The following is a 55,874-nucleotide window of genomic DNA, read 5'->3' on the forward strand; positions in this document are numbered from 1 at the left end:
TCATAAGGAGGCTGGATAGTCAGCTGTCTTGGATGCTTTAGACACAACAATTCCTGCATCTTGGCACGGGGTAATCTAGATGACCCTTCTTGACCCTACGACTCTATGAGCATGGAGACAACACAAAGTCCCAAGATTATTATTTAAACTACAAGTTACAGGAAGGGCGGATTTGATTTAAAACAAATTGATTTAAATCGTGATTTAAATCACTAGTCAGGAAGACTCGATTTAATCGTGGATTAATACACATTCTTCACAACTCAGAGACAGATGTAGGTTTCATTTTTAGAAGGTACCCACTACAGATTTTTAAAGTGATTTATTTTGAAAACTTTTCAGTTTAGTTTTACAGCTATATCAGAAAATAAATGATTGTTTGGTTATTTCATTTACCCAAAATAATTGAAGCAGATATTTATGAAGTCATTGGGAGGTGAACTATCATTAATATTTGGAGGATTTTCTTGCCATGCTGTATTAGGAGGAGAACATCACCAGGCAGACGTTTACATTGTTTTAGTTAACTAAAACAACGATGTTATGTATTCTGGATTTTTTCTTCAAACAGCAAATATATAATATTTTTAACAAAATAAGCATATGAATTTTTGAATGTAGTTTAACATTGAAGTTTTTTAAAAGTTTGTTTTTGTTAAATTAAATGTGTGTTTTTTTTTAAATAAATCGACTATGTCAGCCAACTCAACATGAGAAACTCAAAATATTGGCTTGTGCAGTTAACTCAGTCATCTTCATTTTCCTGTTTGTTCATAATCTGGAAAAGAAAAACAAGCTTGCCTGCTTTTTCAGGTCTCAAACAGATTTCTCAATTTGGAATGAATTAGTTCAAAGGAAGAAAATATTCTTTCTACACCAGCAGAAGACGCTACTGCTGTTAAAAGTGAGATTATCACTTCAACAGTCTCTGAATCCAAGTGCTTAAGTGACTTCCACCAGTTCACATCAGCAGCAAATATGTATTTCCTGAATGGTTCACCCTTAGCTCTGAAGTTTATTATAGTTGGCATTATGGAGGGATAATTGCTGGATAAATAGTCTTCAGAATCCTGTATGTTGAGGATGGATTCTCCTAAACAAAATAAGTCAATTAAGTTATTTAATTATTACCGTACTGCTCAATTAGTATTAGTCATTGCATTCACTGACACTCAGTACTACTTTATAGATGAAATTGTAAAAGGAAGATCTGCCTGTTTCAGCTATGTTTTTTTTAATCACAACTGCATCTAAAATGATAGTACCATAGAATAACAACTATATTTTTTGCTCAAACATGAGAATTCAAGAATAGTCCAGAAGGAAGACAGGCAGTCCTTAAGAAAGTAGTATGGAATAAAAAATGTTGACCAACCTGAAGATCCTGCATTGTCAGACATGTTTCTTTCATCATCTTCAATGCAGCTTCCTCCTGAGAAGGAACACTTCCTGTGATGTTGTTTCATTCGGGCTACCAGGCTTTGCATTTCTTTGTTGCACTGTTTGCATTTTGCACACATGCCTGTCTTACCCACAGCTCCAGGAACTTCATTAAAATATTCCCAAACTGGGTCTCTTTTATGGCCTGCTGCCATTATAAATTTTCCCTTGTAGTGAGAGAACGGTATGGTAGATCTCAAATCAATGAAGGCTACGCTCAGAAAGACCTCAAGACTTCTGGAATATGCTGCTTAGACAGTTTCAATTTTGTTTCTACTGACTGTCCCTCCTTCCTCACATTTATCTCCAGATTTCTTCTCCTTGTCCAGATCTATTCCGCCCCCTAATAATTTTCTATTCCTTGAACTATTTGAAATTTTGCACTTTTAGAGAGAGGTAAGGGATTGACTCTATGTACACAAATTTGCAGAGGGACAATAGGGTTGAGGTCTTATTTCTCACTTCTATTTATTTATTTTAAAATATTTTTGCTGTTAACAAGCATGTTATCTCTGGAGACTCAAATCCACAGTTTGAGAACCGCAAAACTAAGCATCTCTGATGGTATCTTCTACACTGAGCACTTAGTCCCATTGGATAGATAGAAAGATCAACCTAAATAATCTATACAGAAGCCCTTGGAACCTCATAAGATTGGGTCCCTAATCCATGAACTATTGGAAATCAATTACAAAACTTCTTAAACATTACATGAATCTATTGTCTCATACTATAAAATTAGAATTTATAATCCCTATTCTATGATGAGATATCTTTGAGCTATAATGTATCTACTTTTAGATCGGATTTTTCCTCAAAATACATTTTATCAAAAAAATACGATTTTTTTGTATTTAAAAAGAAAAAATCATTGATTTTTATCCACCCAGGTATAACGGTTTCAGCCAGTGTATGATGGATATTTATAGCAGAAAGGCCAAGTTCCCTACTTTATTTATCATCTGACCAAGATACAGAGTGAGCAAAAGAGAACTAGCAGATGCTCATTCCAGAGAAGACGAGCATAACAACTGGCAGAAAGAAGGAAGGTTTGTCTACATGTTGATACATGTCCATCTATTAAAACAGTTCCCAGTCTCAGTGTCTTACCGTATCCACTACTATTCATGGATACGAGTAACAACATTGATTCACAGTACCACCTCCTTCTCTACATCAAAAGACCTTTCCCCTCCAGGACCAGTATCCCAAAGTTAGTCATGCCATAGAGGCACTCTCAACTGGAGAACTTATTTTCCCTAACAGTCTACCTATCAGAGCACAAGTGTGAGTTCTCCATCCCACAGAGGGACTGTGTTGTCATAGTCATGTTAGTCCCAGGATATTAGAGAGACAAACTGAGTGAGGTAGTAGCTTTTACTGGACTAACTTCTGTTGGTGAAAGAGAGAAGCTTTCAAGATTACACAGAGCTCTTCTTCAGGTCACAGTAGGTGAAGGCAGTTAGTGAGTTACAGAGGCAGAAATTCAATGGAATTAGCCTTGGGAGTAGCTTTTGTACTCATGATAAGTTTAATTTTCATTAGTTTAAGTGTCCAAATACCATAGCAATGAGGAAATGAAGATTATATTGTATAAAATTAGAGTTGTAGTAAACTAAGCCACCTTGGCCTAAACCCATTTTATCTTAGTCACTCAACCTATATTTGGCAATACTAGATTTTCCGGGAAGCTCCAGTCAGAACAGTCCAGCCAGCAAATGAAACACTTCAAGGACTGGAAAATGTCTAGATAAAGCAGGGGTTCTCAGACTGGAGCTTGGGACCCCTCAGGGGGCCACGAGGTTATTACATGGGAGGTCACAAGCTGCCAGCCTCCAGCCCAAATCTTGCTTTGCTTCCAGTATTTATAATGGTGTTAAATGTATTTTAAAAGTGTTTTATATTTATAAAGGGGGTGCACTCAGAGGTTTGCTCTGTGAAAGGGTCACCAATACAAAAGATTGAGAACCACTGGGATAAAGTGACTTTGAATGACCTATGCTATTACATTAAGTCACAGACAACGTCAGCTTGTCTGACAGAGCAACTTTCCAAAGACAATTTGCCACAAGAAGTAGCAACAATCTTGATAGAAGTCAACTCTATTTTGAGGCCTTAATTAAAATGGTGAATAAATACAAAAGCAAACTAGATATCAGAGATAACAAGGTAAAAGTATGGAAATGACATCTAATTTCTTTAAACTGTAATCACAATTTGTTATAAAAATGCCCAGTACATTTTATTGCCGTTATATCAGCAATGCTTAAACATTTTTACACTTTGAAATGACCACATCACCGTACAACTCCCATATAGAGTTATGCGCAGTTACTCACAGCTGCAAGGACGTTGCCATTTTCAGGTCTCTGCTATTCAAAACCTACCACTGCCTGTAGAAGACAAAAGTTGTCTAGAACAGCATTTCTCAAATGCAGACACCGTAGCTGCACGAGGCCACCAGGGGCTTTTCTTGTGGTCACAGCCTCCTGGGCTGTGGTATTGGGGGAGGAGGCAAAGTAGCAGCCTCTTCCATCTCCCTGTTGCTCCGGGATGCACTGCCTTGGTGTTGGTTGCCAACAGGGTTGGATCCTGACCCTTCTGGAGACACCTGGGTCACAATGCGGGAGGACCAGGCAGCCGGCGAGTTCCCCAGCTCCCCAGTTGGGACAGGGCTCAGGCTTTGGGCTTCAGCCCTGGGGTGGCAGGGCAGCAGGCTCCAGCTGCACGGTGGCAGGCCTCAGACTCCGGATGCGGGGCTTCGGGCTCTGGCCACGGGGCTTCAGGCTCCAGCCCCCCACTGACTCCCCTGATCCCTCATCCAGGGATTAATTTGTCCTTAGGCTTGGGAGGGCTAAATAAGGCTGCTGTGAAAAGTGATACTTATATGTTTGTTAATATCACTAGACTTACTAGCTAGCAATAAATAAATTACAATGATTTGGACCTGTATATGTGCATATTTGTTTTTTCCTAGAGATAGTTAAGCATTTTAAGAAAAAGTGTGAGAGTGGCCAACAGCAAGAGTTGGTGGCTGCACTCTGATGCCACCAAAAAATTTGTCCTGAGAACCTCTGGTCTAGAACCAGTGTGTCTGCACTAATGTTCTACAATTAATAAATGCTCTAAAACCAGCTTTACTTTCTTTACAAAATATTTAAGGTTGCATCTGCCTTCAAATGAGCACTGCAAACCCTGAAATGTGACCCAAAAACTCATCTAGTTTCATTGTAGCTCTTGTGTGTATTTTTTCCCAATTTCTTACAGCCACTCTTCTTGGTGAATGTAGTGGTTCCTGCTTCCGGCCCCTTTTATTGTGTCCTTTTATTGTTTGTGTCCGTTCCTACCACCTATTATTTACAGAGACCAACACTCAGGGACACTACTAACTTCCCAGACAGCAGGGATCTAGAGCCCACACTCCTCCCTTTCCTGTCTCCCCCTGCTTCCTATCTCTTATCCAGCTTTATAGGGCAGGCTAGCTACCCAGGCCTGCAGGTGGATCCATTCTGGTAATTAGGGTATGGCCCCTCAGCCAGCCCAACTAATACCCTTCTTCCTCTGGAACAGGGCTAACAGGGGCCTGGCTTGTTTCTTCGAGCCACCACTCTGTTACAGTGAGCAACAACAAAAAGTCAGTTCTTCATTTCCTACAGCAGAAATATACTAGATGACTTTCTCCTCATTCTTCGTTAGTGGGGCCCAGCAGAGCCATAAGATATTGTACTCTCTCTGAGAGGATTAAAAATGACTATTTGCGATTTACAAAGAACTGACTTACTAAGAATTTCCCAGGGTACAGGCTAACGTGTATCCCTGTCAGTTTACTAACTACATAACATCTCCAGTATTGTTAACCCAGATTTTGAGCCAATCATACCTGACTATTAAAAGGGATACAAGCTGGAATTTAAATTAGTTATAGCAAGAAACTTAGTAGTTCCACTTATTCCACTCATCAAGTCACTCTGTCAATTTTTGTAGTTTGACAGTCATATTTTCCTATCTTTTAAAATCCTTCCCTCCTCTGTTGTGGTGTGAAGGCACACAAATAGAGGAAGCTATAATGAAACAGACTATGCACAAGTTGAATCAAGTGCTCAAGATAAACCAAACAAAGAATTTTCATTGGAAGCAATCCAATGCCACTTGTAAGAATGGTGGGGAAATATATGCTGACAAACCGGATTATCATTTCAGTGCACTAATAGATTACTTCCACAGATCATGTTACACCAGAATCTGCCCACTAATTACTCAAGCAAACAGAACTTCAGTTCCTCCTCATGCTTCCCTGACATAACCTTATTCCCAGATTTGGACCTTAGCGTCCAAAATATGGGGGTTAGCATGAAAGCCTCCAAGCTTAGTTACCAGCTTGGACCTGGTACTTGCTGCCACCACCCAAAAAATTAGAGTGTTTTGGGGCACTCTGGTCCCCCTGAAAAACCTTCCCTGGGGACCCCAAGACTCAAATCCCTTGAGTTTCACAACAAAGGGAAATAATCCTGTTTCCCTTCCCCCCTCCAGGTGCTCCTGGAGAGATACACAGACACAAGCTCTGTGAAACTACACAGAGTGATTCCCCCTCTCCGTTCCCAATCCTGGAACAAAAGCACTTTCCTCTTCACCCAGAGGAAATGCAAAATCAGGCTAGCAATCCAACACACAGCTTTCCCCTGATTTCTTCCTCCCACCAATTCCCTGGTGCGTACAGACTTAATTTCCCTGAAGTAAAGAAAAACTCCAACAGGTCTTAAAAGAAAACTTTATATAAAAAAGAAAGAAAAAATACAAATGTTCTCTCTGTATTAAGATGATACAACACAGGGTCAATTGCTTAAAAGAATATTGAATAAACAGCCTTATTCAAAAAGAATACAAATCAAAGCATTTCCAGCACTTACATTCATGCAAATACCAAAGAAAAGAAACCATAGAACTTACTATCTGATCTCTTTGTCCTTACACTTAGAAACAGAAGACTAGAAAATAAAAAGTACTTCTCCAAAGCTCAGAGAAGCAGGCAAACAGACAAAAGACTCAGAGACACACTTCCCTCCACCCAAAGTTGAAAAAATCCAGTTTCCTGATTGGTTCTCTGGTCAGGTGTTTCAGGTGAAAGAGACATTAACCCTTAGCTATCTGTTTATGACACGCCCCCCAAATTGCAGACAGTGGGGAAGCTCACTGGCGGCAATTTCCTTCTAGAACTTGAAAATAAACAGATTAATACAACACATGCACCTTTACATATACTACTAAGTATATAACTAACAGACTTTTACATTTTAAGAACACTTTTTAACTACTAGATTCTGGGAAACTCTCATGGGAGAGTGCATCAGCAACTTTGTTAGAAGCTCCTGTGATGTGTTGAATTTCAAAATCAAAATCTTGGAGAGCTAAACTCCAACGAAGAAGTTTCTTGTTGTTCCCCTTGGCAGTATGAAGCCACTTTAGTGCAGCATGGTCAGTTTGTAGTTGGAATTGCCGTCCCCAAACATATGGGCGTAGCTTTTCCAGGGCGTACACAATGGCATAGCATTCCTTTTCACTGACTGACCAGTGACTTTCCCTCTCAGACAGTTTCTTGCTGAGAAACACGACAGGATGGAAGTTGTGATCTGTTGCTTCCTGCATGAGCACTGCTCCTATACCACGCTCAGATGCATCCGTTGTTACTAGGAATGGCTTGTCAAAGTCCGGGGCCCTGAGCACAGGGTCCGACATGAGCGTTGCCTTAAGCTGGGTAAAGGCTTTTTGACACTCATCAGTCCACTTAACGGCATTTGGCTGGGTCTTTTTGGTCAGGTCGGTCAATGGGGCAGCGATTTGGCTGTAGTGTGGTACAAATCGCCTGTAGTATCCGGCCAAGCCTAAGAAGGATTGGACCTGTTTCTTTGACCTTGGGACAGGCCACTTTTGGATAGCATCCACCTTGGCCTGTAGGGGGTTTATGGTTCCTCGACCCACCTGGTGCCCCAGGTAAGTCACTCTGTTTTGGCCTATTTGACACTTTTTGGCCTTAACAGTTAGTCCTGCCTGCCTGATGCGCTCAAAGACCTTTTCCAGGTGTAGTAGGTGTTCGGGCCAGGAGTCTGAAAAAATGGCCACATCATCGAGGTAGGCAACTGCAAATTCTCCCAGTCCAGCTAGTAGACCGTCTACCAGCCTCTGGAAGGTGGCGGGTGCATTTCGAAGGCCGAAAGGAAGGACATTGAATTCATACACCCCCGCATGGGTGACGAATGCTGACCTCTCCTTGGCAGGTTCATTTAGCGGTACTTGCCAGTACCCCTTGGTTAAGTCTACTGTAGAGATGAACTGGGCACGTCCCAACTTTTCCAATAGCTCATCGGTGCGTGGCATTGGATAGTTGTCCGGACGAGTTACAGCATTTAGCTTACGGTAGTCCACGCAAAAGCGTATTTCCCCATCTGGTTTGGGTACCAGAACCACTGGAGATGCCCATGCACTGGTAGATGAGCGGATTATACCCATCTGTAGCATGTTCTGGATCTCCCGTTCTATAGCAGCTTGGGCATGAGGAGACACCCGGTAGGGTGGGGTTCTGATTGGGTGAGCATTACCTGTATCAATGGAGTGGTATGCCCGTTCAGTCCGTCCTGGGGTGGCTGAGAACAATGGGGCGAAGCTAGTGCACAGCTCCTTGATTTGTTGCCGCTGCAGACGTTCCAGGGTGGTTGAGAGGTTCACCTCTTCCACGCCACCGTCTTTTTTCCCGTCGTAGTAGACACCGTCAGGCCACTCAGCATCATCTCCCTGGACTGTAAACTGACAAACCTGTAAGTCTCTGGAATAGAAAGGCTTGAGAGAATTAACGTGGTACACTTTAGGCTTTAGTGAGGAATTGGGAAATGCTATGAGGTAGTTCACAGCTCCCAGGCGCTCTTGGACCGTGAATGGCCCTTCCCATGATGCTTCCATCTTATGGGCCTGTTGCGCCTTCAAGACCATAACCTGGTCTCCTACCTTGAAGGAACGTTCTCTGGCATGTCTGTCATACCAGGCCTTTTGCTCTTCTTGAGCATCCTTTAGGTTCTCTCTAGCAAGGGCTAAAGAGTGTCGGAGGGTGTTTTGTAGGTTGCTTACAAAGTCCAGAATGTTAGTTCCTGGAGAAGGCGTAAACCCCTCCCATTGCTGCTTCACCAACTGTAATGGCCCCTTAACCTCGTGACCATACACAAGTTCAAATGGTGAAAACCCTAAACTGGGATGTGGTACAGCCCTGTAGGCAAACAGCAACTGCTGCAACACTAGGTCCCAATTATTGGAGAATTCGTTGATGAATTTTCTTATCATGGCCCCCAAAGTTCCATTGAACCTTTCCACCAGGCCATTGGTTTGATGGTGGTACGGGGTGGCAACCAAGTGATTTACCCCATGAGTTTCCCACAGTTTTTCCATGGTCCCTGCCAGGAAATTAGACCCTGAATCTGTAAGGATGTCAGAGGGCCAACCTACCCTGGCAAAGATGTCTGTTAGGGCCAGGCACACAGTGTTAGCCCTGGTGTTGCCTAGAGCTACTGCTTCTGGCCACCGGATAGCAAAGTCCACTAAAGTCAGTACATACTGCTTTCCTCTGGGCGTCTTTTTTGGGAAAGGGCCCAGAATATCCACAGCTACTCGCTGAAATGGGACCTCAATTATGGGGAGTGGCTGGAGAGGGGCCTTGACCTGGTCTTGAGGCTTACCCACTCTTTGGCATACCTCACAAGACCGGACATACTTGGCAACATCCTTGCCCATCCCCTCCCAGTGGAAGGACTTCCCCAACCGGTCCTTGGTTCTGTTCACCCCAGCATGGCCACTGGGATGATCATGGGCTAAGCTTAAGAGCTTCCCCCGGTACTTAGTTGGAACCACCAACTGTTTTTGCGGCTGCCATTCTTCCCGGTGTCCACCAGAAAGAATTTCCTTGTATAAAAGTCCTTGGTCTATAACAAACCGGGATCGATTTGAAGAGCTGAGAGGCGGTGGGGTGCTCCGTGCCGCCGCCCACGCTTTCTGAAGGCTGTCATCTGCTTCCTGCTCAGCCTGGAACTGTTCCCTTGAGGCTGGGGTCACCAGTTCTTCCTCAGACTGTGGACTTGGGCTTGGTCCTTCTGGAAGCGATGTAGGTGATGGGGTTGTTTCCGTTGCTGGTGAACCGCTCTCCGCTGGTGCACCTGAGGGTATTTCAGGCTCTGGCTGAGCCTTTTGGGTATGGCTGTCGTGTGCTTCTGCCAGTTCTGGCTCGCTGGCGCCCTCTGGCGTTGAGTTTGAAGATGTGGTTGCACTTGCTGGTGCTGGTTGCTGTTCCAGTTCCGGGCCTGGGACTGGAGATGCTGTGGCTGTTTCAGTGGTAGGCATGGAATCCGGGTCCACTACCTCTGTCTGGGTCTCTGGTAACACAGACGGGGCCTCTGTGGACGGCTCAGGAACAGGAATGGGTCTGGAAGCTTGCCTGGTTTGGCTACGGGTAACCATTCCCACTCTCTTGGCCCGCCTCACCTGGTTGGCCAAGTCTTCCCCCAGTAGCATGGGGATAGGATAATTGTCATAGACTGCAAAAGTCCACATTCCTGACCAGCCTTTGTACTGGACAGGCAGTTGAGCTGTAGGCAAGTCTACAGCTTGTGACATGAAGGGGTAAATTGTAACTTTGGCCTTTGGGTTGATGAATTTGGGGTCAACGAAGGATTGGTGGATAGCTGACACTTGTGCCCCCGTGTCTCTCCACGCAGTAACCTTCTTTCCGCCCACTCTCAAATTTTCCCTTCGCTCCAAGGGTATTTGAGAGGCATCTGGGCCTGGGAATCTTTGGGGTGATGGTGGTGTAATGAATTGCACTCGCATGGTGTTCTTGGGACAGTTGGCCTTGATATGTCCCAGTTCATTACACTTAAAGCATCTTCCATCTGATGGGTCACTGGGCCGAGGTGAGTTACTGGAGACTGGTGAGGTTGAAGAGTAGGGTATCTGTGGCTTTACTTGGGTGGTATGTAGGGTCTTTGGCTGTCCTCGGTTGTAGGGTTTATGGTCTGTGTGCCCCCTGTGGTAATCGTTCCCCTTGACAGTAGCTTTTTTGCTTTCTGCCAGTTCCATCCATTTGGCTCCAATCTCCCCCGCCTCAGCGATAGTTTTGGGATTTCTATCTTGTATGTACCGTGTGATGTCTTCAGGAACACCATCCAAGAACTGCTCCATTTGTATGAGGAGGTTCACTTCTTCCAAGGTTTGAATGTTGTTTCCTGTTAACCAGGCCTCATAGTTTTTTGCAATGTAGTAGGCGTGTTTGGGAAATGACACCTCTGGTTTCCACTTTTGGGTTCTGAAGCGCCGACGGGCATGATCTGGGGTTATCCCCATCCGGTATCTGGCCTTGGTTTGAAAAAGTTTATAGTCATTCATTTGCGGCTTGGGCATTTCAGCTGCCACCTCTGCTAAAGGTCCACTGAGGTGTGGCCTTAATTCTACCATGTACTGGTCTTCGGGGATGCTGTACCCAAGACAGGCTCTTTCAAAATTTTCCAAGAAGGCCTCGGTGTCATCACCTGCCTTGTAGGTGGGAAATTTCCTGTGCTGTGGAGCAATAATTGGCGCCGGGTTGTTAGGGTTGGCTGGCACATGCAGCCCAGCTTTTGCCATCTCCAGTTCATGTTTTCTCTGTTTTTCCTTCTCTTCATTCTCTTTTTGTTGTTTTTCCATTTCTTTTTGTTGTTTTTCCATTTCTTTTTGGTGCTTTTCCATTTCTTTTTGGTGCTTTTCCATTTCTCGGCGGTGGGCCACCTCATCTTCTGCTTGTTTCCTTCGGTAGGCCACCTCTTCTTCCTCTAGTTTTCTTTTGTGTGCTGCCTCTTGGGCTGCCTGTTCTCTTTGGAAGGCTGCCAGTTTGATGCTTTCTTCCTTTTCTTTTATCTCCATCTCTTTTTGTTTTATTTCCAGTTGTCGCCTGTGTTCAGCTTCTTTTAAATGGTCTTCGGCCTCCATTTTTGTCCTAGTAGACATGGTTCCTGTTTTCTTGTGTTGGGGTGCCCTCCGGTGTTTCTCTGTTGAACTGCAGGCTCTGTTGCCTCCTGAAGTCTGCCTAGCAACAGTGCTTTTTTCCCCTTTCTCTCTCTAGCTAATGTTCAATTAAGGGAAACCAGAAAAACCACTTAATTTGCATGCATATAAGTGCTGGTACTTGCCACCTAATGGGAGGGCTATTGCATGACAAAAGACCCTTAACAGTCTTCTCGCTTAACATGCAAACCACAAACTGCTAGAGAGAGCAGAAAAAAAAATTCTCTCTGGTTCCCTTTTAAAACCAAACTGTTTCTCTCTGCTAAAAAGCCCTTAGCAGAGAAAAGAAAAATATAATATTCCTACTGGCTTCTGGATTCTGTCTATATCCCGCCGCTGCCACTCATGACATAACCTTATTCCCAGATTTGGACCTTAGCGTCCAAAATATGGGGGTTAGCATGAAAGCCTCCAAGCTTAGTTACCAGCTTGGACCTGGTACTTGCTGCCACCACCCAAAAAATTAGAGTGTTTTGGGGCACTCTGGTCCCCCTGAAAAACCTTCCCTGGGGACCCCAAGACTCAAATCCCTTGAGTTTCACAACAACGGGAAATAATCCTGTTTCCCTTCCCCCCTCCAGGTGCTCCTGGAGAGATACACAGACACAAGCTCTGTGAAACTACACAGAGTGATTCCCCCTCTCCGTTCCCAATCCTGGAACAAAAGCACTTTCCTCTTCACCCAGAGGAAATGCAAAATCAGGCTAGCAATCCAACACACAGCTTTCCCCTGATTTCTTCCTCCCACCAATTCCCTGGTGCGTACAGACTTAATTTCCCTGAAGTAAAGAAAAACTCCAACAGGTCTTAAAAGAAAACTTTATATAAAAAGAAAGAAAAAATACAAATGTTCTCTCTGTATTAAGATGATACAACACAGGGTCAATTGCTTAAAAGAATATTGAATAAACAGCCTTATTCAAAAAGAATACAAATCAAAGCATTTCCAGCACTTACATTCATGCAAATACCAAAGAAAAGAAACCATAGAACTTACTATCTGATCTCTTTGTCCTTACACTTAGAAACAGAAGACTAGAAAATAAAAAGTACTTCTCCAAAGCTCAGAGAAGCAGGCAAACAGACAAAAGACTCAGAGACACACTTCCCTCCACCCAAAGTTGAAAAAATCCAGTTTCCTGATTGGTTCTCTGGTCAGGTGTTTCAGGTGAAAGAGACATTAACCCTTAGCTATCTGTTTATGACATTCCCCCAGTGTAAGACTGATGCATCCGCCTCTGCCCACACCTCCAGAAAGGGGAGAGATAGCTCAGTGGTTTGAGTGCTGGCCTGCTAAACACAGGGTTGTGAGTTCAATCCTTGAGGGGGCTGCTTAGGGATCTGGGGCAAAATCAGTACTTGGTCCTGCTAGTGAAGGCAGGGGGCTGGATTAGATGACCTTTTGGGGTCCCTTCCAGCTCTATGAGATAGGTATATCTCCATATATATATATCTTGCGGTCTCTGTTGAGTGCAAGGAGCATCTGTCCTGGTGATAGAGGGAAAAAGAGAAGAGCATCTGATAGCATTGGAGTGTCACCCATACAGCAGACAGTGATTCCCTGGCAGCCTGTCCCCTCCTACATGTCCACCCAGCTCTGGGGCTCTGTGCCACAGACACAGGCCAGGCGGCAGCTCACCTGATGGTGGGGTACCTGAGCATGAGCACTCTTCCCTGGCCCGGGACTTTGCCAGGACAGCAGGGCTGGGGCTGCCCCCGAAGGTCACAGAGGAACGGGACATCCTCTCAGCCGGGAGCCTCCGTGCCAGTGCCGATCTGCCGGGTGCAGCTCGCACCTCCAAGCTGGAAGCCACTGCTGGCCCAGGCCGGTTCTGCCGAGAGCTGGACAAGAGCAGCAGGGCCCAGCCCACTAGTGCTGTCCCTGCATCGCCGCCCGATACTGGGGCTACAAGACGTGCACAGCCCCCCGATAGACAGAGCAAGATGGTGTAGTGCGGCTTTGCAGCGGTTCATCCCTCAGCGGGGCTGTGGGGTATCTCACTGCCTCGCTCTAGTTCGCCGGCTGTCGACTCTGCGGTTGTGGGGAATAACGCACGCTCGGTTAGGGGCTCAGGCTCTTGGAGCGGGGGCTGAGCCAATAGTCAAATGGCGGCCCAGCCCCTAGGTCAGGGCGGGGGCAGCCAGTAAACAGTTTGAGACTCAGACCTTTAAGCAGGGATGGAGTCAATAGTTCAAATAGCAGCCCAGGCCCTGGGTCAGGGCAGGGCAGCAAACAAGCAGTCGGCGACTCAGGCCCTTTGGCAGGGACTGAGTCAGCAGTTCAAAAGCGGCCCAGGCCCTAGCTCAGGGAGAGGCAGCAGACAAACAGTCAAGGACTCAGACCCTTAAGCAGGGGCTGAGTCAATATTTCTATAGCCGAGTTGTCCTAGCCTCTCCAGGCCAGGAAAAGGACAAGGGGGAGCCTGTCACCCAAGGAATGGGTGGCAGCGGGAGATGCAGGCCCTCCCTCTCTACTGTGTCCCAGCCCAGGGCCCTAGCAGTGGCAAAGACTTGCTGCTGTCAGTGGGGATCCTGGCCGCAACATACTGACATAGGTTCAGGCAGTGCTGCAGCCAAACTGGGGTCGGCTGCCCCGGGCTACTTCCACACTCCCCCTCGTAGGGTACCTGGGTCTTGCTAGCGTCCTCGGCTGGCTCGAACAGCATCGGTTCCTCGGGGTATGCAGCGAAGGGCAGGCTCGGCTCCTCCTCAGGGCAGCTGGCACGGGGCAGGCTCGGCCAGTCCTCCTCGGGATAGCGAGCTCAGATCAGCTGCTGCCTGCTGCTGTCTCCCAAGAGGGAGCTTGGTCGCAGAATTCTGGTCTCTGTGGCGGCTGGTCCTCCAGAGCTCTGCAGGTGAGCTTTTATACTTCCGGGTCTGCGCCGTGACCTCTGAGGGGCAGGCGCAGGACCCAGTGGCTCCGCCCACGTTGGTGTTAGGGGAGTCTTGTCCCTCAGCAGAGCTGTGTGGTATCCCACTGCCTCGCTACAGATGGGTACCCAGAAGTCATAAATCTATTAATAAGATATTCATGATCCTGAAAGAATTCTGTTCCTACTCTTCCAAAATAGAATGGAACTCCTTCCCCACTAGACTGCTTCTTCAGGGGAAAATCTGAACAAACTGACAGGCTTTGCCCTAAAGACCTTCAAATACTGGCCCTTTCAGACCAAGGAAGTGCTCAAGAACTGAGAGGCCACTACCGATACAAAAATACATACCAAGTTATTTCACGTAAGTTGGATTTCAGTTGAGGAAGATTCCCTTGACACCATCCCTGTGATCCTAACCAGGACCCGAAAAATGAAGATCCTTGAGTCAAATACACCTTGAACTGCCTCTGCAAACTGGAAGTAAGAGTGCCCCATGGAAAACCATGTAATATGCGCCACAAGTAAGACACTGGTAACAAACAAGGAACTGCATTCTCTATTAGAAGAATACTCAAAAGTGTCAGCAAGTGTAGCCCCAATTAGTGTAACCCAGGCTAGAGGTGCTACAGATGACTGTGGCAAGATCCACATCTAAAAGAAGCCACCAATACCCTAGCCAAAGGCAAAGAAAAATTAATCTGGGTACTTCTGCAAAGTGGGCATCCAAAAGCAGCCACAAATCCCACAGAACATGTACCTTCATAACAAAAGTTAGCTCAAGTAACCAGCACCACCACTAGGTCTTACCTTCTGTTATATCTTTATATTCCCTGAAATCCAAAAACATGAAGAAGGATGAAGGAGGTCTTATAATTACTTACCAACTGTTAATCCAAATCACCCCTCTTCATTATAGATTTATTTTCAACTTTAGTGTGCCTGACTATATTTCACTAATGTAATGAACCAAAAAGCATAAGCTTTTCATTTGGGACAAGTTTCCTCAAATTAAACCATTTTAAAAGCAGTATTTATAATAGAGAAAAGTTAGTTTGGGGTAACAGCATAGTTTCTTAAATCTTCCGTTCCTGGTGATACTACCTAGTAAGTGTATCATTTTAAGAATGATGAGCAAAAAAAAAAAATCAGAAAGCCACAAATAAGCATGTAAAAAGCGACAAAGAGTCCTGTGGCACCTTATAGACTAACAGAAGTATTGGAGCATAAGCTTTCATAGGTGAATACCCACTTTGTCAGACGTCACAAATAAGTATGTTTGTGTAATACTGAATAGCAAAATGCTTACCAGTCATGGGTGAGAAAATGTATTACTCCTAAAAATTTTTTCTAATGAATGTACTTGCCATCAAGTCAATTGTCCAGGGCAAGATCTGAAAGGAAATGAGTGTCAGCAGGGTGATAAATCTCTATGAGCAAACATCCCCTTGATGATTGTTCCGCCTGCATAAAATAACGGATGAGTTCTTGCCGCAAATTTACACTACTCAAAATAAAAGGATAACAGATTTTCCTAACTTTGAGTGATGAGTTAAAAGTGGTAAAAATGCCTCAATATTTTTTTATTCAGTTGTAATATAAATAACAAACATCACCACCATTCACTCTAGAGCAATGTTTCTCTAACTGGAGGTCCCGACCAAAGAGGAGGTCACAAGGCTATTGTAGGGGGGGGGTCACAAGACCCACCCTTTTGCCATGTTTTATTGGTCATCTAAAAGTAGGATTACTAAACATCCAGGTTTTCCTGGACATGACCCCTTTTTTGGTCTTCCAATCTCCATCTGGGCAGATTTTTGAAATATGAACCCATGTTCACCACTTGGTATTGCCACCTTTATTTCTGCATTCCCTTCAGAGCTGGGTGGCTGGAGAGCAGTGACTGCTGGCCAGGACCATATCCAGCTATTCTGTGGGCCCACACAACTCCCTCATGGGGTGTGGGAGGCAGGCCTCTGTGGGGGGGGGGGGAGACTGGCTTGAGGGGTCGGGGGGAACCACCCCCCAGCATTCACCGGCGGCGTGGCTGGGGCCAGGTCACTGCATTTCCCGCCGCCAGTGAGTGTAGGCCTGGCCCTGCGGCAGTCCTCAGGAGAGTGGGGGTGGGGCTGGGGCAGAGCATGGGTGGGAAGAGGCAGGACTAGAGTGGAGCAGGGGCAGAGCGGAGGAGGGTAGGGACTTTGGGGAGGTGTGGAGCAGGGGTGGGGGGCCATGGGGAAGAGGCAGAGCAGGGGCTGGAGCAGCACGCTGCTGCACAGGGCACCAGGAAATTTGGTGCCCTACGCAGCTGCGTACTTTGCGTATGGGTAGGGACAGCCTTGCTGTTGGCCGGGTGCCCAGCTCTGAAGGCAGCACCACTACCAGCAATAGTGCAGAAGTAAGGGTGGAATTATATGGTATTGCCATCTTCACTTCTGTGCTGCTTTTGGCAGCACTGCTGCCTTCAGGGTTAGGTGGCCTGAGAGCGGTGGCTGCTGTATCCTGCTCCCCATCCCCGTGCCTCCAGCAGCGTCCTCTCTTTGGGAACCTGAAATATGGTAATTTTAGGGGGTCATAACAGCCTGAAATATTTTCAAAGGAGGGCCCAGCAAAAGAAGTTTGAGAACACCTGCTCTGGAGCCTCTTATTAAGAGGGAAAACATTTATTCACTCTCCTTAAAGGTACCCACAACCTTTAACTTTCACATCAAGAACTCTCTGTGCAGCATTGCACACACTGCAGTGAAGTCTCAACAATAAATATCAACTCATCTCCTGGTATGAAACTTGAACCAACATCTTTCTGGCTCTTAGGGAGAGTGCTCCCAACTGAGTCAAAGTCACCTGTGAGATTTCCTGTGTTTCAGAGTACACTAGCACATATACATACCATTGAGTTACAAACTCTTTACAATCATTGGCCAGGGGCTCTCTCTTTTTAATACGCCCACACTACAAATCAAACATCAGAAATCAATCACTATCAGCCTCACCTTTCTGGCAGTTGAACTTAATGAAATTTCTCCAATTCAACACTCTCAAAATTGCTACTTCAACTCCCCCACCAACATGCCCTGAACGCTGTTATAACAATACACAAACATTGCCTTTTATGTTGTAGCAGAGTTTATTTTAATATTTTGTACAACTAGCATTGGTCTCCAGTAATAAGTTATAACAAGTTTACATAAGCAAGATGTTCCCCACCCCCCCAAGGAAAGGAATGTTCAGCTTCCACCACTTCTAATTTGATAGGGAAAGAGGGCATGACGACATTACTTGAAAAAGAAAAGTGAAACCTAATTCATCAACAAAATTATCTTAAACAGTTCTTGGGATTAGCTACATATTCTTGGATTCCATAAACAAGTGCAGAGGCCACGCCTTCTAAGACTCATTTAAAAAGCACATTAATCTAACTGACATTTTTCTTTCATTTTAGGATAGTTTTTAAATTGATGCCATAATGTTCTGCTGTATTGATATATAGTTTACAATCTAGTACAAATAGTAAATGTTTGTAACAATTAGATTTTTCTAAAAGTTATTCACATCTACAGGTCTCACTTCATTCAACTGTTCCATGTTTCAGTTCCATGTTTTGAAAGGTCTTTCATTTCTTAATGTGCATTCTGTTTTCAAAAACGAACAGGAGAAACTAACCTCAACAGATATTCCCTTTAAGTAACAGACGACACATAAAACAAAAATATTTTAGAACCTTTCAGGTAGCAACAACAGAGTGTGTTTCAGGGCAGAACCCTGTTATATATTATGTAAAAAGCATTCCAAACCTAGTTCTTCAACAGCACCCCAGACAGCTACCTGTACCATTTCCCCTAGCTTAATTAGATAACAGAAAAAAATGAAACCAATAACTTAAGAATTTCCTCTCATGTCCATACACAGAGAACTCAAAGATATGCCTGAGATTACATGATTCAGATTCTCTAACACAGACAAATTAAGGGTTTGTACAAATGTTCCCCTTCCCCTTCCCTCAAATAATAATCCTGAAAAAAGTTAAGATAGCTCTGTGTAGCTTGGAGAAACAAACCAAAAAAAGAAATAAAATTTTAGTACCAAGGGCTGGCCTCAGGGCTTAGAGGTTAAGATGTTATTGCCAGGTTGGAGGCTCTCTTTGCATTTTTCATTGTGGAAGCTGGCAGTTTCCTAGACCACTGTTGAGCTTTCAGCCTCTGTGGAAAGCAGCTGCTACAGCACCTACATCTACATCCTTAGGACACAACTGATTGAGAAGGCTGTGATAACAGATTCCATTAGTAATGTAAAGCTGACAAGTTTGTGAAAAATAGTTTTTAGAAAAATGAAATGGGTGAAAACTACACACAGTAGACCTGATCCAGAATTCCTGTCAGAGGGCGGTGAGAGTTTTACTACTCTTGGCTGTAGGTGGACAGAGCCCATACCAGGATATTTGGGAGGTTGTTTGTCTTTTAAACACCCAATTTAAGTCAAATAAAAGGAAGCCTTGAATCCTTAGTAAAACATTTTAGCAGAAAAATAAAATCTAGATCCAGGAAGTTCAACATTGTTTTTCATATTACTTTGAAAGCCTCATTTTACAATATTAAACACGTTATGACTTCTTAAAGATGAATTAATTTTTCTGCATTAAGAGGAAGATCAACCCAGAAAATAGGTTTGCAGTTCCTTGTTAATAGGGATCAGGATTTGTAGCATAATAAAACTCATGGGGGGCTTCTTTTTGTCACAGAAAACAAACGAAAATTGCTCTAACCATGGAAACTTTCTCCATACCAAATGAGCCTATGTAACACTTTCTTCCACAACAGCATCCCGAGATGCTTTATAACACTTGCATGCATGTTGTCTCTCTCTCAGAGGTTGTTCTGATGCCATGTAGTGGTTTTTCCTTTAAGAAATTATATCCCAGTTTAGAAAGAAACCAACCTTTTGCTTTGTTTAACAGGATTTTTTTTTTTCTTTTTACATGTTCGGTATATACAACCTTTAAAATACACTTAAAAATAGCTGCACAAATTTTATATCTCATTGTATAAGAGAAGTGCAGTCCATGCTTCTCAATATGTTAAAAAATATAAATAAAACCCAACCAGACTCTCTCCCCTCTGGTAGCCACACTGGCCCGGAAGGAACAGTTTTAAAATGGGAGTCTTTCACAAAACACGCTACCTACAAATTCTCAGGTTAGTTTCCTCAAGCACGTCTATCAAATCTTTCCTTATGTATTTGAGATCACACACAGCCATCTTAGCAATGAAATCTGTTGCAACATGCATGTGTGAACTGCCCACTCAACCAACTCCAACCTTGAGGATTTTTCTGGTTTGATAGAAAAAGGAAATGTAACAATTCCTGCAGTATGGCTGGTTCTCCAGATCACAATTCTTTGTTTTCCTGGATGTTTCTTGCACACGCACTCACACTTTATTTCAAGTTTATCTTTCCCTCTAACCAACGTGCAGATTTCTTCTCCAGATCTTCCACATCTTGACGTCCCAATGAAACAATCAATGTTATCCATCTAGAGGTTTTCCCAGGTAGACCAAAGTCACTTCTGTGTTACCATACACAGCAGACACTGCTGGATATAGGCAGGCCTTTGGCAATCCTCTGAATGCAACTCCCAAGAACTCATAGCCCCGCTCAAAGGCTAATGTCTTGTCTTCCATGTCCAAGATGACTCGAATCCTCTCACCTATCTGCAAACAGAGATAGGAAGAAGAGTTAGGCAATATTCAAAGGGAGACCAATCAAAAGGGAAATAAAACAAATATTAGCACATAGACAGTAGAACAGGAGACCTTAAGAGAAGGGCATTTTTCTGTTTCTCAATAAAAATGAATTAATTTTTCTGTGGGAATGTCAGTTTCACTGATGCTCACAAGATTCTGTATAGCTGTACTGAAAATTTCAAGTTAATAATCACAATGCTAAATACCCCAAATGTGACCCTTCACATGTGACTGACCTGGCAGTAAGAATTAATACACTGCATTATATCTACTTCAGTGTTTTGCAGTATGTGGCTATTTTGTAATGGTCTCCACCCTATATTTCCCATGACTCTGAATATAGCTTTCATTATGATAAATAGGTAAAGCCTTTAGAGACACTTTAAAGCCACAGAATTGGTTTTAAGAATGTAGGTGCTGTATGCCATGTGAACTAAAACAACTTTTTTTGCCAAGCATGCACTCTGAACATCAGCATTACCCTCTTATTTACTGATAGAGCAGGAAATTTAAAAACTATGTGTAGACTTTTCCCATTTGTTTTTGCCAGAAGAAAAAAAGATATATGAGAGTAATAAACATTGAATGCGCCAGGAGAATCACAGATCAGCATATAAACATGATATTGCATGTCAGTTCATTTACCTGGGGCACGAGTTTAAGTTTAAATAAGTACACAGCTCCCAACAGTAAGCAGTAACATGATATTACACAAGCTTCTATGTTGTGGAAGAATCAAGCCACCCTCAAATGTAGTCTCCTTTAACCTCTAACTTGTAAGAGGGCACTTAAGAATGTATAGTTTTTAGTAATTATTTTATGAAAAGAAAGATCTCACAGGCTTTACTTAATTCAAGCATTCTTTAAAGAGACATCAACTTGAAATCAAGTCAATTTAAAAACTAAGACCAAAGCAGTTTTGTCTATGCCATATCCTTGAGTCTCTATGACCATTGCTATAGTTCTTCCCCATCCTCCTTTCCTGCTAGGCTGTGAAAGACCCAAACAAGGAAAACTGACCATACAAAGTAAATAGGTAGAGTGACTATATATAGTGCTATCAGATGCACAAAATTAACTACAGAAAAAAGTCTCTCTGATCTTTAAATTACAGTAATATTATGATTTTTTTTTATGAGTAAAACAGACACGTAGAGAAAAGTGCAATTTTTTAAATTTAAGTGCCATTATACAGATCATGTTTGCTATACCACTCAGACAGCAAACTTAACTTAGAGTGGGGACTCAGGAATATTATATACAAATATACATTAAACAAAGTTCACTCACTAAAATGCAGCCATAGCTGAAGTGGAACATCACACCATAACACTACATAACAGTGTAAGTGAGGAATTATAGTGTATTCAATTGAAGCTGTACTGTCAGAAAATCTAGCAAGCAGAATGTCATTACCCAAAAGTGGAATTTGGCCAAAGCGAAATACCACTATTTTGGGGGGGGGGGGAAGTGCAACACATTCTTTAATTATGGCAAGTTATCTGAACATCAATATTATGTCTTATCCCAAAGATGTTCCCTCTAAGAATATCAATTATTGAATAAACATCACTTCTGCATCACTCAGGACTTCCTTGGAGAATTCCTATCCAATTACTGACTAGACTCAGCACACTTAACGCTGGGATGCACCAAAAAGACAATGCTTATCAAACTGTTAGTAGTGAACAAATCCCTGGTTAAAACATTTAGAATGTTCTAGTACCTTTCAGAAAAGAGGTTGCTGCCTTTCAATGAACTGTATGAATGCAGGATAATATCAGATAAGATTTGAGAAAAGAAAGGTACAAGATTAATTTAATTCTAACCGGAGGAGACAACGTAGGATCCAGAATCTGTACACCATACAGTGATGTAATCTAAAACAAACCAGTAAATTAGAAAAAAGATAATAAGGTAAATTTTTCCCCTCAAAAGGTAAACATATTGTATATGTTGCCATGTCAGACGAGTTTAGGAGACAGACATTTTTATACTAGAAAAGGGACATATTAAAGAACAGTGTTATGGCTTATTAGGCAATGAAGTCTTTTTCTTGACCAACAATTCCTGAAGGACAGCTGTTCACAGATGCATAGAGCCTCTCTAGCTGGTGCTTAGTCTCACTCACCTGGTATTTTGGTGCATTATTGCACTGTGGGAAACTGCCATTCACTTCTCCATTATGTAGCAAATTATTGTCCACCAGATTCCATCCCCAACTCTGGTCATCACTGCCCAGCAATGCTACGTAGCCCTGACACTGCATGGGAGCCCGTTTTGTGGCAATTCCAATTACTGCCACTGTGCCAAGAGGCCCCTCCCACCAAACTTCCCAAGCATGACGACCCTCGCTGAAACCAATCTTGGTCCTTGCCCCATCTGTGCTCTGAGCAATGGGGTTCCGGTGCAATGTAAATCCATTTTTCTTGATGTACACATTCCTGGAGCAGTCATTGGTGCTGAAAGCATGCTGAAAGGCCCGTACCTAAAACCATAGAAAGAGAGATGGGATTTTTGAGTGGAGGGAATAATCATAAAATGAATTAACGAATTAACACCTTACACCTCATTCCCACCAAATTTCAAACTTTTAAAAAACCGCAGTGTAGAAGAGACGCAAAAGCATGCAGGATCAGAGATGACAAGTTTCTGAGCTCCCAAGGGGTGCTCGACAACCCCCCCCGACTCCACCCCCATTTCACCCCTTCCCCCAAGCTCCCACTTCCAACACTTCCTGCCTTCCCCCCTACTTCTTCCTGCCCCTGCTCCTTCCCCCCCACCCCAGTGCCTCCTGAACACCACTGAAGAACTGATTGTGGCAGGCAGGAGGGCTGTGGGGGAGGGGAGGAAGCTTATCTGTGGGGCTACCAGTGAGTGCTGAGCACCCACTATTTTTTTCTCATTAGTGCTCCAGCCCTGGAGCACCCACAGAGTCAGCACCTGTGCACAGGACAGTGGGTTTACTGGCTGAAGACCCCAGAGAGAAACGAACCAGAGTATCTGGGCCCCTGCCAGAGAGCAATAGAGAGGACTGAGGGGAATGGTAGGAAGTGGAGGGCACCTGTAAGACAAGCAATTAAAAGCCCAGTCTATATTAGGGAAATTTCTCAAATAGTCAACCCGATTTCAGCTTCCCAGGGCACAGCAATGGAGACAGCCTGCTGGCTGTGCAGAGTATTTTAATCACAGCTGACCAGACTTGCTTTGAACAGCTGGCAGGACCAATGGCGGCAACTTAAGATAAGCCTTCCTTGCAAGATGACAATTCAGCAACACCAGATCTACTTGTCATTCTCCAACAGGGGGATGGCAAACGGGGGGGGGTGGGGGCGCAGTCAGGGAAAACCTGCTCTCCACAGGCCAGTTCCATTGTCAAGGCGAAGGTGAAGAAGGGTCATTTCAGGGAGTAGATAACGGCTGTGGCAGCGCTGGGGCGGGGACGGCGGGTGCGGCAGGAGGGTCCCTCCCTGTAGTGCCCGGGTGCGCGGACAGCGCCGGCCGGGGCCGCTCGGCCCTGGCGTGACCCCAGCGCACAGCACGGGCAGCCAGCCCTGCCCCCCGCGGCGCCGGGAGGCTGCGGCCAGGCCCCGCTCACCTTGCCCTTGTAGGTGGGCACGTTGCAGAGGATGTCAGTGCGCAGCGCCTCCTCGGCCAGGCTGCGGGCGGCCAGGCTGCGCCACACCTCGCTGTTCTCGTCGCCGTGCAGGACGTGGTGCCACAGCCGGCAGACGAGCGCGCAGCTGCGCAGCTCCCGCAGCTCCAGGTAGGAGAACACCAGCTCCAGCACCCGCCCGGGCAGCCGCCAGCCCGCGCCCCCCACCGCACCGCCGCCCCCCGCCGCCATCGCCCCAGGCGGCGCGCACCGGCCGGCAACAGCCGCCGCCGCCCCCTCCGCGAGAGAGCCGCCGTACCAGCCCCTGAGGCGGCGCCAGCCGCACTAGCCAGCCTCGCGGGAACCGGCAGTACAGTGCGGGGCGGGGCGGGGCGAGCTGTTTGCCCTCCCCCGACTGGGGACAAGTGCGGGCGGAAGTGAGCTCTGCGGTTGGGCAGGAGGGGCACAGCTGAGAGTCCAGAGTGCCGCAGTTTACCCCGGGAACAGAGCCGTGACCGACGCCCAGATTACCCACCCCGCATTCTCCACAACAGCTGTCACTGCTGTTTGTACAGGGAGAGGTTGACAGCCGGAGCGCCATGTTGGTTAAGGGTAGAGCTGGCGTAGGCTCTCGGAAGCGCATGCGCCGCAGCGTACGCTAGTTTGGCCGCAGAGGCCACAGAAATACTTTGAGGTGACGTAATTATGCTGCGCTGGAACAGGCGCGTCACACGGGGAAGCTGGGTGCTTGGTGTGGTTAGAGGTAACGCGCCCTCTTCTCACCCCGCAGCACGGACGAGAGCGAGCGGCGCGGTGGGAGCTGCCTATTCCCTGGGCCTTTCCTCCAGTCCCCTCCCCCCCGGCTTATTCCCCGCCGGGCCCTCCCTCCGCGCACCCCCCCCCCGCTGGCTTATTCCCCGCCGGGCCTTCCGCCCTCCCCCCCGGCTCATTCCCCACCGGGCCTTCCCTCCGCGCACCCCCCCCCGCTGGCTTATTCTCCGCCGGGCCTTCCCCCCACCCCCTCCGCTCATTCCCCACCGGGCCTTCCCTCCGCGCACCCCCCCCCCCCGCTGGCTTATTCCCCGCTGGGCCTTCCCCCCACCCCCTCCTCCCCCCCGGCTCATTCCCCGCCGGGCCTTCCCTCCGCGCACCCCCCCCCCGCTGGCTCATTCCCCACCGGGCCTTCCCTCCGCCCCCCCCCACCCCGCCGGGCCCTTTCTGCGCGCACCCTCCTGTGCTCATTCCCTCGAGACTTCCGCCCTCCATGCTCATCCTTCCCTGCTCTTTCCCCCAGCCACCCCCGATCCTTCCGCTCATTTTCCCCTGCCCCGGCCTTCCCTCCAGTCCGCTGCCCACTCCCTCCCAGGCCTTCCTTTCAGGCCCCCTTCCCGGACCTTCCTTATGAGCACCTAGTCCGCTCCTTCCTTACAGCTATTTCCCTTCCCCCACATGGGCTTTTCTGCTAGCTATTCCCTCCAGCCACCCCGCCCCCTCCCCATCTGCCCCACAGGCCTTACTTCCAGCCCTCTCCCCCTCATCTGGGCCTTCCCTTCAGCCACCGCACTCATCCCGCCCCTGCTTGGGCCTTCCCTCGAGCAATCCTGCCCAGGTCTTCTCTCCAGCCACCCTGTCTATGCCGTCCTCCTCCCTCCCCGCTAATCCTCCCCTTGGGCCTTCCCTACCATCCCCCCTGCTAACCTCCCCTATGTTATCCTCCTCTCTCATCCCCGGGCCTTCCTACAGCCACCCCCAAACACCCCCGCTTCCTGGTGTTCTGTCCAGCCATACCTGCGTGGTCCTTCCGTACAGCCACCCCTCTTCCTGCTTACCCCTGGGCTTTTCCTACACCTGCCTTTATCCCCAGTCACCACCACTGGCTTTTATCTACAGCCCACTGCCACACAAATGCACTCTCACCCATCCCATGCGGGGAGGAGGGGAGAGGTTTGCTACAGCTTCCTCTTGCTCATCCTCCCCACCCTGCCACGAGGGGGCTTTACCTATGGCTGCCACCCTCAACTGTAAGCATGCACTCCAGCCATTTCCTACCTCTGCATGCACACAAGAAGCTTTGTTAGATGTGCTGTGTGCTGTACAATTTAAAAAAAACTCTCTCCTGCCAAGAGTTTACAATTTAAAACCATTAATATGTTTAACAGCGTTGATCCTTGCCTCCACTACAAAATTTGAACAAATCATGTTTGGTTTAAAATAGAGTGATGCTTCTTACCACACTTTGGATTGGGATGCCAAATTGCTGAAATATTTAATATATTGTGTTGTTTCAACCATAACATGTAAAGCTGTTTTAAAAGCCTCAACAATTTTAGGCCCCAGCCTACAATATGATTCTCATAGGTGCCAGAGTCCTTCCAGATGGATCCAGTTGCAGGAGCAGAGCCCTAGACATATTTGCTGATGACTTCAACTAATAAGGGTAAACATGGTCATCAAGCACATTAGCTAACTTGAAATTTACTGAAGTTCAGGCCTTGGGAAGTCTGGACCAGCCACGGATCTCCACAGTAAAGTAAATGCCATGTATAAGGAATTCAGTGTGGTTTTATAGTTCTCTTTATATCCTATTTATACTAAAATGTAAAATATTTTACAGACCTACATTTTAAAAAAATATGTGGGTTTATAAATACTAGCAAGGTGGTTTTTTAAAGAAATGACACACTTTTTCAAAGTGGCTTCCTTTGCCCCTATAGAGGGGATTATTTGGCAGTGAGGTTCCAGGACAGGTGTACCAGCAGACTGCAGGCAGTGGTGTCACACAGAAGAAGCTGGGAACTGGTGAGATCTATGGTTTAGGACCTAATTCTTATCAGTTGGGTCAAACAAGCAAAAAGTTTTAGCTTACACAAGTGCTGAATGCCTCCTCCGTCGGGGCTTCCTGCAACTTTAGAAAAATGAACACAGTTTTTTTGCACATCACATTTTTATAGTTTTAGATGCTGGTCTCTCTTACCTGAAAATTCAACAGCAAAAGCCAAAGCAGCAAAGAAAAGTTCCTCAACCTTTTCTCTCGCAAATGCTCTGAACCACAGGTTACTTCCTCGCCTTCTAATCTTATATTTAAACCTTGTTCAGTTCATCCCTCAATTAACTTAGTTCCTCCCAACTCCAACAATTTACATCATTCTGCTTTCACCCCGGTGGAGTCCTTTTCACTTTTCATTTCAGTTTTTCCATGTCTCATCTTTGTATGTTTCCTTTCTGCTTATGCGGGCAGTGCTGTATATAGCTAAACTATTTTCATTGTTCTGCTTACAGTGATGATGTTACTTCATGCAAACCCCACCATCATCAAAATAAGCTTATTGTTTAGGAAGAAAAGAACTTTGTCTTACACAGCAGCTTTTCTTACTCTAGGTATCTGTGTGACTTACAAAGCAGTTCAGTGACTGTGTAGTCACAGGAAGTAGTCATGCTCTAAATTGTAGCTTTTCACACAGCTTGGAACATAAGAATTTATTTTATGAAAAGGGAGCATTGGCTAGGATATTAAGGCTTGGTCACACTAGGAACTTATGTCAATATAATGCCACACCCCTGGATGACAGTTAACAGACCTAACTCCTGGTGTGGACAGTGCTATGTTGACAGGGGGGCCTTCTCGCATCAACATAGCCACTGCCTCTCGAGGAGATGGAGTACCTACACAGATGGGAGAAACTTTCCTGTCAGCGTAGGTAGCATCTTCACTAAATGCTACAGTGGTTCAGCTGCACTGCTTCTACTCTGAAAGTGTAGACAAGCCCTGAGATTGTCCCCCTACTCTTTTCAGTAAGTGCTATAGAAAGTTTAACTTATGTGCTGCGATAGCACCTAGATACCCCAGTCAGAGACTGGGACCCCATTCTGCTGAGCACTATATGCACATAATGAAAAGACAGTCCTTGCTGCGGGGGTTGCAGGTGAAGTAACTTCCACCTAGACAGCTACTCAAGATTAGCAGAAGGTGATTTAGTTTAGTTCATGTACCGGACACAGCACTTCTCACAAGAGAGCAGCAAGGGGATGATGCAAAATGTCAATACTGTTTGAGCCCAAGTCCCAATTAATGTGCTTACCTATACAGGTGTCTGTTTTACCTTAGGGACACTAGCATCTTATCCAGTGCATGTTACTGTGTCAGCCAAGTGTGCTTGCATTCTTAATTTTTTACTGTAGTAGGAAAAACCCTTCCCTAACATCAATCTGTTTTCCTTCACAGACTCCCTTGAAGTATCATGGCAGTCAGGTGGACTAGTGGACATTCCTCTTCTGTATTGTGCTTGAATGTAAACAAAGAAGGGCTGGTAGCTTCCGGAGCAGAGAGAGGAGAACTCACTATCTGGAATGAAGAGGGGATTCGTTTAGGACAGATACAGCTCCCAAGGACAGATGATGTCACCTGTGTTGTGTTCTCTCCCACCTACCCCAGCAGACTGTACACCTCCCATGGTGAAACCATTAGCATGTTGGATGTCAGATCCTTTAAGGGGCCAGCTGAATGCTTTCATCTGAATGAGGAAGAGATCAATTGCCTGTCAGTGAATGAGACGGACAGTGTCCTGGCTGCTGCAGATGACTCTGGGGCAATAAAAATTATGAACTTGGAAAACAAGAAAGTCAGCCGGTCCTTGAGGAGGCATTCAAACATCTGCTCCTCTGTTGCCTTTCGACCTCAGCGCCCTCAAAGCCTTGTGTCTTGTGGACTGGACATGAAGGTGATTTTTATAGTAGATTGTGGATGATGGCTAGAGAACTTAAATATCAACCAGATGCAAGTAATTAGATATTTGCTGTACTTCTCTTCCATTGTAGGATAGTTAATGTGGCTCTCCAACACTCCTAACGTGGCCACAGCAGTGTAGTAAGGATGTTCATAATGCTGTTTTCTGCACAGCAGTTACATTGTTTCTATTGTTGCCTTCCTTTGTTATAAAAGAGTTGGGAAAGCAGGAATTAGGGCAGTGATACTGAGACTGAGGCTCACGAACAGCAAGTGGCTCTTTAATGTGTCTCCTGCGGCTTTTTTTCAGCACATATTAAAATACGATGATTTCATTATTAACCAATCAGGATGCACTTTTAGTATGTTGTTAACCAATTTTAATTGATAAAATAATACTTAGTCACTCATTTTGCTGTGATAATTATTTATATATATATATAATCCCAAAATATTTCCCATCATGCTGTTTTAAATATGAATATATAGTACTATAGTAAATGAAATAATTGATTCACACTACATTACCCAAGAGTCATAATTGATCACTAATTTGGCTCCTGAACCACTGAGGTCTGAGTGTCACTGAATTAAAAGTATTCTGTCAAGGGGGTGGTGTGAGAAGTGGCAGCAGAGCTAAAAGAAGCAACTAGCCTAAGACAGAGAGGGACAGCCCTTGGATAGTTGTGGCTGAGAACTTCAGTCTATTATCAGCAAACAGACCACAGGTCAAATCACCCAAAGCCTAAATTAGCCAAGACTCAGAGGTTCTGTCTGGTGTGGAGAAAGGGGATAAATCATGACAGGGTGGCTGCAGAGAGCTAGCACCACATCAACTAGTATTGTTTTTCTTTATGCATACTGACTTTTCCCAGGGGACCAATTAAATATTGCAAGCAAAACTTTGTGAGTGGTTTGTGAAAAGTGCTAACTTTTGATACTACTGTTCTGACATTTAGTACAGATTAGTTAAAAACACATGACTGGTACGTACAGTGATAACAAGGGGTTTGTTTAAAATTCCAAGTGTTATTCCTTTGTGTGAATAACCTCTTGAAAGCTTAAATGAAATCAATTATTTTTTAATTTGTCCTTCTTCTACCTCATTCAGATTCCAACTTTTATTTTAAGTTTACTATTTAGGACTAGATTTTTTTTTTTAAAACAAAAAATATTTAAATGTTACTGAATCACAAGGACTTTGCAAAAAGACAGGAGGAAGGTCAGTTTGGGGGTATACCCTAACTTTGACAATGAACCCTTTACTAATCCTCTAATGGTAAAACATGACTCAGGTTATTCTTTGAGCATAGAGATGCTAGGGTCTGTTTTTTTTCTTGAAGGCATAATCCACTGGGGACTGATACAAACTTAATGCAAACAATATTCCAAACATTGCAATACCCAGGTTTTGATAGCTTATTAGGGTGTAGTCCTGCAATGACTCACTCATGCAAGTAGACCCCTTGATGTTAAAGGACTACTTTTGTATATAAGGGCTTTCAGGTTCAAACCCTGATACTGGATGTCTATTTCCAGGATATCCTGAGAGATGGAATACACTTGGGATGGGCATAGCCATCTCTACAGGTCACTGCTATTTTATTTATTTGCCTCTAAGTTTTGAGAGGGAAAAGAACAGCTTTTATTGTTCCTCATATGACTTTAGCAGCATATATAGTAACTTCCACCAGCACTTCACATTTGTCATGTTCTAGTTAAGGTGGTGGTGTTCTTTATAAATCTCAATTTTAGAATTCATAATGTAACTGTAATTCAGTAAGGGTTGACTTTTTGGGTATGGCTACACTTCAAACGTCAAAGCGCTGCTGCTGCAACGCTTTGAAGTGCGAGTGTGGTCGCAGCACCAGCACTGGGAGAGAACTCTCCCAGTGCTGCACGTACTCCACATCCTGATGGGGCTTAGCTTGCAGCGCTAGGATCCGCGCTCCCAGCGCTGTGGCACTGTTTACACTGGCGCTTTACAGCGCTCATAGACTCTAGGACTGGAAGGGACCTCGAGAGGTCATCGAGTCCAGTCCCCTGCCCTCATGGCAGGACCAAATACTGTCTAGACCATCCCTAATAGACATTTATCTAACCTACTCTTAAATATCTCCAGAGATGGAGATTCCACAACCTCCCTAGGCAATTTATTCCAGTGTTTAACTACCCTGACAGTTAGGAACTTTTTCCTAATGTCCAACCTAAATCTCCCTTGCTGCAGTTTAAGCCCATTGCTTCTTGTTCTATCATTGGAGGCTAAGGTGAACAAGTTTTCTCCCTCCTCCTGATGACACCCTTTTAGATACCTGAAAACTGCTATCAGGTCCCCTCTCAGTCTTCTCTTTTTCAAACTAAACAAACCCAGTTCCATCAGCCTTCCTTCATAGGTCATGTTCTCAAGACCTTTAATCATTCTTGTTGCTCTTCTCTGGACCCTCTCCAATTTCTCCACATCTTTCTTGAAATGCGGTGCCCAGAACTGGACACAATACTCCAGTTGAGGCCTAACCAGCGCAGAGTAAAGCGGAAGAATGAATTCTCGTGTCTTGTTTACAAAACACCTGTTAATGCATCCCAGAATCATGTTTGCTTTTTTTGCAACAGTATCACACTGTTGACTCGTATTAAGCTTGTGGTCTACTATGACCCCTAGATCTCTTTCTGCCATACTCCTTCCTAGACAGTCTCTTCCCATTCTGTATGTGTGAAACTGATCGTTCCTTCCTAGGTGGAGCACTTTGCATTTATCTTTATTGAACTTCATCCTGTTTACCTCAGACCATTTCTCCAATTTGTCCAGATCATTTTGAATTTTGACCCTGTCCTCCAAAGCAGTTGCAATCCCTCCCAGTTTGGTATCGTCCGCAAACTTAATAAGCGTACTCTCTATGCCAACTTCTAAATCGTTGATGAAGATATTGAACAGAACCGGTCCCAAAACAGACCCCTGTGGAACCCCACTTGTTATACCTTTCCAGCAGGATTGGGAGCCATTAACAACTACTCTCTGAGTACGGTTATCCAGCCAGTTGTGCACCCACCTTATAGTAGCCCCATCTAAATTGTACTTTCCTAGTTTATCTATAAGAATATCATGCGAGACCGTATCAAATGCCTTACTAAAGTCTAGGTATATCACATCCACCACTTCTCCCTTATCCACAGGGCTCGTTATCCTATCAAAGAACGCTATCAGATTAGTTTGACACGATTTGTTCTTTACAAATCCATGCTGGCTATCCCCTATCACCTTACCACCTTCCAAGTGTTTGCAGATGATTTCTTTGATTACCTGCTCCATTATCTTCCCTGGCACAGAAGTTAAACTAACTGGTCTGTAGTTTCCTGGGTTGTTTTTATTTCCCTTTTTATAGATGGGCACTATATTTGCCCCCTTCCAGTCTTCTGGAATCTCCCCTGTCTCCCATGATTTCCCAACGATAATAGCTAGAGGCTCAGATACCTCTTCTATTAACTCCTTGAGTATTCTAGGATGCATTTCATCAGGCCCTGGTGACTTGCAGGCATCTAACTTTTCTAAGTGATTTTTTACTTGCTCTTTTCTTATTTTCTCTTCGAAACCTACCCTCTTCCCGTAAGCATTCACTATACTAGACATTCCTTCAGACTTCTCAGTGAAGACCGAAACAAAGAAGTCATTAAGCATCTCTGCCATTTCCAAGTCTCCCGTTACTGTTCCCCCTCCTCATTGAGCAGTTGGCCTACCCTGTCCTTAGTCTTCCTCTTGCTTCTAATGTATTGATAAAAAGTCTTCTTGTTTCCCTTTATTCCCATAGCTAGTTTGAGCTCATTTTGTGCCTTTGCTTTTCTAATCTTGCCTCTGCATTCCTGTGTTATTTGCCTATATTCATCCTTCGTGATCTGACCTAGTTTCCATTTTTTATATGACGCCTTTTTATTTTGTAGGTCACGCAAGATCTCAAGGGTAAGCCAAGGTGGTCTTTTGCCACATTTTCTATCTTTCCTAACCATCAGAATAACTTGCTTTTGGGCCCTTAATAGCGTCCCTTTGAAAAACTGCCAACTTTCCTCAGTTGTTTTTCCCCTCAGTCTTAATTCCCATGGGACCTTACCTATCAGCTCTCGGAGCTTACCAAAATCTGCCTTCCTGAAATCCATTGTCTCTATTCTGCTGTACTCCCTTCTACCCTTCCTTAGAATTGCAAATTCTATGATTTCATGATCTCTTTCACCCAAGCTTCCTTCTACTTTCAAATTCTCAACAAGTTCCTCCCTATTTGTTAAAATCAAGTCTAGAACAGCTTCCCCCCTAGTAGCTTTTTCAACTTTCTGAAATAAAATGTTGTCTGCAGTGCAGTCCAGGAACTTATTGGATAGTCTGTGCCCCGCAGTGTTATTTTCCCAACATATATCTGGATAGTTGAAGTCCCTCATCACCACCAAATCTTGGGCTTTGGATGATTTTGTTAGTTGTTTGAAAAAAGCCTCATCCACCTCTTCCACCTGATTAGGTGGCCTGTAGTAGACTCCCAGCACGACATCACCTGTGTTTTTTACCCCTTTTAGCCTAACCCAGAGACTCTCAACACTTCCGTCTCCTATGTCCATCTCCACCTCAGTCCAAGTGTGTACATTTTTAATATATAAGGCAACACCTCCTCCCTTTTTCCCCTGTCTATCCTTCCTGAGCAAACTATACCCATCCACACCAACATTCCAGTCGTGTGTATTATCCCACCAAGTTTCAGTAATGCCAATAATGTCATAGTTGTATTTATTTATTAGCACTTCCAGTTCTTCCTGCTTATTACCCAGACTTCTTGCATTTGTATATAGGCATCTAAGATACTGGTTTGATCTTGCCTCCCAGCTTTGCCCTGACCCTCCTTCCTCTCTGCCATTATAGCCCATGCTCCCTCCTGTTTCCAACCCATCTCCCAGGTCTTGTTCCCCACTTACCTGTGGGCTTTGCTCACCTGTCCCCGTCGAACCTAGTTTAAAGCCCTCCTTACTAGGTTAGCCAGTCTGTGCGCAAATAAGGCCTTTCCCCTCTTCGAAAGGTGAACGCCATCTGTTCCTAGCAGTCCTTCCTCGAATAGCATCCTCTGATCGAGGAAGCCAAAGCCCTCCTGGTGACACCATCTTCGCAGCCAGGCATTCACCTCCACGATGCATCTGTCTCTGCCCGGACCCCTACCTTCAACAGGAAGAATCGAAGAGAATACCACCTGCGCTCCAAACTCCTTAACCCGTACTCCCAGAGTCCTGTAGTCACTCTTGATCTGCTCAGTGTCACACCTCGCAGTATCATTTGTGCCCACATGGATGAGTAGCATGGGGTAGTAGTCAGGAGGCCGGATAATCCTCGACAATGCCTCTGTAACATCTTGGATACGGGCCCCTGGCAGGCAGCATACCTCCCGGGATGAACAGTCAGGGCGACAGATAGGTGTCTCCGTCCCCCTCAGCAGAGAGTCTCCAACCACCACTACCCTACGTTTCTTATCAGTGGTGGCAGCAGACCTCCCAGCCTTAGGGGTACGAGGCTTCACCTCCTTAACTATTGGGGGTGATTCCTTCTCTCCTGTATCAAGAAGAGCATAACAGTTATCTTTTACCACAGCAGGAGGGTTCGCAGCAGCGGTGGAGCATTGCCTGCTGCTAGAAGTAACCAGCTGGCTGTGTCCACCCTGAGCCGCCTCCTCTACTGGTGTGTCGGTAGTCCTGTCAACTGGGACAGCACCGTCAGCTATCTCCACATGGATACTGTCCAGGAATTGCTCATGGATATGGATGTTCCTCAGCCTAGCCACCTCCTCCTGTAGCTCTCCCACCTGCTGCCTGAGAGACTCCACCAGTAGGCACCTTTCACATTGGATGCCACCCCCAGCCTGGATATCAGTAAGTGGAAATTGCAAATTACAGTCTTTGCAAGCCCACACCAGAATCTGGGTAAAAGCATCCATGCTTTGGTGCTCTGTCTGGCTACAGGCGCAGGTGGAGGAGACAGAAGCAGTGCTGGCACACGTGTTGCGGGTCCTCCTCACCATTGTAAGCCTCCCTCTGTCAAACTCTCTCAAGTTCCTGTCTACAGCTCCCTGTCTGCTCTGCTCCCACAGATGCTGTATGTGCTCCTCCTTCACCTGGAGAACTCCCTTGCAAAACTCCCTGTTAGCAGCTCCTGTTCCTGTGTCTTGCAGCGCTCAGGTGGGTGTGTTTTTCACACCCCTGAGCGAGAAAGTTGCAGCGCTGTAAATCGCTAGTGTAGCCAAGGCCTTTTATACAATCGTTAAGATTTGGAAACCTGGTTGCCTAAAGTTCCTAAATCTATATTTAGGTACTTTTGAGAAATAATTTTCAGAAGTGCTGAGTACCCAAAAAATCAGTTGAAGTTAATGGGAGGTGTAGGCACTCAGCACTTTTAAAAATCAGGCCACTTAACTTTACACACCAAGTTTGAAAATTTTGGCCCGAGTCTTGTCCTTTTATGTGTCTTTTTCCTCACATGCAGGGAGTAGGGTGGAGGAAGAGAATAGATGTTTTGCAGTTTCTGAAGCTTCCTTGTGCGCCGGTAGCTCAGTAACATCATTTGTTTGAATTACCACCTAACACACACACTAACCCTGTTGGTGGCTCATCCATAATTCTGACTTGCAGTACTGGAAGTCAAATAATGCCCCATTTGGAAGCATATTTATTGCAAAATGGGGATTCTGAAGGTGGTAGAGTCTTACTAAATTTTATCATCTGGAAATGTGTTCTCACCAGATTATGATACATTGTATTGTCTCTTCAAATAAGTGAACTCAAATATTCAGTGAGGTGAGTATGGAATTTGAGTTGTGGTCCCCTCCCCCCAGCTGATAATGGGAACCCAGGCAGGTAAATTCCTGTGTGCTGTTTGGAAATTTAGGAGGTTACTGTTGAAGGGCCACTACCTGTTAAAATTGTTAGTGTTTCCTTTTTATATTTTACTCAGCCTGGCTAGTGGCTGTCTCCAGTCAGTTTCACTTCTCATGCACCAGCACAATGCTACACTGAGGGTAGCAAATACTGTGGTGTGATAAACTGGGACTATATCTGTATAATTCATGGATTGTGTGTGAAATTACAAACCCTGTATGACTGCCAGGCTGCAAACTCCATTTTGGACATGCAGCCTTTTGACTTCTCTATGGTGTACTTGCTTCCATGTCGAGTTAAATTCCAAAGGTGGAGGCAGAACAACAGTACAGGGTAGCTGACTACTTAGGACTACCCAATAACAGGAAAACTATTCACTGGTCCTAGCCCAGAAGACTGGTCCTAGCCAGAAGAGCTGCTTAGTGAGGGAAGTCATGGCAACAAAGTCACTTGACAGGGGTTTGCCCTCATGTGGGGAAGCTGGCAAGGGTGTTACCTAACGGGGGAAGCTGAAGTTTTGAGAAGGGGAGAGGATGATGTGCTCAGCTGGGGTTGGGGGCCCGTTTACTGTAGTCTGAGGGAGAGAGCACTCACCCTGTAACACCATGCCTTCCTGGACCCTGACTGTACCCCAAAGGAAGGGCAAGCTAGCAAGTGAGGGATCTTGCCATTTCATATGTTTGTTTGGTATGATCTGTGGCCTCCTGTGCTTTATCTGTTAAAGAGCAATTGTTCTAGAATCAGTGCAAAGCCTGTATACCAGTATGTGTTAAGCATTCACAATTTTGCCCCTGGAAGAATTCAAATATAATCAGAAGCTTCACATTTTGGGTCAAGTTCCGGAGGGGTGTGTTTAAGTATCAGGGGGTCTGAAGGGTCAGTGCTGCACCCAGAGGGGCTTAGGAAGCTGGACAATAGGTTCCAACACTCAGAAGGAGGTGGGAGATAGAAGGTCTGCCCTCTGAGGGTCAAGGGACTCAAAGATTTGGGGCAGTGGCTGGACTTCTTTCAGGCTCTAGGAACTTGAAACACCCTGGGTGTCCAGAGCACAGAGGCTTGGATTTCCCTGAACTGTTAGTATGTTGTTATGAAATTGGTTAGTTCTTATATAATGTTTTAAATACATTCAGCATTATCTACAGAAGTCATCAACCCTGCTATGAAGTAGGTGTTCTCCCCATTTACAGAAAAGAAAAGAAAATGAGTCACCAAAGGTGACAGAGAAAGCATCTGTTCTGTTCTCATTCCTCATTACACTGGTGTGTTCCTTTTTCAGTTACATAGTTAAAACTGTCAGTATGTCATGGCTCAGCATTCAGAGTAGTTTTTTCACCACTTCCACCTTCTCAAGAGTTGAGTCTCAACTATCCAAAGGAAGGCTCTTTCAGCAGCTGTAGTGCTAAGTCATTTTTTATGGTTTGATTTGAAGGTTATGCTGTGGAGCCTACAGAAAGCTCGCCCACTGTGGACCATGACCCTGCAGGAGAACGAAGCAGAAGGAGTGGAGCGGCAATCAGCTGACCAGTTCTTTAATCCTCCCCTGGCCCATTCTCTGTCTGTTGCAGCATGTGGTAATGTCTTTGGTTGTGGAGGTGAAGATGGTAAAATCCGGATCTTCAGGGTAACAGGTGTCAAGTTTGAACAGGAGTTGGGGTTTAAGGGTCACACTTTGGGGGTGTCACAGGTCCTCTTTCTACCAGAAGTATATTGGCTGCTTTCTGGAGGAAATGATGGAAAGGTGTTACTGTGGGATGTCAGCAATGAAGATGGGAAGCAACTGAAGAGTCCTGTGAAATCCATCCACAGGAGGAAGGCCAGAACACCAGCTTCCACTAAGAGAGATGGAGAGCCCAACTCAATGGTTGCAAATGAAAATGCCAGAATTTTACCAAAACTAAGCATAGAACATGGAGAGAAGGTGAACTGGATTTCATATGCAGAGATCAAAGGCTTCAGGAAGGTATTAGTTGCCGATCAGAGCAGCTGTATATCTGTATATCCTCTGATTGAAACCTAGACACATATTGTTTAAGGAAATCTTGGCAAGTAGCTAGTTTTTTGGGTTATTGTGAGCTGGCCCACCTGGTTCCCTACAGAGCACTCTCCTCTTTTTTTTACCATGGAGAGTAAACTTCCTGTAGCTTAAATAATTCCCAGCTCTCATGCATGTGTAGAAGTGGCCAGGAATTTGCTGTGGCACATTATGCACATAAGTAACAATACTTTATCTTTTTCAATAGTGGCATATCTTCACTGTAAATATTTTCTTGTGCGGTCGGAAGATGGTGCATCTTGAATATAAGTGTGACTTTGTTTGAAATGGATTGAGAGGAATTGCAGGATCAAAAATGAGCAGACACTGAGGCAGCCTCATGTTGCAGGTTGTAATATTTTATGTTTCAGTCTGCAAACATTGTAAGAAAGAAGGTATTCAGTCTGGGAGAAAAATGGTGGCCTTTTCTGTAAAAACTAAATCAATGGCTGTGGTAAGCTTTGCTGAAGGTGTAATTGACTGGAGTCCTCCAAAACCCCTGCACAATAACAAAACTACTGATTTTCCTGCTTTGCCTCCTTACCTCTTTAGTTCTTTGCTTTCCCTATTTCAACATTTCTGGCAATTTAAGCCTGAATTAGACATATACTCTGATTATCTGAGCTGCGGCAACTGAATTGTTGGTTGCAAGCATGTTTGAACTATTTTTAATTTAATATAGTTAAGAATAATTACTGAAGGGGTTAAATAGCTAAATTGATTTAAAGTTCATCATTAAGTGGGACTTTCAGACTGGAACAACATTAGGGGGTGGGGGGAAATGTTAACAGCTATTAACTTGGCTTGTCCTCTGATTTCATGTGTCAGAGAAGAAGAAAATCTTTTCAATCTGTTTCAGTAAAAGTTTTCTCTATCACTGTGCTACTTGTGCTCCTGCTAGCTCTTGTATGACTATCCTATGTAACCCTATATGCTGTGAAAAATGTGAAGTTGAGCATTTTATAACTTAAATGCAGAGTATAATAAAAATACAGAGGGCCAAATGCTGCTGTCTTCCTTACACACATAGTATTACTAATTTCAAGGGCTCCTTGCATGAATAGGGAAAGCAGGCTCTTGCCCTAGGTGGATTGTTAGCTTACAAATGTTGGGGGGAAGTGACCAAATGTGAATTCTGTGCCTTTGAAGTTATTTAATAAACTCTTGGCTTTTATGGGATGTGCAAATAATTCAGAAAGTTTATTTTCCCAGGATGTCTTGTATCACTAATGTGCTGAAAGTGTACTACTGTACAGTTTGGAAACGAATCTGAACAATTAAATTATTTCCTTCTCATTGTTTTTACATGTAAAGGAGCGATCTTTGCCAAAAACACTGAACTTTGAAGTATTAAATCTGACATTACTAAAATAAAGTTAATTTGTGTTTGTCAATTAGAAGCTTTTTTGGTGGCAACCAGTATAAGATAATAGGAGAGATGGATTGTCCTTTTATCGTAAGAAAAGAGCCAAACTGTAACTAAAATACCTTAGGAGACATTCCCCTCTGACTACCAAAACAATCCACTGTACATGGGTGACGTTGCATTCCATATGCTTTATGAAAATATGCTAATGTGTGTGAATATAATGTAACTGGAATATGCTTTATGCAAAAGGTCTCTTGTAAGGTATCACTACAAAGCTTATCTACTGAGTATGTTAATCCTATTTGTATGAATGTATCATTTCTATGTCTTGAGTTAGGAGAATAAGATATAAACTTGTGTTACTAATGTAAACATGTTAAGTAGAAACCATTAAGGGTGCTTCAGAATCAATCACTTGTAAATGGCTGTTTACTAGTAAGCCTTCCTGTGTTCCTGAGAGTCAGGCCGGAAAGAATGGAGACTTGGGGTCTCACAGGACATGTAACCATGTCACCTGGTACTGGAATCCATCTTGAACTTGGTGCTTTTCCATTGAGAAGGAAGGGGGGAGACCCAGAGACAAAAAATTCCCACCTGGTGCCAAAGCCATAAAAGGGGGCTGCAGTCATGAGAAATCCCCTTTGTTACCACCTGAGCTGGAACTAACAAGAATTGTGCTGGGGAAAGGATTGGGCCCAGACTAGGAAGTAGTCTAGTCTGTGAAAGAAGCGTATTGGAACATCTCTGAGGGTGAGATACTACCTGTATTCAATTTCTTAATGTAATGGCTTAGATGTGCATGTTTTGCTTTATTTTGCTTGGTAAGAAGTGGGCTGTAGCCCATGAAAGCTTATGCTCAAATAAATTTATTAGTCTCTAAGGTGCCACAAATACTCCTGTTCTTTTTGTGGATACAGACTAACACAGCTGCTACTCTGAAACCTGTTACTTTCTGTCTGTTATTGCTTGAAATCACTTAAATCCTATGTTTTATGCTTACTCATAAACAAAAGTGATTTTATTAAGTGCAAGTGATTAATACCTGGGGAAGCAAACAGCTGTGCATATCTATCAGTGTTATAGAGGGCAGCTGAGGATCCAGCGCTGGTGATCCAGCACTGGTAATCCAATGTAGACACTTACCAGCGCTTTTCTTGACCTCCGTGGAAGGAGGAAGCCTCTGGTAATCAAGCTGGTCTCCTTTCCCGGTTTGCTCTCTCGTTCCCGGAACCCCGAGCAAGCTGGTCTCCTTTCCCGGTTTGCTCTCGTTCCCGGAACCCCGAGCAAGCAGGTCTCCTTCCCTGCGGTTTGCTGGGTGGCTCCGGGAACGCGAGAGCAAACCGCGGCGAAGCTGGTCTCCTTTCCCGGTTTGCTCTCGCGTTCCCCGAACCCCCCTTGAAGCCGCCCAACAGCGCTGCAGTGTGGCCACATCTAACACCACTTGCAGCGCTGGTTGCTGTAAGTGTGGCCACTCTGCAGCGCTGGCCCTATACAGCTGTACTAATACAGCTGTAACAACCAGCGCTGCAAAATTTTAGATGTAGACATGGCCTAAAAGATTCCTTACAATTGTATATGCTTTATCTTGTTTTTTTATCCTCTGCTTTTGAATATTTAGTATTCAAACATTTCCATGGTGACAATGAAGTAATGCCTACTGTCAGATGTGCATTTCAAGATTTAAGGGTATCATCTCTATCGCAGTGGCAATCTTTGTGCTGCTGTCATCTTTGTGATCCTCATATTCTGAGCAAAAAGTCAACACACTTCTGGAATTAACTTTTTAACAATTAGGAGGTGTCTCACCACTTCAAAAAATAGAGTTAAAGTCCCTCATAGTAGTGCAGGAAGCTGTGGGAATAGGGGGAACAAGAAATAAGGTGGGGAGTAGGAAAGTCGTATGAGGAGAGACAAGAGGTAACTAAATAAAAGGGAGAAAAACTGAAAGAAAATGACATTGTTATTGAAAGTCAGGTAGGAGAGAAGGAAAAAGAACAAGAAATGGTGCACAGTGTTAGGGCTAGCAATTTGTGTTCATTTCTGGCTCTTTACTCACCCAGCCCCATGCTGGCTCCTCCTATCTCTCTGCACCACTACAGTTCATTGGCGGGACAGGTATAGTAGGGCCCAGCCTCCAGTTTGAGGATGAAAAGGAGAGCCAGAGATTAATCAAAAATTATAAAAAGTCACATTTTTTTTCTTTTCAGATAGAGTGATGCTAGTCTGCTAGCACTTGAATGTTTGTAGTGTCCAGAGTAGCATGGACAAACATGTTAGCTAACAAGTTGGTTGGCAATCAACTCACGTTAAACTAGTGCAGTAATAAACCTTTGATTCTTGTGATGTCAAATTTCACTAGATATCCAGTCGTCAGTTTTCCAAGCTAGGTAGTATGTGCATTTTTGATGTAAAGCCACACTTTGTTTTGTAAATACATTTCAGGCCTTCTTTCTACACCCATCCCCAGCTGCCCAATGATGCCAGCCTCTGTTGTCCACCCGTCTCATTTTCTAAAAAGCTCCTTTGTGTTTTCTCCTATGCTATGCCTCACACTTGGGAGAAGCTCCCTGTAAACGTCTACAAATCTCTTATCCTCCAAATCTGTGTCAGATTCCCTTTTGTCATGGAGCCTACAGAAAACGTGACAGCAGTTAGACTGCTGATATGTTGAGACTCTGCCTATTATGCTGACCTATACTGTCTCGTATTTCCCCATTTGTTGTGTCTTGTCTAATACATAGATTGTAAGCTCTTTGGGGGCAGTGTGGTCTAGTGGATACAGCACTGGAACCTGAGTGCTATTCCTGGCACTGCCACTGGCCTGCTAAGTGACCTTGGGGACATTGTTCTGTGCCTCAGTTCCCCCATATATAACTGATGCTGATCACACCACCTTTGAAAGCACTTCCAGAGCTATATATGAAAAGCACTATATAAAAAGCAATTTGCAGTGGTGGTGTAGCTATGTCCCAGGATATTAGAGAGACAAGGTGGGTGAGGTAATACCTATTATTGGATCAACTTCTATTGGCAAAAGACAAGCTTGTCTCTTTGCCAACAGAAGCTGGTCCAATAAAAGACATTACCTCACCCACCTTGTCTATATAAAAGCCAGGTATTTTTGTTCTGTTTGTACACCAGCTAGCACAATGGAGTTCTCGTCCATAAATGCTACAATAATACAAATAATACATCAGGAAGAAGCTGAACAGGGAGCAAGCCCCTTTTCAGATCACCTTTAAATAAGAGTAATTCATATAAGAAGACAGACAAGTGGGGTGTTTGTGTTTGAGGAGCTGCACCAAATTCATTAAGTAACATGTTTGTGGACATATGTTTGTGTGTTTCTGAACTATATTTGGATGTACTGGCTATAAAAAGCCCTCAGTGCAAAGTGACCTTTAGCAGAAGTCAGATCTCCTGTCCGTGCTGTTGCTGACTGCCCACGAGAGAAGATTCAAGCCTATTAAAATTGCATTTCTTCTCTTCTTGTTCCCCATGAGGATGACCAAAGAGGCCATATCTCTGCACTCCCTGAACCAGACATTAAACAGGTCACAAAGGACTATGTGTGTTAGTACTACAAGGAGGAACAAGGCAAGGCTCCATTGTGCTGGGAAGGGGCTATAGCAAGATGGGGCAAGGGAAGAAACTAAACTACTAGAATGACAGGTCTGTATATTAGATGAGGCTGTACTTGTTTCTTAATTCTTTATGGGAAATAGAGGGGGTAAAACATGAACTTAGAGGTGATGGGTCTCAGATCACAAGGAGTCTCCTTGTTTCTCCTTTATCTCTGAAAACAATCAACCATCTGTTTTGTGAACAAGCCTTCGTATAGTTCGCAGGCATTTAACTCTGTGGCCTGGGTGCACAAGTGCTTTGCCATCAGCCTGAATGCAACCACTTGACCCCCAATCATAAATAATCTCTTATTAAAAGTTGCAATTTGATTATGGGCCAGCAGGAAATTCTAATGTTTCCATATTCAATCATATGCTAATGTTCTGATAAGGTCCAGTTCTGAACAAGTGTTTTTAGGTGAGCCCGGGCCCAGGATGGGTTAGAACAGGGGTAGGCAACCTATGGCATGTGTGCTGAAGGCAGCATGTGAGCTGATTTTCAGTGGCACTTGCACTGCCCAGGTCCTGGCCACCAATCCGGGGGGCTCTGCATTTTAATTTAATTTTAAATGAAGCTTCTTGAACATTTTTAAAACCTTATTTCCTTTACATACAACAATAGTTTAGTTTAGTTTTATATTATAGACTTATAGAAAGAGACCTTCCAAAAACGTTAAAATGTATTACTAGCACGCAGAACCTTAGAGTGAATAAATGAAGACCACTTCTGAAAGGTTGCCGACCCCTGGGTTAGAAGCAAAGAGCTCAGAACCCAGTGGATTCAAAAGACAAGGAAGGAAGGCAGCTCACAGAGGAAACTCTACTTCATATTGTCTCTCATCAATTGCCTGGTCACATTGAACCACTTTCTTTAATTTGCAGACTATTTTTCTAATTTAAATAGTTAACAGTTCATATTAAAATTAAAGGGGAAGGAAAGCAAAAGATTTGAAAATGCTCCTATAATTACTAGAGATGGGTAAAATATAGTCCCTTTTAACTAAAAAGTATATATACAGGAATCCTAGGTCTGACATTATTGTGCAAATGTTATCTAACAAGGGAGGCTTGAGTATGTGTAAAGCTGGTGTCTGCTTAAATAAATATTATGGTAGTAAAAGTGGCTGCTGTAAAACAAATATATTATTGCAGCTGGGATGCAGTATTTCAATTAACATTTCTAATATCCCAACATCTGCATATTTGTATGCACATTATTTATATTATGGAAGTGCCTAGGAAAGGAACCCCAAAGATCAATGCCCCACTGTGCTAGACACTATAGAGACAATTAACAAAGAAGATTGTCAGATCTCTGGGGAAAAAAAGACTGTCTACGTGTCAGGACACAAGTGCATGAACACACATATATAGGTGGAGTTGGGTTGGGAGGAAGAGGTAACAAAAGGAACAGAATACAGTGGCCACTACTACTGGCAAAATTGGATTATACAGCATGAGCTCTCAAGTTTCTCTGATTTAACTAGTGCTGTAACTAGTGCTTCAATCTTCCTGCTACACAAGATCACTGACTGTACTATTAAATCAGCTGTAACAAATTAGCGAAAAGGCAGCATGCCCCTGTATATCTAAGAACAGGACTGAGGACCGTGGGTCTTAACATACATATTCTATAAAGAGAAATATGCATGCTGAGAGAGACAGACAGAATGATGTGGAAAGAGAAGAGCAAGTAAGTTTTCAGTAGAAAGTGTAAGGATCTGCTGTGAGTTGTGGGAATGACTCTTTACAAGGTTAGGAATTATTTACCTCATTTATATTTATGCAGAGCTATGAACCCTCATGCTTCAGGGCATAAACCAGCCACTAGATAATGGGGTTGGTAAGATACTTTTCCTTAGAGTGGGGTATTCTGCCACTGTTCATTATGGGGAATTTTGCCCTTCTTCTGAAACATGGTATCAATCACTACTGGAGACAAGACACTGGATTATAGGTCTGACTGGTATGGAAATTCTGATGTTCCATGGTTCTGTGAATAATATCTATTACAGTAAAAGTGACAGGTGATTAGAAGCCTGTGGAGAATTGAGGTCTTGAGTGAGGAGCAAGCAAAGGAAAGATATAAGTGTATGGTTGATGTCATGAAAATAGGATGAGATGGTGTGTGGGACATAGTGTTATACATGAGTATGTGACAATGATGACCTGGAATATGAACATTTAATAGCTTAGCTCTTAAAGTAATAAGAATGAGGGTGTCTGCTTTTCTGGAAAGGATCTAAACTCAGAGAAAGAAAAGCCATGAGCATTAAATAACGTATTTTTAAAAAGCCTCTTTTTTTTTATATAGTGTTCAATAACCTTCATAAGAATGTGAGCTCTGTTTTTACTGGATGTGTTCTAAGTGCAGTGCTGTATATTTACAGGAAGAGCAGCAGGAAGGTTTTAAAAGCTCTCTTATAAAGGATCAGGATTTGTTTTGTGCTTGTACAGAACAAGATTGACATGAGGTGGTATTAATTTAGTAGTAACCTCATTGGTTACCACTTTTAAAAAGTAAAGAAACTCATCAGTCTATAATCTGAATGCCTCGCAATTATTAATACATTCACATAAGCCCCCAGTGAAATTAGGAAATATAACTACTCCCATTTTACATTAAAAATGGGCACAAAGTTAATTTATTTGCCCAAAATCACAGAGGTTCAGCGACACAGCTGGTAATAAAATCAAGTTTTCCTGACTGCCAGCCCTGTCTCTTAAACACAGGACCACCCTGCCCTACATTAAGAACAGAAGAATGGCCATACTGGGTCCACCCAGCCCAGTATCCTGTCTACTGAAGTAACCAATGCCAGGTGTCCCAGAGGGAGTGAACCTAACAGGTAATGATCAAGTGATCTCTCTCCTGACAGCCATCTCCACCCTCTGACAAACAGAGGCTAGGGACACCATTCCTTACCCATTCTAATAGCCACTAATGGACTTCTCTCCTGTTTGCTCTGTGGATGCCATCCTGATGTTTGCCTACATTTGTAAGTGCATCAGTTTGTGTAAGTGTAATAATGCTTATTTTTTAAATGGAACCCAAAGAAATGTGAGCTATTTAAAAAGTCAGATAACCTACCATCATCCTTTGATGAGTAGGGAATACATTTTCATTGGCAAAGTGAATATTGGGGCAATGTGAGAGCTGATCTATTCCCCAAAGATTCAAGATGCAAAATTTTCCTGGGGTTTGCTCTTATTAATGAATGGTCATTTCCATGTATATTGTGAAACCACTTCATAATTTCAAGTGATCACTGCCGTATGAATTGGCGTTTTCAGAGCGGACGCTTGTGAATGTTTCAGTTTTGGCTTGAAGGTGGTTTAATACATCTATAAGTAGCTTAAAGGCTGGGAGCTGTTTCTCCCAAGAACAAAAATGGCTGGAAAAGCCAAGGAATATTAAAGCAACATTATAGATATTAAAGGCAACAGAGAAATTATTGCATCAGTGGTGACCCATCTTCATCAATAATTAAATCTATTGGCCATTTTCACCATTTATGTAGAAGAAAGTTTGTGAAAACAAACTATGAATCTTCATTCACCCAACTCGATCAATGAGCCATTACAATCTGTGATGCGTAATTCACTCAGCCTTTATCTCTGACTTGTCCACAAACTGACTCTTACAAATATGTTTGCTCATGTTTTCCAACAAATGTTACCTAAATAAGTTTCAGGCTGTAGATTGTTGACAAAGTGTGACAAAGTGGGGATTTTCCTTTGTTATGTTCTATGTGAGCCTTACCGTTTTGCATGAATGCTGTGTGTACCTCAGTTTCCCTATGTATTGCACCAATGTCTAGGTGGTGGGAATAAAGGGGTGTGACTTGCGGAGGTTGCTCCAGCTGCCTGCACTGATGCTATAGCCGCCCGTTCGTAACCTGAGACCCAGGAGGGGGATGCGGCCAGGTGACACTTGGCCCAGGAAGCGAGACAAATGCTGAAGGAGGAGCAATGGGAAGGGCAGGGGCCAGACAGCTGTAAGTGAGTCAGTCTCCGGCTGGCTTGGGATTCAGGGGGAGGACCAGAGCCCTTGCTCTGGGTTTCCTTCCCCCTCAAGATGCACTTGGCTGAAAGTCTCTGATTTCTGTTCTAACAAGTTCTGTCCTACGCTGTGTTCCTGTCACCTAATAAACCTTCTGTTTTACCGGCTGGCTGAGAGTCACGTCTGACTGCGGAGTTGGGATGCAGGGCCCTCTGGCTTCTCCAGGAGCCCCGCCTGGGCAGACTCGCTGTGGAAAGGGATGCTGAATGCTCCAAGGTCAGACCCAGGAAGGTCGAAGCTGTGTAAGCTTCTTGCCCTGGAGACATTATGTTCAGAAAGAGGAGGCTCCCCCAGAGTCCTGACTGGCTTCATATGGAGTAGTTCCAGAGCATTGACCCGGTGACTCCTTGACACAAAGTGTTTGCTGACATATATTCCTTTGAGTATCCAATCTGTTTGATTTAAGTGACTAATCACTTAAATCATAGTATTGTTCCTGTTCTCTGATACCTTCATATAAATAGTAGGGTTTGAACTCTTGAACCTTCACTGCTAATAGCATGGGCCTGTACTACTGGAGCTGATGTACTGACCATTACATTAAGAAATAAGTGTGATAACCAGCCACTAGAAGGAGACAAAGATCCACAGTACTGAAATGAGTTACACTGACCTTTGTAAGCTAATTCTATTTCTGCCCAACATGAATTTCATTTTCTCATTAAATACATTTTCTTTGTGATTAAACAAATCTTCTTACTGGCCTAAAATTCCCTTTTGGCAAACATTTATATGAAATGTTTAGACTTATGAATATTCTCAAGGGAGTAAAATGAGATGTAAGCATGGTTATGCGAAATGTTATTTGAAGTAAGTTGCCAAAAAAATTCTCATTATATATTACAGGAAAAAAAAGGGGGTGGAAATCAGCTATTAATAGGTTTGAGTATCCACTGTTCCTACGATCTAAAATGAAAAGAGACAGATTATCCTATGACCTGAAAATTACTGGATAGTTTGGCATTTCAAAAACATCAGACAAAGATGAAAAAATAGACCAGGAAATGTAATATTTGTAAGGCAAAGAATTATACTTTTAGTCTAGGGAGCTCACCAAATGCAACAGATCTCAAACTGTTTGGAGCAGGTCCGGTCTTTTCATTCTGTGTTTATACAGGGCCTCGCATAATAGGGTCCTGGTCCATGACTTGGGCTCCTCAGCATTATCGCAAAACAAATAAAACAGTAGTAAGAATACCCTGGGACCACACTGCTGTGGAACAGAGTCTTGCAATTCAATAGCTGTTAGTTGCCATAGAGTTTTTCAAGATGCCTGAAGTTCATTCCATTAAAAAAAATACATCAAGGTTAACTGAACTTCTAATGAAGCAATACTTGGCCAATTGCAGGATCCCTTGTTATCTGTATGAAACCTAGGCAAAAACACTTTCAGTCTAAAGTGTTTCAACAGCTTCAAGATCCTAGAAAGACCCAAAAGTTGCACATCAGGAGAACAATTTCATTGGGATCTTAGTTAAGCTAAATTATTCTTGAGGAACACTCTCAAAATGGATGGTGACCAGCATATTCCACTCTTTTACATCTATAGAACAGCAGCAAATGAGTATAAAGCATGCTCTCTGCCTCCTCTGTTTTGACATAAGTTCAACACAATAGCACCTCATAATATAAACTTTCTGACAGAGAGCACATGGAAACACTTCAAAATCAAGATATCTCATTTAGTTATATTATTCATAGGAAATATGAAAATATAGCACTTTCTTAGAAATCAGAAGGAAAAACATAACTAGTACTTACTAGCTGGAAGAGAGACCAATACAGCTACCAGTTACAAAATAGCCTTTTTTGTGCTGCAGCTACTTGGGTCTGCCATATTTAAAGAGCCATCTCTAGAAAAGCATGCTGGGAAAAAAGTTCCTATAAAAAGAAAACATTGCAATAGGGAGACAGGAGTGCTGAGAGCCATAGAACCACCTTATAAACCATGTATATGATGGAAACCATTTTAAGCCAGGGGGTGTAGTAGCACCCTAGTTCTAGCACCTATGTAGGGAGAGTTAGTAGTAAGTCACCAGCCATGGTACTGAGGGAGGCAAGAAAAAGGCTGGTTTTAAGTCTAGTATTATTGAAGTATTAGCTATTATTATATTTTTGTGGTAGGTTTTATACAGGGCTGATTTAAGTGTTATGTAGGATTAATTTGGGTCCTAAAATGAAACCCTCAATGAGATTAGACTGAGCTTGATAGGTCACTATTAGTAGACATTTAATCTCTTATGATAAGAATGAGGGTGTTTGATACATTAATTCACATAACCTTGAAGAAGACTATGTGATGACTACTTCTAAAGGTACCCAGACTACATCAAGCAACTGGAGCTCAACTGGTAAACACCTTCAAAAGGAGTCAGAATGACTTCCAAGTAAAATGGAGGAACTTAAACTGGATCTGAAGTTAGCCATAATGCAGCAGAAGTGGAGCTCTCTTTCAGTGCAGAAGTTCAGATATGCTGATTCTAATAATGACTCTGGTTCTTATATTCCACAGGGTGGAAAACAGGCTGCAGAACGTGGAGAGACAGTTCAAAGAGCTAAACTCTGCCATGGAGAAACTGACTCAGAAGCTGCAGTTTCAGGATAAAGCTCTGGAGAAGCTGATGGGCGAGGATGAGATGTGGATATACTTGCTGGAGGACAGGTGAGCCACAGAAGGAAAAAACAGCTCAGTTTCCCCTCCATGCATCAGCTGGGAGATTAGAGAATTGAGAAACTTGTGTAACATTCTATATGTGCAGGTGAAGATGAATGGGGTTTAGGCTACACTGAGTGAAAAGAATACAACTTTCTTTCTATATCCAGGGCTGTGGCTTTGAATTGCCTTTTACCACAAGCGAATACAGTTTGTTGATCTCAGCAAATGCAAAGCAAATTCCATTCCAAGTGAAAAAACTTCTAAAGAAATTTTAAATATGCACTAAATATTATTATACCTTTAAAAACCCTACACCATTTCTAAGAATACCAGAGACACCAAATGCTCTTTCAAAACCTTTCAGATAACCGTGTCATACTATAAGCAGTAAAAATCAGAATCTTATTAATGCCCTGGTTTTGTTCTGCTAGCAAATAAGGCCGAATCTTTCACATTTTGGTGCCTGAAGTTAGGGTCCCATAACCATATTTAGACATCTAAATAACAGGCTTTTTTTTAAAGATCCTGAACTACTCACAGTTCCCATGGAAAGCAGTGGCAGCTGTAAGTGCACAGTGCTTTGAAAAACAGACTATTTAGGTACCTCTGACTTGATCCTATGAAAACTTACAGGTGTGTAACTATAGGCACATAAGTAGTCTCACTGAACTCAGTGGGACTACTTTTGAGTAAAATTACACTCATGCTTAAGCCTCTGCTGAACTGGGGTCTAAATATGGATTTCAGAGCTCACATTTGGGTCCCCCACTTTTGAAAATTTTGGCCTAAATAAATTATTTGCATTTAAAAACGAATGCAAATTGCTTAGATGGAGGCATATCACATTAATATCAATAACTGCAACAAAAAGAAATAGCACTTCATAAAACACATACTTGAACCTAATGATTTTAGTTGAAAAGGATAGCTCTGCTGGAGAAAAATCAAGTACAACAAAAAATATTAGCTTCTACATCCTTTTCAGAACTTTCCACTCCCTTTAGGAGGAGTGTCCCTTAAGCTTCTCCCCCTTAGTTGGTGCCTTTAGTTAGAACAGGAACTGGAGCTGAGTGAGAACACTGGACAGCCATTGGTTTGCTGTGTGACCTTGGCAAGTCATTTAACCTCTCTGCGCCTCAATTTATCCATCAGTAAACTGGGTGTATGATTCTGATACTGCAGAAACCTAAATAAAACTATCTACTACTCTAGGAGCTGAACATCAACTAAAAACCCAAATAAAACCAGAATAGTCCCCAAAATACTATGTTTTTTCTTTTCTTCTAGGTGTTGTGGTATTAAGTTTAATAGAACATATGTAGGACCCTACCAAATTCACAGCCCATTTTGGGTCAATTTAGCAGCCAGAGTTTTAAAATTGGTCAACTTCACAATTTCAGATTACATATGAAATTTCACAGTGTGGTAATGATGAAGATCCTGACCCAAAGTGGGGTTGTGGGGTCCGCAAAGCTGTTGTAGGGAGGTGGCAGAATTACCACTTCCACTTCTGCACTCTCTGCAAAGCTGGGCTGTGAAGGCAGCAGCCACAGAGCTTCCTGTAGTCAGAGGAGGCTCCTGCCGGGTGGAGGTGAGTCTGATCTCCGCATGCTGCTAGGAGCTGCTAGTCCTGGCCAGCTGGGGAGAGAGAGGACTTCCTCTTCCCTGCATGGCCCCTCAGCTGGAGTGTTGTGTCCATTTCTGGGTGCCACATTTCAGGAAAGATGTGGACAAATTGGAGGAAGTCCAAAGAAGAGCAATAAAAATGATTAAAGGTCTAGAAAACATGACCGATGAGGGAAGATTGAAAAAATTGGGTTTGTTTAGTCTGGAAAAGAGAAGACTGAGAGGGGACATGATATGAGTTTTCAAGTACATAAAAGGTTGTTACAAGGAGGAGGAGAAAAATTGTTCTTCTTGTCCTATCCTCAGAGGTTAAGAAGCAATGGGCTTAAATTGCATCAAGGGAGGTTTAGAGTGGACATTAGGAAAAACTCCCTGTCTCTCAAGGTGGCTAAATGCTGGAATAAATTGCCTAAGGAGGTTATGGAATCTCCATCATTGGAGATTTTTAAGAGCAGGTTAGACAAACACCTGTCAGGGATGGTCTAGATAATACTTAGTCCTGCCATGAGTGCAGGGGACTGGACTAGATGACTTCTCAAGGTCCCTTCCAGTCCTATGATTCTATGAAAACACTTGTGCAATAACACTGATCTGAACAAGTGCAAAACAATCTTTTATTTCTTTTTAAACTCTTTTTTGTATTTTTCCTCCAGGAAGCCTAGAGGGAAATTGTCTAAGGTATACTCTAGAAAAGGTACACTAAACATCTAAGGTATACACATTTATTGTGCAAAAAGAACAGGAGTACTTGTGGCACCTTAGAGACTAACAGATTTATTTCAGCATAAGCTTTTGGGGGCTACAGCTCACTTCAGATGCATAGACTGGAACACGAAAGCTTATGCTGAAATAAATCTGTTAGTCTCTAAGGTGCCACAAGTACTTCTGTTCATTTTGCAAATGCAGACTAACACGGCTGCTACTTTGAAACCTGACATTTATTGTGGTTACTGATCTGGTCGGAGCTCAGCTGCAGCAGCAGAATCTGTTTCAAAAGGCTGCCTTCAACCAACTAATTCTTAGACTCAGCTGAATAATTAAACTCAGGTCAGGAGCTTTATATCTTTTCTTTCTTTCTTTTCTTAGATGCAATAGGATTCTTAGTCAAACTGTAAAAGGCTATAAAAAGTACATTGGGAAAAATTAACTAGTAATCCCTGAAATTGACCTTAACAATGACTTCAAGGAAATGGAAATTCTATCCACTTTTTCATTCAAATTCAAGATCACCTACATTATAAGCCCCTTCAGACACGAAAATGACAACTGTGTGGTTGCCTTTTAAGTAGAAGGTTTACTGTGATGTGATGGCTGCATTACCAGGGCTTGCTGGGGTTACAGACCACCAGAATTCTCCACTTATTAATTAAATGGGAATGAACTGAGGTATGTGGGAAGTATTTTTGTCTGAGAAGTGATTTCTGTCTCCATCTCTGTGGCAGGTTCACTTCAGTGGAGATAAATCTTTTCTACAGCTATGTCAGTGAAATGCTTTGCTGCTTGCATTCCTGTGTCAGAGCAGAGCTGCCAGATCTGGCGGGAGGCCTCCCCACCTTAGCCTCTGTCATGAGGCGCAAAGGCAAGAACCAGAGAATTAGACTGGTGTGGGAAGCAGTGCTGGAGATGCTGGGGATGCAAGAAGGAGATGTCTTAGCTCTATGCACCTTTTTCATCATACATTGGTCTGAAGCACAGTATTACCCAGCTAACCAGAGGCAAATGTACACCAGTGATATCAGCATGATGATAACCAAGGTGGTGAAGAACCAGATCCTTCGACAGAGCCTGCTGTGTGCTGTCCAGGTGGTAGAGACTCGCAGAGCACAGACGGATCCAAAAAAGATAGCAACCCTTGTCCAAAAATAACCTATGTGGCAGATTTCTTAAACTCCCTCACCCACTTAGGATAAACAAGCTTACAATCTAAACTGGTTCCTACATAAACATGCAATTACATACTCATGCGTGTGTATATCAACACACAGATCCATATGTACAAACGCTCTGAACCATGACACACCAATGTGTATCATGAGTCTGAAAAGCCAGGCAGATTCCCAGAATCAATACAGCAGTCATCACCATCATATACAAGCTCAGTATGTACATGCAAATGTGTAGCCAGAGGCTGCTGGGAGGGACAGAAAGATTCTTCTGTCTCTTAGCTAAAATATTTTGACACTTGCATAATGCTGAAGAGTTCAAATGCCAACATTTTCCATCATAAAATCTGCTTTGCTCTACTTTGTATTCTCATTGCATGTCTATGAAAGCTGTAAACTGTAGTATGAAACAAACACTAATTTCTTATAATAAAACTCCTTGGTTTACCTTTAATCTGTGTACTGCTCTGCGGAAAATCAGTATTTTCACAGAATTCTAGGAATATAGAACTGGAAGGAATCTCATGAAGTCATCAAGACCAGTCCACTATCCTGAGGCAGGACTAAACCTACTTTCGACCATCCCTAACAGGTGTCTGTCCAACCTGTACTTAACCTCCAATGATGGGGACTCCACGGTCTCCCTTAAAAGCCTATTCCAGAATTGAACTACTCTAGAAAGTTTTTCCTAATATCTAATTTAAAATCTCCTTTGCTGCAGATTAAGCCTATTAGTTCTTGTCCTACCTTCAGCAGAGATGCAGAACAATTGATCACCATCCTCTTTACAACAGCACTTAATGCAGTTAAAGATTTACCAGGTCCCCCTCAGTCTTTTCTCAAGATTACACTTGTGCAGTTTTTTTAACCTTTCCTCATAGGTCAGGTTTTCAAAACTTCTTATTTTTGTGGCTCACCTCTGGACTCACACCAGTTTATCCCTATCTTTTCTGAAGTGACACTCAGAATTGGATACACTACTCCAGCTGAGGCTTCACCAGTGCTGACTAGAATAGGACAATTACCTCCTATGTTTCATATATGATACTCCTGTTAATAGACCCCAGACTGATATTAGTCCTTTTTGCAACTTCATCACACTTCTGACTCATATTCAATTTATGATCCACTATAACCCTCAGAGGGGTAGCCGTGTTAGTCTGGATCTGTAAAAGCATCTGATGAAGTCGGTATTCACCCACGAAAGCTCATGCTCCAATACGTCTGTTAGTCTGTAAGGTGCCACAGGACTCTTTGCTGCTATAACCCTCAGATCCTCTTCAGCAGCACTAACCCTGGCCAATTATTCCATTTTGTATTTGTGCATTTGATTTTTCCTTCCTTAGGGTAGTACTTTACACTTGTCTTTACTGAATGTCATTTTGTTGATTTCATAAGAACTGCCATACTGGATCAGACCAATGGTCCATATAGCACAGTATCCTGACTCTGACTGGCAATTTTGGAGAGATCCACCTATGTCTTCACCTTCTGGCATTCAGAGGTTTAGGGTCACACTGAGCATGGAGTTATATCCCTGACCCTCTTGGCTAATTGCCATTGCTAGTTGCTGGACATATTCTTCATGAGCTTATCTAGTTCTTTTTTGAACCCAGTCATACTTTTAGCCATCACAACATCCCATGGCAATGAGTTCTTCAGGTTGACTGTGTGTTATGTGAAAAAAGTACTTTCTTATGTTTGTATTAAACCTGCTGCCTATTAATTTCATTGCCTAACCCCTGGTTTTTGTATTGTGGGAAAGGGTAACATGTCTCTATTCACTTTTTCCATACTGTTCATTATTTTATAGAGTTCTGTCATATGTCTCCTTCATCATCTCTTTTCTAATCTTAACAGCCCTAATCATTTTAGGCTCTACTGATATGGAAGCCGTTCTATAGCTTTGATCATCTTTGTTGCCCTTCTCTGAACCTTTTCCAGTTCCACTATATCCCTTTTGAGATATGGAGAGAAGAACTAGATACAGTATTCAAGGTGTGGATGCACCATGGATTTAAATATTGGTGCTATGGTATTATGTCTTCTTTTCTATTCCTTTCCTAATAGCGCCTAACATTCTGTAAGCTCTTTTGACCACTGCTGCACATAGCTGAAGTTTTCAGAGAACTATCCATAGTAACGCCAAGATCTCTTTCTGGAGTGGTAACAGCTAATTTAGAAGCCATCATTTTTATATAAAGAGAGAGATTGAGATTATTTGCACGTGTCATTGCTGAAGCTTGTCTGCCATTCTGTTGCCCAGTCACTCAGTTTTGTTAGTTTCCCACGTAACTCTTTACAGTAAGCTTCGGACTTAAAATTCTTGAATACTTGTGTCATTTGAAAACATTACCATGGCCCTGTTCTCCCGTTTTTACGGATCATTAGTGAATATGTTGAATAGCACTGGTCCCAGTTCAGATCAATTACCTATTTGGCAAGTTCATTTTGAATTCTAAGAGCATCCTCCAAAGTGATTGCAACCCCTCAGCTTTGTCTCAACTGCAGACTTCATTAGCATACTCTCCACTTCACTATCCAAGTCATTAAGGAAAATATTGAATAGTATTGGACCCTGGCCTGACCCCTGCAGGTAGGGTTGCCATCTGGCCAGTATTTGACAGTCCTGCCCAGGTTTTCTAAAGATTTGCCAGTTACCAGAAAAATAATTTAATCTGCCAGGGGTTTTTTGCATGGGGTCTAAAAATTTTCATTATTATCATAATACCCTGGTACCTTGAATGTTAAAAGTTTCTAATTCCAGCTAAAGATAATACTTTAAGTGGCTGTTAAAGGGGGGGGGGGCATTTAAGTTTCCTTGTAGTTAAGTTAAGTGGGTTAACATACCAGTGATGACTCAACTTTGAGTATGGTCTTTCAAGCAGTTATACACCCATTTTATAGTAATTTCACCTAGTCCACGTTTTCCTGGTCAGTTAATTATGTCATGTGAAATTACGCCAAAAGCCTGACTACAATCAAGCTATAGCCTGCCCCTCCTCTCCCCCTGCCAGCAGTGTCAGAGCAGGCTAAGGGCCCAGACTGGGTGTAGGAAGGGGAATCCCTGCCAACTTGAAAACATATTTAAACTACATGAGTTATAATCAAGTATCAGAGGGGTAGCCGTGTTAGTCTGGCTCTGTAAAAGCAGCAAAGAGTCCTGTGGCACCTTATAGACTAACCGATGTTTTGGAGCATGAGCTTTCGTGAGTGAATACCCACTTAGGGTATGGCTACATTTGGAATTTCAAAGCGCTGCCGCAAGTGTGAGTGTAGTCAGAGCGGCAG

General features: G+C 43.6%; 3 protein-coding genes across 9 annotated transcripts; 2 read left to right on the forward strand and 1 right to left on the reverse strand.

Annotated features, from left to right (window-relative positions):
* Window positions 1-17,487: 17,487 nt before the first annotated feature.
* On the reverse strand, window positions 17,488-23,969 carry FBXO45 (F-box protein 45). The gene is made up of 3 exons (XM_030575773.1): window positions 23,721-23,969; window positions 22,254-22,610; window positions 17,488-20,089 (listed from the first exon to the last, which is right to left on the reverse strand). The coding sequence occupies exons 1-3, from the start codon at window positions 23,967-23,969 to the stop codon at window positions 19,904-19,906; spliced, it is 792 nt and encodes a 263-aa protein (XP_030431633.1). The 3' UTR covers window positions 17,488-19,903.
* On the forward strand, window positions 23,084-38,757 carry WDR53 (WD repeat domain 53). 5 transcript variants are annotated; one of them, XM_030574779.1, is made up of 3 exons: window positions 23,084-23,508; window positions 27,940-28,435; window positions 36,761-38,757. In XM_030574779.1, the coding sequence occupies exons 2-3, from the start codon at window positions 27,956-27,958 to the stop codon at window positions 37,346-37,348; spliced, it is 1,068 nt and encodes a 355-aa protein (XP_030430639.1). In that variant the 5' UTR covers window positions 23,084-23,508; window positions 27,940-27,955; the 3' UTR covers window positions 37,349-38,757. The 5 variants fall into 5 exon arrangements, with proteins under 5 accessions (XP_030430639.1, XP_030430638.1, XP_030430636.1 ...); XM_030574778.1 differs by lacking the exon at window positions 23,084-23,508 and adding an exon at window positions 23,800-23,888; XM_030574776.1 differs by lacking the exon at window positions 23,084-23,508 and adding an exon at window positions 24,125-24,411.
* Window positions 38,758-41,870: 3,113 nt separating this feature from the next.
* Window positions 41,871-53,224, forward strand: SMCO1 (single-pass membrane protein with coiled-coil domains 1). 3 transcript variants are annotated; one of them, XM_030574630.1, is made up of 3 exons: window positions 41,871-42,286; window positions 48,931-49,080; window positions 52,143-53,224. In XM_030574630.1, exons 1-3 carry the CDS (start codon window positions 42,231-42,233, stop codon window positions 52,564-52,566), a joined length of 630 nt encoding a protein of 209 aa, XP_030430490.1. In that variant the 5' UTR covers window positions 41,871-42,230; the 3' UTR covers window positions 52,567-53,224. The 3 variants fall into 3 exon arrangements, with proteins under 3 accessions (XP_030430490.1, XP_030430491.1, XP_030430492.1); XM_030574631.1 differs by having other exon boundaries at window positions 41,873-42,404; XM_030574632.1 differs by having other exon boundaries at window positions 41,873-42,329.
* Window positions 53,225-55,874: the final 2,650 nt, after the last annotated feature.

The sequence above is a fragment of the Gopherus evgoodei genome, chromosome 9, assembly GCF_007399415.2.
Source record: "Gopherus evgoodei ecotype Sinaloan lineage chromosome 9, rGopEvg1_v1.p, whole genome shotgun sequence".
Lineage (NCBI taxonomy): Eukaryota > Metazoa > Chordata > Testudines > Testudinidae > Gopherus > Gopherus evgoodei.

Excerpts from the sequence above, each read along its gene's own strand:
- SMCO1 (XM_030574630.1), top strand. The coding sequence starts at position 42,231 with ATGAGGATGACCAAAGAGGCCATATCTCTGCACTCCCTGAACCAGACA. Across the intron at positions 42,287-48,930 it reads CTGAACCAGACATTAAACAG|GGTGGAAAACAGGCTGCAGA; the intron begins GTCACAAAGGAC and ends TATATTCCACAG. Across the intron at positions 49,081-52,142 it reads ATATACTTGCTGGAGGACAG|GTTCACTTCAGTGGAGATAA; the intron begins GTGAGCCACAGA and ends TCTCTGTGGCAG.
- WDR53 (XM_030574779.1), top strand. The coding sequence starts at position 27,956 with ATGGCAGTCAGGTGGACTAGTGGACATTCCTCTTCTGTATTGTGCTTG. Across the intron at positions 28,436-36,760 it reads CTTGTGGACTGGACATGAAG|GTTATGCTGTGGAGCCTACA; the intron begins GTGATTTTTATA and ends TTTGATTTGAAG.
- FBXO45 (XM_030575773.1), bottom strand. The coding sequence starts at position 23,969 with ATGGCGGCGGGGGGCGGCGGTGCGGTGGGGGGCGCGGGCTGGCGGCTG. Across the intron at positions 22,611-23,720 it reads TGCCCACCTACAAGGGCAAG|GTACGGGCCTTTCAGCATGC; the intron begins GTGAGCGGGGCC and ends CTATGGTTTTAG. Across the intron at positions 20,090-22,253 it reads ATAATGCACCAAAATACCAG|ATAGGTGAGAGGATTCGAGT; the intron begins GTGAGTGAGACT and ends CTCTGTTTGCAG.